At 37.7% G+C, this 72,089-nt stretch overlaps 2 protein-coding genes across 2 annotated transcripts; one reads left to right on the plus strand and one right to left on the minus strand.

Annotated features, from left to right (window-relative positions):
- Nucleotides 1-2,546: 2,546 nt before the first annotated feature.
- Nucleotides 2,547-33,434, minus strand: LOC140246081 (sortilin-like). The gene is made up of 21 exons (XM_072325527.1): nt 33,054-33,434; nt 31,001-31,060; nt 30,356-30,420; nt 24,737-24,839; nt 23,418-23,591; nt 22,640-22,772; nt 19,360-19,410; nt 18,609-18,679; nt 17,931-18,020; nt 15,324-15,384; nt 14,706-14,779; nt 13,970-14,143; nt 12,221-12,326; nt 11,493-11,661; nt 9,865-10,046; nt 6,939-7,122; nt 6,473-6,589; nt 5,819-5,918; nt 4,829-4,935; nt 4,033-4,138; nt 2,547-2,874 (listed from the first exon to the last, which is right to left on the minus strand). Exons 1-21 carry the CDS (start codon nt 33,411-33,413, stop codon nt 2,860-2,862), a joined length of 2,502 nt encoding a protein of 833 aa, XP_072181628.1. The 5' UTR covers nt 33,414-33,434; the 3' UTR covers nt 2,547-2,859.
- A 2,990-nt stretch (nt 33,435-36,424) lies between these two features.
- LOC140245851 (muscarinic acetylcholine receptor M1-like) lies at nt 36,425-43,241 on the plus strand. The gene is made up of 3 exons (XM_072325346.1): nt 36,425-36,428; nt 41,120-41,871; nt 42,948-43,241. Exons 1-3 carry the CDS (start codon nt 36,425-36,427, stop codon nt 43,239-43,241), a joined length of 1,050 nt encoding a protein of 349 aa, XP_072181447.1.
- The last annotated feature ends 28,848 nt before the right edge of the window (nt 43,242-72,089 follow it).

Here is a 72,089-nt window from a genome sequence, read left to right on the forward strand (position 1 = left end):
AGCGACTGGTTATACCCCCGCCAAACAACATTTCATAAGCTTTGGTCAAAAAACTGAGGAAGTAGTTAAATCCGCAAGATCTTTCCTTGATCTTCTGCCATTAATATGCCGTTACCATGGCAACGTACTTTCGGGTACTGTCGAAAAATGCGACTTGCACATCTACAACCAAAGGCACACATCTGTACCAAGTTTCATGGAAATTGGGCAAAAACTGAGGAAGTAGTTTGCACCACAAAATTTTCCATCATTTTGGCTCATAATATGTGAGCTGTTACCATGGCAACATACTTTTTGTCACTGTCAAGAAATGTGTCATGCTGACCTATATCCTAAGACAAACATTCAATATGAATTCCATGAGAAGTGGAAGAACACTGATGAAGCAGTTTTGCCATGAAGCATTTTGCCCTATATTTTACCAATAACATGCCGTTACCATGGCAACGCACTTTTTGCCACTGCGGAAATATGTGTCTTGCACATTAACATATTCAGATGAACATCTGTACCTAATTTCATAAAAATTGATCAAAGACTGTGGGAGGAGTTCGCGACGCAAGATTTGTACCCATTTTTGCCCATAATATCCTGTTACCATGGCAACGTACTTTTGGGTACTGTCAAAAAATACGTCTTGCACATCTACAACCCAAGGCACACATCTGTGCCAAGTTTTATGGGAATCGATTGAAAACTGAGGAAGTAGTTCGCGACGCAAGATTTGCAACGGACCGACCGCCCGACCGCCCGCCCGACCGACCGCCCGACCGCCCGACCGACCGCCCGACCGACCGCCCGCTGATTCCTATATACCCCCTTCAAACTTCGTTTGGCGGGGGTATAATGAGTTTGGAAAGCCCCAAACCAGTTGCTGGTCAGGAAAAAAAATTAAAAAATTGCCATTGAGATGTGGAAAATGAGTTGGCAAATACACACACTCGATGTAACAGGTCTAACTGTATCTGGGATGTACATTCGGTACAGAGAACTTATGTTGTCCAGCCTTTTGGATGAACAGAGGAAAGGTAGAACTTATACAAGTTTTTCCTGCATGAACACAATAATAATTCCACCCATATTTGTAGCAATCAATCCAAAAGGGCTATGAGCAAGTCTCCCATATTTAAGGTAAGTGGTCAGTCCATCAATGGTCATCCGAGTGAATCCCCTTGCATGAAACAACTATTACAAGATCCACATTGTGAGGTGGATGTTTAGATGATGTACTGTACTTAGCAGCACAGTCTCTGTCATGCTGCCCAAACAAGATGTATAAAATCTTATTTTGGATGAATTTCATGCAGAAGAAATTGTATGACCCGAATGAATTTGCTATCATGTCAAAGTCACATAGAAAATCACATCAACTACCCTATAGGAAACATGTTCACTTATTTTCTACGACTGCTTGGAACTTACGAAGGAATATACACGTAAATCATTTTGAAATAATTTGATTGCTTTTGTCTATTGGTCTTCCACATCATTAATGATAGCGATACATTATACATTATATTCACGGTTCATTTGTAGGAATCATACAAGACACAAAGAAATATTCAATTTTTTTTTCAGATAAAAGTTATCTGATGTATATCATGCTGCACACACCCAAATATTCCACTATCTGAAGGTGAAATTTAAAGTCAGACAAGTAGCATTCACTGTTTTCTGATATCTCTTCATGGTAAATGTTTGATAAGAAATCACTATCACCAGTGACTTCACATTTCCCTCCATGAATTCTAGAACTGATCACTAACAAAAAGTGACATTTGAAAGACCTAGATATCATTACAAATCGATACTGCACTATGAATGAAAAAAAAAATACAAAAGTTTAATGCACAACTTAGATGCTCTGTCCAATTTTCCCAAATATATAAAACAATTTCTTCACAAGAACAATGCCGTGTTTTGAGAAAAGGTCTTCATTCTTCGAACAAACTGTTCAGCAGATTTTTTTTCACTCCTTTGACAGCAGAGATTACATATAGCATAGACTGAATCCTGGGCAAATTCATCTTCAGTCATCATCCAAGTCAAAATAATTGCAAGTTTGTAATCACAAATGAAGATACTTGGATAGTTACAGTATGAATGCCCTTACTGAATGCCCAAAGCTGAAGAAGTACAAATTGACAAGTGATGGAAAATTATCATGCAAATTCTAGATATCACGTATATATAAAAGAAATAATTTGACAAGCTTTCTGACATTGTTTCAGTTTTGCAAACAAGTGAAAATCATTTTGAATCTGGGGAAACCTCCCCTCAGAATCTAATATCTGGTATTTCTGTTAACATTTACAAGTGTTGCTACCAATTACAGTAATTTGTTTTGACATCATCAGATCCAACTGATCCACAGACAAGAACATTTCTATAGCTAACATATTTTCATTCACAGTATGAAATAAAATCTGTTGACACAAGATTAACAATAATAAGCATCACAGCAAATTGCATGCTATTCAGCATTCATTTCAAGCTTGAAGTCTACAGTCTACAGTCTAGTTAGATAAACATACAGTGATCTTAAATCATGACAAAATAAGAACGCTGTAGAAAGGGAAAAAAAAAGTCACTGCTTTCGGTGGAACAAAAGACAAATTGTTCCATGTTGGAGACTTGTAAGACACAGTTCACAGGGATACCAGTTGTCCCAAACTTTGGCTGAAGCAAAGTTCATTTCCCTCTGAGTGATTTTGTTTGGTAAGATTCCAGCATACTATGTATGACTTACATTAATAAAGGCACTGTTTCACAAGGACATATCTCATATTCCTTTCACTTATTACTGTTGAACACTTTGACGTTTAGGAGAAACTTTGCTCCCACGTTTCTCCTCAGGGATCAGTCCAACATGTCCTGGTTTAAAAAGAGAGAGAGAGAGAGAGAGAGAGAGAGCGAGAATAAAATAACATGTCACAGAACAGGAGAAAATTGACAAATTGATGCATCACTGCATTTATCCTGTATGTTGGTTTATTAGAGCAAGTTGCTGAAATAGTGTAATATAACACCAACAAAATTTTGTGTCATTCTTTTGCTGGGTTGCCAATTAATTCAATTTAATCTTTATGGGGGTGTGGTTGTTTTTATTTTCATGCTTGATTCCATTTTCACTTTTCAGTATGTGTAGCAGGAGAAGAAAACACTGGCTCCTATACATGAAGGGTATTCAGTCTTGAAAATGAAAAAAAAGAAGCATCAACTTAATTTCCGGATTAGATTCTTTTGTCAATGAGACAATGTCACTGAGGAGAGAAGAGAAGAATTAAACATTGATGACAGAATGCTTTTTTATTTTTTAAAGTTGATAGGAAGAGAAATGTTTTGTCACAAAAAAAGAAACAGAATACAGTATACTCTGAATATTTTGCAAGGTTTCTATTTTCGCAAATTTTGCAAGTCATGTGCTATTCATAAATTTAATGACACTCAAAAATATTGATTCTGATACCGACATCAATGTGACGTGCATGCAGAAATTTCTCTATTCAGTTTTGTACTCTAAGATTGTGAATCTAACCACTCACACAATCGTTGGGAAGTCCCAACTCGCAAAAAATTAGACTTGTTGAATACATGGCGTATACAGTACTATTACAATATATTATTTAACATCATGGATATTAAAGGGATTGTATAGTTTTGGTTGAGACAAAACTTCAGGTTTCTAACATTTTTTTTGTGAGATAATGAGAAAACTCTTATGAAATATGGTACACATGTACTTCCGAGAGGAATTCAACGTTTGTATGATGAAGATTGGTTTTGAAATGGCCAAGATATTCAAACAGAGCAATCCTAATAAAAGGTGGGACTTTGTTTTACTTTGTTTTTGGACGTCTCAGCCATTCCAAAACCGAATTTCATCACATAAACTTTGAATTCCTCAAAGAATAGTATGCTCTGTAGTATTTCATTAGTGGTTTCTTGATATCTCGCGAAAAAGTTAAAAGCCTAATTGTCATCTCCACCAATACAATACCATCCCTTTAATTATCATCTTATATTTCATACCTCATCTGAATCGTCATGGTAACCCGGCATGGTGTCTACAATGTCAAGAGCCTTGCTGTCAAAGCTGTCTCCCTGACTGAGTTGTGAGTACTGGTAGGCCCTCATCCTGGATGATCACAACAATCAACAAAACAAAGTTGCTTTCATGTATATACACCTGGGATCTTGTCACTGACCTTTAACCAGTTACTGTATATGCCAAATATTTCGCGAGGTTTTTATTTTCACAAATTTTGTGAGTCAGGTGCTATTTGCGAAATTAAAGACACATGAAAATAATGACTCTGATCCCCGATATGAATGTGACGCACATGTATGCATAACTCTGTACAGTGTACTACTGTAGTATACGATCACGAATTTAACCACTTGTGAAACTGTTGGGAAGTCCCGATTTGCGAAAATTTACACTCGCTAAATATATGGCGTATACAGTAGTAGGTGTTACACAATTTACTCAAAAAATGCTGCTCAAATCAAGACCAAAACAAAAACTAAAACAAAAACAGAAAGTGAATTAAACAAATGAAAAGGAGACACAGAAATAACAATTACAACAAAAAAGGGAAAACCCTCATGACAAATGTGTATTCTACTTCTGTCTTTCCAAGCTGTCGTCTTCTCATTTTAAAGGAATGATTGGAACGTACTAACATTTCTAGAATAGCAGACTTTACCTCCATTTTTATTTTTTTTAAAGAGATGATTATCAGACTTTTATGGTGCACAAAAGCTACGAGCACACCAAACATATCATGTCTGTGGCGACATGACCACAGAGACTCTTTAGACTGACCTTTGCTGGACACATGACCACTTCTGTTTCCTGTAGACGATGAAGGCAATGACCAGCACAGCAAGTACCAGGAAGGTGATTAGGATGCCAACTGCTGCTTTGTGTTTCTGAAAACACAAAACAATCAAGTTTTCTCAGTCACGGCATCAGGACTGTACTTTAAGGAGTAACAACAACAACAACAACACTACTACCACTACTACTACTACTACTACTACTAATAATAATAATAATAACAATGATAATAGTAACAGTAGTATTTGTAGCAGAATAATAATACTTACAATAACGATGAAAATACTACTGCTACTATAAGTGCTCCTACTGCTATTGGATAACTGATTGGATACTGATAATGGATATGATGATACAATTACTTCCACTACCACTGATACTACTACCACTACTACAACAACAACTACTGCTACTACTACCACTACTACTACTACTACAACTACTGCTACTACTACCACTACTACTACTACTACTACAACTACTGCTACCACTACCACTACTACAACAACTACTGCTACTACTACCACTACTACTACTACTACAACTACTGCTACTACTACCACTACTACAACAACTACTGCTACTACTACCACTACTACTACTAATGATAATAATAATATTGATAATAATAACAATATTATTTTTTCACTTTTCATGAATCTTTATACATTTGTAAAATAAATGTGATAGTGTCGAGCACTGCCATTTACAACTCAAAACCTGGTATCAGATGGGACACCCTCCAATTAAAGTTGTCCGCTTTTTATGAGAATTGAGTAAGTTGCTAACTCCACCAACTTTGGAGCTGGTTGCACCCTCACACTATACCTTCAGCTGATCAACCCCATCCCCTACCCCTACCCCTAACCCTCCCTCCACCCACCTTGCCCCTCATTGCATCCTCACACTTTGCTTTCAGATGCTCAACCCCTAACCCTAACCCAAACCCTAACCCTACCCCTAATCCCAACTTACCTTGGAGCTGGTTCCACCTTCACACTTTGCCTTCAGCTGTTCAACATTCCTCTGGGGCTGGTAACCTCCTTTACAAACATCTCCTGGGATTTTACGGTATCTATGGACCAAAAAAAGTGATCACATGAAATATCATCTACACAATTTAATATTCTTTGTTTACAGACAATATCAAAACTAAATACAATTGCAAGTTTGGTGGGTTTTTTTTTTTCTTTTTTTTTTTTTTGGTGTCAAATTCTCAAAGCCAATATCAAGGCGAAAAAGAAATGAGTGAAAGTTTCTGATCCATTTCTATTTCTTGCTGTTATCATTGAATGAGACTACATGCTACTTTGAATTGTCATTGATTCTGAAAAAAAAATCACATAGTATGCAAGCCAACATTCAGAGGTGATTCAGTGACTCAAAGATTGTGAAGATATCAGTATGAGAAAAATATCTGAAAGTCATTCATTCTCTAGAATTCACCACAGCAATTGTGAAAAAAAAAATTCTTTCATCAAACTTCATCACAAGTAAGCTGGCTATCTCCTTTACACATCTCTACAAAGGTTGTTTCAGAGCAGTATCCATTTAATGAAGTCCAAAGTATCACTAATCATCTTTTAAAGGGATTGGTTTGAGGTAGACTGAGGGGATTTCATCCCTCACCCCCAAGAACTGAGCTCCTCTTCGTGGCCATTCTCACAGTACTCCAGCTCAGCGGTCTCCATGTCTGGACTCCGCACACAATCTTCACTACCATTGGGTCGGTAGAAGCCAAAGTCGCTGCAGACAACGTCAAAAGAGAGAGACACAATCAAGGTGGACTAATCATCCAATAAACAGATACCATTTCAGAAAACTCTCCATTCCTTGGCCAGTCCTAGGATAACTTTAATTCTTGATCACAGATGTATTACACTCACATCAAACTATAAACATGTTTGGTTCTATTATGACACACTGCAGAATAAAGTCAGAACAGACTACTTTCTTTCCTTTCCTTGTGTTCTTCATAACGTGAGATATTTCAAATGACCAATGGAACCTCAGACAAAGATAAGTGATCATGAAGTTATCATGACTTATCTGAAGTTTGAAAGATTTTTCTCCGCCTGCCCCTGATCAAGCTCACCATTCATAGTCAGCCTTCTGACATGTACAGTGCTCAGTGGACACCGCCACCTGCTCAAAGTTGAAGTTGACCCGGCAGAGGGCGTCGGGCCGCACCCTTCGGAAGGACTCCTTGAGGCCCAGCAGACACCCTGCATAGTCGTTGTCTTCGTGCGGTTTCCACTCCACGAAGTCCTGGTTGGTGCCTGATGACCAGAGAAAATATCAAGGTAGATTTAGATAACATTGAGATGTACACAGTTACAGGTCAGACATATAAAAACAAACAACCAAACAAACAAATCAAAACTGTAGAAAAACATATAAAGACAGAAAGGAATAATGTTCAGAGTTTCATACATACAAGTAGTTGTATCATAGGCTAGATAGCCCCTAAAAACTGCTGATACATATATAATGGGGCAAAGGAAAAAAAAACACTTGGACTCTCTCATTTCCTACTCACAATCTCCCATTCTATACTCACACTCTCTCACTCTCTACTTACACTAATTCTCTTCTCTCACACCTTCACTTTTGACTCACACTCTCTCATTCTGTACTCACACACATGTACTCACATTCCCTCACTCTCTAATAACTCTTTCACCCCCTACTCACATTATCACACCCTCTGCTCACACTTTCACTCTCACTCACTTCTCACTCTACTCACCTTCTCTACTCTCTGCCTCTCTCACTCTCCATTCACACTCTTTCACCCTCTACTCACACTATCACACCATCTGCTCACACTTCCAGACTCTCTCATTCACTCCTCACACTCCCCACTCACTCTCTCACAATCTACTCACACACTCTTTCTCTACTCACACTCTGACTCTCCATTCACACTTTTTCATCCTCTACTCACACTCTCACTCTCCATTCACACTCGTTCACCCTCTATTCACATTCACACTCCCTACTCACTTTCAATTCCACACAATCACAATCCCTCACTCTCTACTTAAACTCTCCCTCTCCATTCACACCCTTTCTCCCTCTACTCACACTATCACACCCTATAGACCGATTCAATTTCGATGACCTATTCACCTACCGCCGCTAGCGGCGCTATAACGGTCGCCATAACTGGGGGCCAACGGGGGCTTCCAGCGAGCTAGCTACCCAGCGAGTTGCACTTGCAGCTCAGCAGCCTAGCGTACCCATCGCGCATAGTTAGCCGGGCGCGGCCGCTGCGCCGCGGCCAGCGACCGCCGGCGCCGCGCTAATATTGTGATTGTTTATTCACTGTGGAAAAGTAATTCAGCGGCTTTTAATGCCTTTCTTTTGGACAAATTGAGGGATTCAGACATATTGATCTACTTTGAAAGCTTCAAAGGAAGGATCAGGAAAACACATTGTGCAGTTGTTGGGTGCACAAATAACAGGGGAAAAAATGGAAATGGAAGCTTCACAGCAGTGTGTGAAATTCAGACACCGCTGACGCATGATAAAATAAGGCAACATTAAAGACAATTAAGTGAAATACAACGGTATAAAAATGCACAGATTTCGAAACAAACTAGATTGTCTACTAGATTCTCTATTCAATTAGGTTATCACTGCATATTCGGAAAATACAGGTATGTTGTTCATCTTAGAAGACAAGTTTAGATCAAAGAATTTAATAATTCACTGATTTTTTTTTTTTTTTTCATCCTTGGTGTCCTACTTGCCAAAGTTTACACTCCCTGGCTAGACTGTATTATTATGACAAACATATTTTACAGCATACACTACAGCTAAATAAAATGTTTCAAGATGCGTTAAATTCTTACATTGTTTTCACTTCTTCAATGTTCAGCACTGAATTGACTACATAGGCCTATTCAATTTTGGCCTGGAACTCTGAATTTGACTTTTTGATAAAGTGATACTCATTAAATATCAAACCATGGATGGTGGCAAACATCCGTTTCATAATCATAATTAACAAAGTATGATTTGAAAATCTCTTTTGTAGATCATAATAGGCGTTAGCGGGATGTTACGCAAGGTTACTTAGACTTAAAATAGTACAGAGTAGTTTTGGTTGTTGACATCAGGCAACGTAAATTAAGTTTTATAATACGGCTTACAAACGCCTAGATTTGTATTCCTTTTGTTTTACTTACAATTAGGCTTGCCTGGTGCGACAACCGAAAATGATATAGGATGTAGGGTTCTAGAAGTCAATAGGTCTAGATCTAGTCTGGACTCTTGCCTAGATTTCTAGACAAGATCTAACGTTAGACGGATTCTGCCCTGCTGGCCCGATACTCCCGAGTAAAGGCAAAAGCCTGCCCTAAAAGGGTTAAGTTAACTGATAGCTTGCAATTTATTGCCCCATATCTAGCTCAAGATTGTTATTCATTATTTGTATTTAATTATATCAGTTAACTTGTCAACAGCCTAGGCTTATTAGCAAGACGTCTGCCTGTGCCTAGCAATAATTCTCCCCAGCGGTTTTTATTCTCTTACACAAATGTAAATATACGGGGCTTACACGCGAGTACCCAAGTCATCGCCAAAGAAATAGAGTCCACAAACATTCACGGATCCTACCGATATTTACCTTGAAATTCAAGTTTTGGCTACAGCCGTATGTCCTCTACCCATTCGCTCATAGTCGGTAAAAGTTGTTTAATTTTATTTATTTTTAATTAGCTAGCGAAAAAAAAATGTAGACTCTAGTTGTCACAAAGCCAGTTGCGTCGATCGCTGCCAGCGCCAGAGATAGTTAGCTGGCCGGCTGGCGCCGGGTGGTAAAAGAATTGGCTGCCGCTGGCAACCTTGCCACGCACGCAGGGCGCTTGCCGACCCGGCCTGTTTGGCCCCCAGTTATGGCGTCGCCTTAAGAGGGCGCACTTCCATGAACAGTCGCTTGAATCGGTCTATACTCACTTTTACACTCTCTACTCACTCATCTCACTCTCTATTCACACACTCCACTTTCTACTCACACTCTCTCCCTAGGATGGAGCTGAAGTCAATCATGAAGGATCTCCACTCCGTGTCCACTCCGTAACCCCAGATGCTGACATTGAGGGACTTGCGGCTGGGTTCCGGTAGGAGTCCAGTCACTGTCACTGGCTCATCACTGAAGGTGTATGAGTTCCAGCATTGGCCCTCGTCATAGGAGAACCTGTACATTGTTGAGAGAATTAGGTGTGGTCTTGAGAATCCTGAAAAATATCACTTATCAGGTGCTGATTATGTCCAGGGCACATCCCTAAAACTTTTTATCTTAAAAGACGAGGAAAAGTATCAGGTTTCATAGGCCATGGTCACACTGTTCTTTTTGTCATCCATTCACACTGGCAGACAAATTTCTTGATCTTTGGATCGAGAAGTGTGGGTCACTTATGCACAAGAAAGAAGAAAGAGTATGCCGCCTGACAGCTAATAATTGCGACGTAACAATACACTCCTGTCCATCACAACAACCCGTGTGCTTTGGAGGCACAGCCCACAAACAGGTGGTGGACTTCACAGACTTACGTGACAGCTAAGTTTCAGTTTCTAGTATTCACAATGGCAAAAGATTGCAATCTTAAATTCACAATCTTTTGCCAGTGTAACCACGGCTATTATTGAGTTTTGACAGACTTGGGTATGCATTAATAGCACTTTGAAAAATATGAGAGCAACCGCTTCCTCAAAAAAGAAAAGAGAACAGGTTCATCTGTGCAAACGTCTATGCATACAGGATTCCTGTCAAATCATATATAACCACAGAGTCTTTAAGTGTTCACAAGCTGACATTCTTAAAGGGAAGGTAAACCCAAAGAGCAATGTGGATTGAGTGAAAGCAGCAACATTAGTAGAACACATCAGTGAAAGTTTGAGAAAAATCGGACAATCGATGCAAAAGTTATGAATTTTTAAAGTTTTGGTGCTGGAACCGCTGGATGAGGAGACTACTAGAGGATATGACGTATGAGTGAACAACAATACAAAGAAAATATAAAGGATATTCAACAAACATTCACTTTTCTAGAATTATGAAAGAGCAGTGGACCAACCGCTTTCAGAAAGCAGGGGGAATAATTGCTACCCTTAACATATGTCAATATCAAGTTGATGGAATTTGTAATTTTCATGAAAAATGGATTTTTGTAGTATTTTCTTTATATTTTCTTGATATTGTAGTCCACTCGTACGTCATAACCTCTAGTAGTCTCCTCATCCAGCGGTTCCAACACCAAAACTTTAAAAATTCATAACTTTTGCATCGATTATCCGATTTTCTTCAAACTTTCACTGATGTGTTCTACTAATGTTGCTGCTTTCACTCAATCCACATTGTTCTTGGGGTTTATCTTCCCTTTAACACTTTGCCCAAATTGTGATCTGTCGTAAGCCCTAACATGCTACGTTGCTGTAGTACAACTTTGATGGAATACTGCAAAAAACTGGATTCTTTCAACAACAACAACAAAATGATCAAGTTTCTGATACAATTTAAAAACTGCACTGTGCAGCACAAGTGATTATATTTCCAGCATCACTTTTGAGTCTCAAAAAATACTCTGTCATTTATATGAAGTGACATAATCACTGGTGTAAGGATGGATGAATGGAGCATTACTTGATGGTGTCCGTGGCAGGGTCAGATGTGGGAATGGCAACCATTAGTCCACCGCTGTTGGTGATGGCATAATGATGCGGCCCCAGGAGGGCCAGCCGCCAGTTGTAGCCTCCATCACTAGACACATACACATCGGGTTCCCTCACCTCCAATCCATTGGCTACGGTGGCTGCAAAACAAAAAATCATCCATGAGTTAAGAAAATCACCCACATGAAGATAATTTTTGAGATTCACAGTAGTTTACATCATTTTAAAGTTTGGCAGAATAACTTGAGAAACACTGACCTATGTATGTCAAAGCAAGAAATAGCATTTTGTTTCATTCATCTTCAGAAACGAAAGAGGGTGCAAATGAGGGAAAGATTTATTTATCATATGACCACAATTGGAGTTGTGCAATGAAACTTTATTTGTGACAACCTGACAATGTGATAGCTGAAATTATTACTTTCTTCTCATTTCTTTTGCTGTAACACCTCAAACACAAAAAATGCTTTGACTATATACGATATCGTATACGACACATGTTTTGTTTGCAATTTCTCATCTTGGTGATGATATACAGCACATTTCTGTTATTTTAATGAATATCAGTTGACCAGTAAATTTGTGAAAAAAGAAATGAAAACACAATGCAAAATGTACTACGGATACAGTCCAGGAACCTAATCATCCTGTATCACCTATCTGTACCAGAGTGAATTCTCTAAAAAATATGACACTTACCATGAGCTATGATAAGACCGGTAGCTGTACTATGACTGATAGGACCTGAGGGAAAATGGATTCCTTTCAGCTGGCTGTATCTGTTGTGGATTTGAAGGCTGCATATCTGGTGGAAAAAGTGGTCAAAAGAGGTTTCTACTTTTTACCAGAATTTCATGTCTATCATTTATATAATATACCATAAATTTCAATGTGTCAAATGGCTTTCTTCATTTAATTGTGAACAGAATGGGTATAATTTGCTATACAAACAATCTGTTTTTTAACCCGTTCCATACAGGAGACTTGTGGTCTGTGTATTAACTTTGTGGGGATTTCAGAATTTAGTATGGAACGGGTTAAGATGCAACCAAACTATTTTTACTGTTGTTTTGTTGCTTCGACATTGTACTGCATGCACAATCAGCATTCCTTACATCGTATTATTCTATCACTTTATCATTCTCCAAAACTCTCCTGTGTATTCTTTATGTTCATACCTCCACTATGTAAACTTGTTTGAAACACACTATCTACAATGTGCACAATAAATGGCACTCAACTAAACAGCTTGATTATGTTACATTCATTGTGCACCGTCAATTATCAGAACCCATATTACAGACAAGACATACACATAATTTGAAATTAATGAGCTCTTATAACAGATGATATGGAGATTATTGTACAAATCTTGAACGAAGACTTAAAAATGCCCCTTGATCCAACCATGCTGTTAAAAGTCAAGTAACAAGTATGTATTCTCTGAAGGTTTCCTTGGTGGTGGAACGTTTGGTGGTAGGTGATTTCATGGGACACCATGTATTCTTTCTTGAATGTGAGAGCGGTTCTGAAAGGACCTATTCAATCTCGAGTGTGATTGAATGGGTCCTTTTCAGGACCACTCTCACATATGACAAAGAATGCATATTGTATCATAAAGCCACTATATACAATGGAGACAGGTTCTTAGAATCATATGGGATGGTCACATATTGCAATCCCATTTGAATATATCAATGAAATCAATAACGTTTCAATTTCATATCTCCAATGACAACAAATTGACCTTCCGCTAAAGCAAAGACACTATGACATTGAACCTAAATTTCCAGACAGAAAGAAGCAAGAAAGTGCAGTATTCGAAAAGAATATTGCAAAACTTGAATTTCATGCCTGCAATGCAGAAGCCATAATATTACATATGTAAAAGAAAGATTTACATTAGTATTATTTTTAGTTTGATGTCTTTTTACTGAGTTACTAACCTAATACTTGGGTATAAAGTGCTTTAAAAAAATCCTTGACCTATTTGCTGATCGTGCTCCCAGATCATGTAAAACGATATTTGTGATCTTCAGATTAACATAATAAAAAGTCAGGATTATGTGGAGATTATTCAAAGCATGGCACACACCATGCCCCTACATCTATTGATTACTTGGCACCATCACAATTTTCTCAGTACTGCAGAATCAGAAAGTTTCCACAGTAAAATTTGATTATTAATAACATATATGTTGAGAGATACTAAGAGTAGGAATGTTGGAAAAATTAATGGGAAGACATCACTCATCTATGAAATAGAAGACATCGACATGTACATTCAATTGCTTCAACATTTCTCTCTGTCGCCTCTGTTAGAACCACTGTCTCAAAGAGCCAATGACATAGTGTACAAACATGTGGCAGATGGTAATGAAAGAATTCACTAGTAAAGACTAGAGAGTACAATGACCCATCTCTGAAGGCCCCCTGCAGTCCACTCACCCCTTGGTCATTGCATGGGACATCCTTTGGTTGTCTGATGTTGGTCCAGATACCACCCCTGTCATAAGTTATCATGGTGTGGATGGTAGAGTCAGGGTGGATCTGGCTGGCAAAATACACCCCTCTCATTGATTCCACGCGATAGAAGTCTGTGATCTGGCCTCCATTTGGAAACTAAAACAACAATGTGGACAAACAAGGTATGTGCGACTATAAAGATTCATTATAGCTCAAGGTGAATTTCACAAATTAATGACTTTATTTAATTTGCATTTATACTGCTCTTGTGTTTTTCTAGCATCTCTTCATTTTGTTGCATTACTTATACACATTCAGTACATCTATTACTGCTATTCTGTTGTCTCATAAAGTATGACACAGTTAAGAAATAGTTTGTATACATGTATATATCCATAACTTTGGCTGCCATGCATGTATTAATTTTGCAATAAGCCATAAATAACTCAACTCAACTTTCATCAGTCCAAAACTGATGCAGATTTACATCAAACACAGAAACACATTAAAAAGGCAAAACAGAAACAAACAAAAAATATGATGAATGAATATCATAATGTGGCAAAAAACTTTCTATATGACATATGACTACAGAAAACTTATCTCATACAAATAAAGCATTTTTTGTTTTTTATTTCACTACAAGCAATCGACTTGGAGTCAAGAACTATTCAGTGAAAGCATGATTATGGCAAGCACTATTTCAGAGTTCACATACCAAGTGTCTTTGCAGACTTTCTGAGAAGACGATGCCATCTGAGGCTGAGGTGTAGATTGTCCCTGTACCTGTGTCTGGTCAGTAACAAATTGAATTGAATTAAATTGAATTAAATTGAATTGAATTGAATTGAATTGAATTGAATTGAATTGAACTGAACTGAACTGAATTGAATTGAATTGAAATGAATTGAATTGAATTGAATTGAATTGAACTGAATTGAATTGAATTGAATTGAATTGAATTGAATTGAACTGAATTGAACTGAACTGAGTTGAATTGAATTGAATTGAAATGACTTGAACTGCCTTGAATTGAATTGACTTGAATTGAATCACAATCATTCAACAACACAGTTCAAAGTGATACCAATCATACAATATGGAATTTAAAGCATCCAGTTAATATCCCCACAGTTACCCCAGTTAGTACTGGCAAAAGTAAGATGTTGGAGAAATACATAATTTTGAAAAACATTTTGAAAAATAAACTCTTTGTATTCAATCTGAAAACTTTGTTCATGTCATACAGGAAAACAACAGGATTATCACAAAAATAAAATGCATCAGTTAGTGAACACCAATACATGACTGCCCACCTCAGATGACATGTACTTACTTCCTGGATCATCCACATGCATGAATATCAACCCTTCACTCATATCCAGCACCGAAAAGAACTGAATGAATATAAAAAAGTGTAAAAATACATTCACTGTTATAAGACAGAAATAACATTGGAAGAAAAGAACGTAGGGGTATGAATGATATCAAATGAAAATATCAAACTGAAAGATATATCTTGTGATTGAACTTTTGAAACAAAGACAAATATATATAACATGAGAATGAGTTACTTATTCATCTCTCTCTTTTATCTATTTGTTTTTTTTTTTTTTTGGGGGGGGGGGGTGGGGGGGTTAAGGCATAGCCTGTAACCAATGGGTTTGCCTGAAAGGAATGTAAATGTTTGAATATTCCAATCTTGCCAGCTTGTGAGACATTACAGCAAGACTGCAAGATTAATAGCATTTGATATGATTTGAAGAAAGTAACCACGTCCACTATAAGGACTTCAAATGATGTATTCACTTTTCACTGAAATTAGTCAGTACCAGCATAATTTGTGCATATGAGGTATCGACTATCATCTGGCAAAATAATATCAAGGTTCACTGAATCATTGAATTTGACACCATCACTTTGTTTGTACAAACAAAAAGGGCCCATATATTCAGACAATTATGGTAAATATGCATTCATACCCACAAATCTTGTGTTTCAGGACATCTATTTCATGTACATCAATACGTATTATGGTTGTTGATAAATATTATGTCACAAGAAATATGACTTTTTGCATGTCACAGTTTGCAATATGCAAAGATTAACATTTGTAAAAGTACTTAAACATAACATTTATCTTACAATCATAAACTAAGAAGAAAAACTGAAAATGAGCAGGGCAAAATATAAAAAGATATGAGTACAGTGAATATCAACTTCAATGAACATCTTATCTATGGTCATTGTAACTTTGGAAATGTTTAAAAATCTGATAGCACCAGTTGACTTGATAAGTCAGTGTGATTAAACAGAAGCCTGAAAACAAAAAAGTAAATGACATGGACCACAGATTTCATCACCAATTTAGGTAATTTTTAAATTGCTGCTTAAGGTTTCTACTAAAAATGACTAGAAGGATGTCATGTAAGTAATGTTCCATTTTAAGTCACAGCCTTAAGCACAAAAGAAACTAGAAATGTCGCTATGGCGACTGATGCCTCCACCATAATGCATGATTCTCCCAATAGGTGTATGGTACAATGTCTTCACAATGTGTTATGACAGTTTCACAAAACTGACAAAATATTGAAATGACAGGTTTGTCAGAAATATCTTGAATGTTCACTTTCCTTGAACTAGGTTTGCTATAATTGTCTAAGAGTGCAGGTGCCTGTATTTGGGAAATTGAGAACTTTTACTTGACTTCTGACCTACCCTTTTATAAGTTTATGCATTGAGTAATTTTCAAGGTATGAAGAAAGAGTGTAATTACAGTATAAAATATATATATATTTGCATTTAAACCTGACCTTTGACCCTTAACCTTTGACCTTTGACCTTCTGGCTGGAAATTTCTCAGAGAATCTCCATTAGGGAATACATGTATATATCAAGTTTTAGTTTTAAAAATAATAATGTAGGCATTGCATATACTAGTATATGAGGGAAATAGTAAAATTTTGAGGAGTTGACCTTGTCCTTTGACCCCCTGACTAGTGACCCATGACCCCTACATTCCCTAGAAAATCCCTGCCAGTCAGTACATGTGTATGTACCAAGTTCCATGAAGATACATTGAACCATTTGCAAGAAAAGTGAAATTGTAACATATTCACCTAACCTTTCACCTTTTGACCTTTGACCTTATGACATGAAACTCTCTCTGGAGAATCTTTTATGCAGTAGTACATGTCTACAATAAGTTTCAAGATAATACCTTCGGGCACTGCATAGATATGGGGGAAATAGCAACATTTCTAGCATTTGACCTTGACCTTATGACCTTTGACCTCTTGCCAATGTCACTAAAATCTACTCAACTAATTGCCCCATCATACATCATCCTTGGACCAAGTTTGGTGAAAGCTGCTTCATCCAGTTTAGAGTTATCACGTAAACAGATAAATTTTATAATTTGACCTTGATCTTTGACCTTTGACCTCTGTCCAATTTCACTCAAAACCTAATCAAGTAATTGTCCCATCATACATCATCCTCAGACAAATTTTGGTGAAATTTGCTGAATCCAGTCTTGAGTTATCGCGTAAACAGATACAATTTAATGATTTGACCTTGACCTTTGACCTTTGGCCGATTTCACCCAAAATCTAAGCAATTAATTGCCCCATCATACTTTATACTTGGACCAAGTTTGGTAAAATTCCAGTCAATATTACTCAAGTTATCGCGTAAACGAATGTGGACGGACGTACGTACGGACGGACGAACGGACGGACAATCCGAAAACATAATGCCTCCGGCACCATTTCGTGGCGGAGGCATAAAAACACTTTCCGACGTAGTTGGGAATTAAGGTAGGGAATCACTCGCTTCAAATATACTGCAACAATTGCTCCTCTGCATTCCACCACATAATGTGTTAAGACAGTAATTGTTGGTTAACTGATAAATGATTAGATGAAGCCATATTTCAGCTTACCCTGTCACTAGTGATGGCAGGGAGTTGAGTTGGCTGCCAAGTATTACCCTGGTCATTAGACACATGGAGGAGGTGCTGCTCTGATGGATTCTAAAAAAAAAAAATAAAGAAAAAAAAAAGAAAAATGGTTAGATCATGATGAACATAGAAAAAAAAATGAATATTTTACCAAATAAATGAATACAAAAATAAAGTGCACACATACATTCTGATGAATAAACACATAAATATAAACACAAAGAAATTAAGAGATAGGCAAATAATTACATAATCTTGCAAGACACACATACATTAATCACTTTGACTAATCGATTCAATCGAGTTATTGATCATTGTATGAACTAGGAGCTGATCTAATAGATTGAGTCATGTTTTAAAAAAAAGTAAGTATTCCAATGAATGCAAGACAAGTCTATGTGAAAGCATGCGACACACAACTGTTTGTGACTGATATGATTTCACCGTAAAACTCCTCACACGGATTACTGCATGACAGTAACATATTTAGCCTTGTGACATTGGTCAAAATGTTGTACAAACTGAAATTACAGTTTACAGTGATCATTAAAGTCATTTTCATCTTTTATCTTGATCATCATCATCAACACCATTATCATTTACATCATTCCCTTTAGACGTATTTCTGTGCAGCATAAACTGGATATCTCCTTTACTTACCTCCTTTGAATCCACAGCAGCATAGATGAAATTTCCTTGAACACCAAAGTTTCGCACCCCTTTTTGAAGAGCTAAGAAAGACAAGCATACGATCATGTAGCCCTTGTAAAGTTCAATGAGACAGTTAGAATATTGCAAATCTGAAAAAAAAAACCTTTCCTATTAAAACATACTTGTCTTCCTACAAAGAGAGAAAAACATTCCAACTCTACAAGTTTCACAAGCTGAAAGCTGGGGTTCAAGGAGTCAGTGTATACCTCAATTTGCACACAATATCGAGTGTTGCGATTTATTTGGATATAATCATGAAATGGATTGTGCACAGTTTTCAAAATCACAATATTTCTGGACATAAAAACAAAACTACTGGGAATATGATTTTTGTGTTGTTGTTGTTTTAATCACAAGATGTGGGTCATTTCTTCGCACAACAATGCTCCAATATGTTGCAGGAAACAATATAAATATTTAGACCCACATACGGACCACTTGTAGATATATGGTAAGTTGGACCAGACAACTTTTTAGTATTTTTCTTCAAAGATAAGAATACTTCAAATGTAAGCAAGTTCTCATTTTACTTGTATATGGAGGTAAAGTTTACCATGAATCTTGTGATGCTACACACAATGTGAAAATCAAAGGTTGCTTCATTTTTTTTCTTTGTATCATTGCTAGTTGATGCATTGCTTCATAAAGCACATTCATGAATAGGTGTTTTGTCTTCACTGGCAGACACAGTTGTACTTACTTGTGTAGGAGCTACCAAAATTGGCGGTTCTCATCAGCTGAAGAGTCTCTCCTATGAAAAGAGAAAAATTTAAGAGTGAATCCTCATATCACACACCACCAGCAGGATTTACTTTTAAGACTTTTTGCTACAACACAAATCTAACACATAAACATAATCATATCAAAATTACCCATTTATTACACAGAGAGAAATCATGCAATACCACAGGAGGTTCACAAACATAAAAGTTGAGTCACAGGAATGACTGTCTATAGAAGCAGAAAACTGCCACATTTGTAGAGTTCGGGTTAAAAGTATCCATGCATTCTCCATCTAAAGGCACCTGTCTAACAGGTAAACAACAGAGAGCACTGATGTGTCTTCTAACCCATGAGGTTAGATGTGAAAAATGAAAATATTCCTTGGATGTCCAATAAATGTTATTTCTTTAATAATCATGAATAATCCAGACAAAATAAACAGTCACTTCTAATACCCACACTGGCCTCTTTGCTCTTAGCCCTGTTTTCATGTTGCTGGTCTGTGTCTCTTCCATCGATCCGCGACTGTTTCCCTGATCCTTGTCCACAAATGAGACTGACTTTTCTGTCTTTTTCCCTTGACAGTCTCGCTTAAAGTGTCCAGTCTTGCCACAGCTGTAGCACTGAATGCCCCTACCCGGCGATGCTAGTCGGTTAGGGGACTGACGAGGGTAGGCTGAAGTTGCCCTAGTGAGATTTTTAAGGGATAATTGAATCCCCTGGACAGCACCCTGGATTAGGTTGACTGCCTCATCGATGGAGTCTACCTTTCCTTCCAGGGTACCCACTCGTTTCTCCAGCCTTTCCACATGGTCTGAAGGTTGAGAGCGCTGACTGGTGGTTGTTGGTGAAACCTGCCAAACTTCAAAGTCCCGGCCAGGTTCTTCCATCATGGAAAGTTGCTTTACTTCTCTTCAGTTTGCCAGAATGCCGATTAACGGCAATTCTTGTGGAATGCCGGTTAGCGGCCATCCCAGCAAAACCACATTTTTCCTTTGAATAAACAAATTAAGTTAGTCTGCAAGAATCTTCAGCTTACTGAAGGAGGCAGACTTAACCGTAAGAAGAAGAATTAACCGGAGGGGAGTCTAGTGGAGGGAGACAGAGAGACATTTCCAGGGTGGGTGGTGACAGACACCACAGACTTTCTCATAACTCTTTTCAAACTTATTTCTGTAAACTTCCCTTACAGAAATTAATGATAACATATATGAACATATGTGTACTTACAACTGCAGATATATATACATATATTACATATTTACAATGGCCAGAGAGATGGCATTACTGGCCATAGAGGCAGTGCCCGTTGGCGAGGGTCTCCGCCAGCAGGGTTGGTAGGGCCATCCAACGGATGTCTGCCACCACCTGGTCCACATCGCCGACAAAGAGTGGGGTGTTATACCACATGTCGGGATGGGGCTTCAGGTGGGGAGAGTCCGTCTCCAGCAACAATCGGTTGCTGGGCATGGCCCGCATGGCCTCCTGCTGGACTTTCCTGAAGGTCCAGGCCAGGCCAGTAATCCCAAAATAAACATTTGGGAAAGTCCAGCACCAGTCCCGGACGAGGACGATGTGAGCCAGCTGGTGTGGCACCGTGCTGAAGGTGTCCTCAGCTCTACCCAGGAGTTGCATAACAAGCACGTATCTGAGGGTTCCCAGGGAGAGGATCCTCTTAAAGAGGTCCTCTTGGTGCCCACCTGGTTCCTGAGCATTGAAAGGGTGTTGCAAGTGGCGAACAAAGGCATCCCACTGTTTGGCGGTGATCTTCATCGTCTTCTTCGGGTGGATCCCCACCGCCACCTTGTATTTGAGGGCCTGGTGGAAACTGCCCTAAAATCCAACCTCGGCGAACTTCTCCGGGTCGCAGAAGTTCACCACTTCCCTGGCAAGTTGGACCGGCATCCTCGGCGTCCTCCCTGGGGTCAGTGTTTTATCCCGGGGTTTTCGAGGGAACCGATGCGGAGCCGGTCCAGCAAGAAGTGGGCATCGTATGCCCAGAGTGCCGGAGGAGTTGGTGCTCTTTGGGGTGCCGGGGCCCTCCTTTGCCCTGCCACCTCGGCAACCCCAGCATTGCATCCGTTGCACCCATTGCACCCGTTACGTTCGCTGGGCCTCGGATGGGGAGCTGGGCTGTCTTCTCAGCCGGCACCCCCAGCTGCTGCTGCAGCTTTTTGGGGAGCCGGCCAAGAAGAAAGGTCATTGTCCGCCAATGGATCAAGGCGACCAGCATGTTTATGGGGGAGATGGAGGGCACAACTCTTGCCAAGTGTTCCTGGGCAATCATTCCCTCCATTTCCATAGACACATCAGCTGGGATGGCTGATGCGCCAGCCTGCCAAGTGCCATTGACGTAGGCCACCACCCTGCCATTATCACCCCAGAATGATTATGAGTAGGTAAGACATGAAGATATCATAATAAGATGATAACACAATAATGATATTTATACACCAAAGCCATGAAATACATTTCGAGTACAGCACTTTGTTGGCAAAAGATGTATGTTGTGTGTACTTGGAAGGATCAAATTTCGGCATCTCTTGCTAAAAGGGACTGGAACACTCTCTATCATAAGACAGCGCACCCACAAGCTCCTGAAATTTCAGTCTCACAACATCATGGCTAATATAAAAGTCATATCTTCAATAAATCAAATTCCACTGAGGAACTTCTGCTCCTTCTTTTTCTGGGGGGGGGGGGGAACTCTGCCTCCTTCAATCCTGAAGATTCTTCTTTTTTTTTTCTTCTGTAGTGTGTGTGTGGGGGGGGGGGGGGGGGGGCTCTTTGGGGCTTTTTGCCATCAAGCCTGAAAGTTAATTGGTCCCCCACGATGAATGTGTTCATGCTATGACTTGAAACTGTAATAATTGTCGTTTTTAATGTGGAAATAAATGAAATGAAATGAAATGAAATGTGTGTGTGTGTGTTTAAAATTGGCATTTCCACTCTATAGGGATGCCACCCTGTGGTGGTATATTTCTCCTACACATGGGACTGATGGCTTTAAGTCTCCTCTGATAAACTTACCAATGAGGATAAAGTGCCTTGCTAAAGGGTACTACTGCCTGGCTGGGACTATCAGCATAGAAGCCCAAAATCTTATTTGTGTGGTCTTGACCACTCAGCTATGACACTGCAATCATTTTTTCATTTCTCATCAATCTTAGTCTCACAAGAATGTTAGTGTCGTTCCAATGAGGTCAGGAATACGACTGACAAGACAGTGGTTGATTTCTCCTGTGCCTACCACTCACCTGAATCTTTGTACTGCAGAATAAACAGAAGATTCTCAAACTGCATCTCCTTAGTGGCCCAGGCAGCCTGCTCAACATGGGACTTCAACATACGCCAGGTGACCCCAAAGTCTTGGGACAACCACAATTTCATCTGGTCAGTTTTAAGGTTGAGATGGACAGAGTGAAGGGCAGAGATGAGAAAGAGGGAGGTCGGAAAGAAGAAAGAAAGGAGGATGAGAAAGAGAAGATGTGGAGTTAAAAGGATAGGAGGTAGGGAGAAGAAAGACATAAAGATTATAGATGGGGGAGGTGATAAAGGGATTTGACAAGAGAGGTAAAACTGGTCATGTAAAATAGGAATTCAGATTATTGTCATTATCATTATCAGCAGAAGCGAAACTGCCTGTGCAATGGAAACTAGTCACTACATTCCTAGACTGTAATGGACGGTAACTGATCTTGACAAGAATACTTAACTGTTTGTGTATCTTTGTTATTTTCACTCTCTTTAAAGTGCATCTATTGGAACTTCCTTAAAGGAATACACGCAATGCGAATAATGTTCATTTCCATTTTAATACTGATATTATGTTGTCAGCATTAATTGTTATCCTTTTTAGTAGTAGTAGTAGTAGTAGTAGTAGTAGTAGTAGTTGCAGAAGTAGTAATTACTTTTAATAGTAGTAGAATTAGTAGTAGTATCATTATTACTGCCATCATTATCATCATCATCATCTACATTATATTCATAATCATTATATTCTAATCAAACTGCAATGAATTCCCACTGTCTAACCTCATCTCTTGGTGCTCTGACAAAAAGCACATCTGGGTTGGTTGGATGAAAGGCAATTTTGCCCTCAGGATAGAAATCCACGGAAACTTTCTGGAAGGAGCGTGCCCCATCCTTTGAGATGAACAGGTCAGACCGAAACACGTCCATGTCGTACTTGTAGGAGACGAGGATTATCTAATAAAGCCATTAAAATAAAGACATTGTGTAAGGATAATTGATCAATAAAAATCTTGCAAGCATAAAACTGTCAAGGCTCATAGTACTGTTGATATAGAGGATGAGAAATAATAACTTCACAATAGTAAGATTGATTGGCTGATATTCAATCAGACAGTGAAACAAATGAAGAACACAAAGTTTACTTCTAAGTACATTGTATCTCCAAAAATCAATTTCAGGCACAAGGCAATTCCACTACAGTGCACTCCCGTTATAACGAAATGCTCGGGACCGGCAGTTTTCTTTCGTTATAACGAAATTTCGTTATAACCAAACAAATACAATATATAACGAAAACAAGGAACCACGTATATTATGTTTGCTGAATACTCATCATACACTGCAAAGCTATGTGGAAATGTGATGGGATAACTGTATGACAATAATAAACGCAAGTTCCCCTCAGAAACTGTGTGTGACACAAGGAGCAAACACACAGTGGTGTGAAGCGTTCACCCATGCAGAGACGCTGTAAATGCTTGTTCTGCTACGTACAGTATTTTCGAAAGCAATTCGCATTTCGTTATAACGGAGCACATTTCTTTTGTTTTTCTTTGTCTGTGGTGCTCGGAAAAGACTTCGTTATAACGGAAATTTCGCTATAACCGTGTTCGTTATAAGCGAATTTTGTACCATAGACTTTAATGGTGATAATTTTGGGACCAGAAGATTTACTTCGTTATAACGAAATTTCGTTATAACCGTGTTCGTTGTAACGGGAGTGCACTGTATTCAATATTAAAAGCACTGATGAGGCTTGGTGCAACTGACTGAATTATTTTGACTGATCTCAATAAGGCTCTTGGTATTTATGCTGTCAAAGTGATTTCAAATGTTGTATTTATGTCTACAAAGCAGAATATTGCATGATGTGACACGACTCACAAATCAAAATTGAACTGTTCTTCGCAAATTACATTTGCACATTTCCTGTTCTCAGTACATACAACACGTGTACATTACAAATATATTTTCCATGCAGAATGCATCTCTCACACATACATGTATGTAAATACTGACCCAACAGCAAGATCTAAAATTCACTTCATGGAGCACTAGCTATATGAAATGGAAAGCTCTATCCTATCAGAGTATCTCACCCTGCCTGGGTCCAGAGGACTCTTGAAGATCCCATTATTAGCACGTATGATGGCGCCATCGATCCTGGAGTCTACGTTGCTGAACGTCTTGCCATAATCCAAGCTACAAGAGGGTGAACAAGTTTGAATATCAAAATTGAAAGCATCACCTTTCTACTGTATAAAATTCATGGAGTTGCCACCTCAAAATTGTTTTCTGCAAAACAAAAGCTAATACTGTAGATATATGTGTATAATATTTCATGATGTGTAAGTTTTTGGGCTCTACTGAACTGGTGGGAAATAAAAGCATGTACTTTTTGGAGATTTTAGAAGAATGTGTGAAAAATACTCTTATCACTTTATAAATCATTCAAATGATCAAAGTTAAAATAAACTGACCCTGCATGATAAATCAATCATGCAAAAGTTTCCATTTTGCAGATAGACAATTTCGATATGATAACAACATGCACAAGGAACTTATAAAATACAAACCAGCAGTTTCATAGCATTTACAATGGATGTCCATGATAGTGTAAAGTGTACCATCACATCAGAGATAAGTGCCTTTCTGGCAACTCTCACATTCATTGTGAAATTGTTTGAAGTACAATGATCCAACAGCTACACTGCACTCTGCGCGATGAACTGTTTCAAACATACACCCACTGTGGCCTCTAAGCAATCACAATTAACTGAGGCACGTGGTAAGTGCTTTGTGTTGCTTTGTGTTGTTCAATGATATGCAACCATTATTATTATCATTAAGTAGTGTACACTGGCAATGACAGCAGCTATTATTGATCCTTTCCAACGTGTCATGCAGCTCAAAATATTCAAAACAATTTACCACACCTACAATTATCTTCTGATCATCATCACAAAAATTATTAAATGATGACATGGAAAAATATGAAGATCATTAAAATTGTTACAATAATGATTTGATAATTACTAATCTAATGATAACAATGGTACTAATAGCAATCATGACAATGATTACAATCATAGTTCTTCCTATCCTCATCCATAAAGGTCCAGTTTACCTTTGGAAGCAGTGATTTAAAAAAAGTTAAAGATATCACTTTTTGATGCATATGTATGCGTACAACCCTAGGTCAGATCACAAAACACCCTGCCATATAATTTTTTTTGCAATAAAGCCTAAAATGTAAGGAGATATCACCATTTTTCTCATTAAACCACAACTGTGGACGATTTAGTTTGGAAACATTTTTATTACCGTATAAATATTGTTCACATTTTATATAATCAACAATACTTAACATCAGTTATACTTGTTCAAATTTTTACATTGGTTGTTGCTATCCCTAGCTCACATTTTAGAACTATTTTGAAGCACTAATGCTGCATTTTTGTTTCATCTGCAAATGGCAAATTATGCCTTTAATATTATGATTACTATTATTATTATTACTACTACTATTATCATTGATATAATGATGATTATTATTATCAGAACTACACATTCTACTATCATTATCATATCTCTGTAATCGTCACAATCATCAAAACCATCATTTTCAACATGACTGTACATACATTTGTAGTACCAACCTTGTTTGTTACCATAAGGTAACAAACTTGACTATTTTTAATTACTAACTACACCACAACATAGTCCAGTCTTTGCAACCCATCAATCTCAGGTTTCCCACTTGTATTGAGAGCAGCAGACTGAACACAATTGATACTCAAGATTCTAAGATTTCCTCCAAACATTGGAGAAACGCTGTTCCAGACAGCTCATGATCCCTAGATGTGAATTACAAACAAAGCCATCTAATCTTTCATTCTCAGCCAAGAAAATGACTCATGTGAGTTTGCACTACACTGCATACATTCCAGCTATTACATTGTTTACTTATGTAACTTGAAAATTAATCCATGAAGTATCCAGCACATACCATGCATCTTGTCACACCAACAGATTTCTTGCAGTATGTTATTTTTGTGCTTTTACAATAAAATGTGTGTATTTCTTCGGCTTCTGTGCAAGTAACATGTTCACAGATAATCATTAACATGTCCATGAACTTACTTGAGATGCTCACATTAGACATCAATATCAAGTGGTTTAAATCTGCAAGCCACACTGATGAATGCATTATTTACGTAACTACTGTACATTGTATCCAGGGAGAAATATCAATGCACACTGTCTCGATTAAATTATTTCAAACACTACCATTAAAACATTACAGGCTGGCCTGTGATACCTTGAAAAACATCAGATTTTCTCTCAAAATCTCACCAGTCAATTGCCCTTGCACTTCTACTCAAATGTATGATGCATCTGGCAATGCAACATTGCAACAAAATGCAACAAAATATTTAAGTCTATTGCACAAACAGCGAAATATTTAATTTGCCCTTGACCCATGACCAACAACTTTCTGTCCAATTCCAAATAAGTCAATTGCTCAGTCTTACTAAACTAATGTACCTTTTTTTTTAAACAATGCACATAATTTCAACACTTTATAGGTCTACTGTCTTTCAACCCACAAACTTCATCAATCATTGCTCCAAGTCTAAATAACAGCTTTCATACTATAACCATGCAAGCGTACGCAGCCTGACAAAATATTCCATACTCTTTACATTATCAGGAACAGTGGACATCCATACAATCAGACAAATGAAAAGACAGATGACACAAAAATGTGATGCCTCTTGTCCCCTTGGTACAGAGCCATATAAACATACCACTACTTTGAAATAAAGACTGAAAAAAATGGTATCAGGAAAAAGTGACAAGAAAATCTGTATTAATTCAATTCAATTCAATTCAATTCATTTTTATTCGTCCAATAAAAAAAAAAAAACATTACAGGAAACTCATCGCGGGATTTTCACATATAATATAAATGACAATGCATAACAAATACAGTATATATACATAGAGAAAGAACAACACGGAATAGTACTTGACAGATAGATAAATAACCGGACATCTATGCAAAAGTTAAACTGAAAAGAACAATCGTATAAAATCAATTTAATGTTACAAACAAAGCTCTGTATCTTACTTTCAAGCTATTTTGGGAGGTTGCAGAATGATTTTATAGTATGAATCTAAACATGCACTCTTTCCTGTTTTGGCTTTGATCAAATGAGACTAGAGATCACAACAGTAATAAAACCAATGAAATCGCATCATCACAAGGAAGTAAAAGTGAATTCAAAATGTAGGGAGAGTTAACATCACTGGTGAGAACATCAAGTCATGTGTACTGGTGTACATTACATAGCATGACGCTGGTGTAATGGGTATATTACAGCTTGAAGTTTCAGTTCGTGCTTTCTACACACACTTACATGTACACACAAACACATTTATAAACAAACACACACACATACACAGTATACTCTGCTATATAAATCACGACTCAAATCACTGACACTGTTCAAGCTGATTTGTCCTCATATTTCCTTCTGTGACAACAGATGCCCTATGATACTTCAACTAAATATGGCTAAAAAAAATATAGATTACTGGTAACACCCAAAAGCAGTGCACAGTGTTTGCACAACACATACATTATATTTACGTTTTATTTCCGCTAGATAATTCAGAAACTGAAAGAAGATACATACTTGTAAGATACAAAACATTAAACAAGTAGCACATACATGGTTATGTACACATACTATAATACAGTGCAGTTTACTTTAGATTTTTTTCTTCTCTTATTTCCTTCCCTTGTGGTTTATGAGAGTGAATTCAGAAATGAAAGAGGAGTTTGCCGATACAAAATCTACATGATTACCGGTAATCAGTTCTCAGTGTATGGAAGTAAACACTTATTGGTCAAACATCCACTGTGGCACTGGGACATGTGTGTACAGCAGTCATGTATTTCACCACAATACCCTATGTGAAGGAAATGGGTGATAATGCTTCAGAGTGCTAGCACACTGCACTGATATGCTGTGTACACAATGTCACTGTAATTTTTCACACATCAACCCGTTTAACACTCACTAACCAGCAGGCACTCATTTATTATACATTCTCTTGGTACCCTCTTCTTACAGCTTCACTCTAGAGGGAAAAAATATATGTCCACGTAAGGTACAATTACTATTTTGCAAAATGGCTGTCATCTGTGTAAAGCACAAACTCTTGGGACAATGTTCATATGCAGAGGAAATACCTAATTAACACACCTTTCCACTAGATAATCGGGCGCATAGGAAAAATGTGAAAATCCACATGACAAATTCTTTGCTATATAGCCTACTTTTATGCATAATTTTACTCTTTATCATTTGCTTACTTGTCAACATACAGCACTAGACAATATGTCACCCTTTGAAGGTGTAGCATACAATCAATTTAATTAGTAGATTCACAACATAGCACAACTTCGAGCAATGGGGGGGGGGGGGGGGGTCATTTATTGCAGGCAAATCCATATTGTGTGACCAAAACATCTGTTGACTGTGTTTGAACTATGTCTCGTGTGTTCTTGATTCAAGTGAAAGTTCCTCAATTAGCTAAATTTCTCTGATCTTAAATACAGGGTACACACAGGTATGGATATGTGGGACTAAGAATTCTATGTACTGAATAGTCCACTAACACTTTGTATTTTCCTTTTTGCCAATAAGAGGACCAACAAAATCCTTACGTCTTCTTGTTTCCAGCTCTCTACATAATTATCAGTACCGTACTGTTACTTTCAGACACCCCAAGTTAATATGCCTACGATGTAGGGATATACATATGACATATTACTATGAAACCATTCAAACACAACTTCACGCACCGTAGTGTTCGATGAGAAGCTCCCTTGTGCAAGCGGAACTTTGCGCAGGCTTTGCGCATTGTGGTTTTACATTGCGTTGGATTCATTAGTAGTTCCCAAAAAAGCCGTGCCTACTTACATAATGACAAATGGATATGACAGCATTCAGACACAATCGCATAAATATACGGTGTATATTTGAACAAATGCATAAACAATCATTTCAAAATATGACCTATATTCATATGATGTATCAACTTACTGCATTTCATATCAATATAGAGCCATTCAGACATATAAAAACAGCCAATACCATACAATGTATCAATACAAGAGCTCTCTAGTCTGAAAGGGGGTATGATGTCTACCTGTAGTAACAGGAATTACTCCAATTCAATATCCTGACACAGGAAGTAATAAACCTAAATCACTTCTCTAGAGACTAAGGAAGTCAATACTGCCATGCAAACTGACAAGGATGCACCTCCACATTCAAGTCGACTTCAGTAATCAAATGTTTTACTTGAATCAGACATTAAATAATGAATGTTAAAAGATTTCAAGCTGTCAAATGTTATCGTGGAACACTGATATCAATGTGAACCTAAATATATGCAGATTAATCATCAGCAACCTCTGTTTACATTATTTTCCGAAACATGGATTTTTTTTTTTTGATAGTCTTGAAAGGGTAAACTCAAGATGGTTTTGAAAGGGTAACTAAAGATGGTTTTAAAAGGGTAAACTGAAGATGGTTATAAACGGGTAAATTCAAAAGTGGCATGATACCCGTCAAGATTGAAAATAGAGTCTCATCACAGACAGATAAAACAAAAACACAGAAGCATGTAATCATACGTACCTCAGCCACAGGTGTGATGGCGCTGGTAGAAAGCCAAGCTCTAATGTTGTCAAGGCAAGGAGCTCCTGAAGAAAACAAGAGTACAGAGAGAAGATGGACAAACCTGGACAAGAATGAAACCACTCTTACTTGACTAAGCCCTACAGAATCTTTTGAATATTTGTCATCCACAGACAATTCTGTTTCGAAGTGAACAATGCGACTGGAAATGTCAAACAGATATTCCTCAGACATGTTTGGTATTAAATAATAGTTTAATGAAAATCAAGGCAAATAAAAATAATGATGTTCAAATAGCACAGATACACATGTAGTGTTTGGGTTTTTTTTTTAAGTATGGGTAGTTAACCACCTTATTTGAATTTCAAATCACCATTGAGCATATATAAGACATTATGAAAAGCGTGTCCTCAGTGTAATGATGAAGAAAGTATGCTGCAAATAGTGTTTCACCTAAATGCAATGTACATGTATATAACTGCCCTACTAATAAGTTTGCTAACTGCTCACATTCAATGTACATGCACCAAAAACTATAAAGTGCACAGCTTTATAAGATAACACATAAACAGGATTTTTTATTTTTCTGAAGAAATGGTTTAAAAACTGTGAAATACCAGATAAACTGTTGATCTCTTTGCTTACCTTACTATCCTGTCCTGTCCATATCAATGCCAGGTTGAAGTTACTATCATTGAGGTGGAACTGCAAGGGGAAAAAAAAAAAGAATTGACCGGAATATCGAAATTACATCATACAAGTACCTATAACATAATGCCACACAAGTCTTTTATCATTGAGGGTATCAGAGTCACATTATACAAGTAATGTTTTTACGTCCGATTAGACAAGACAGGCAAAGACATTGTTGCCTTTGGAAATGAATATGTCACCTACTTGAAAAAAACTTAGCATGTAATAAAAATATAGCATCAAAATAGGAGTTCTTTCCTATCTAACCTTAAAAGGGTACATAAAGATGGTCATTATATAATACATTTTGTTGAGGAGGACCCTTACATTTCTCATAATATCCAAGCATATCAGTTCAATATATTTAGAGCTTACATAAGATGTAAAGAGGGTGGAATAAGTCAGGTCATTTGGTTTCAAAAGAAATAACAAATCATTGATTTTCCACTAACTTTTGAATATCTACACTGTCAATATATGATTTGAATCTTCCTCAGAATGATACCAGCTCAGTCAAAAAAAAAAAGAAAAAAAAAGATATATACATGTATATATATATATATATATATATATACATGTATATGTATATACATATATATATATACTATACTCGTGAGAAATCAGAAGTGGGTTTAACTCTAGAAACATACACAACTAAACTTCCTTATCAGCCTTTTTGACATAATGTCAAGTTTCACTTTCACATGGCAGGTAAAGTGAGTATTGGTCCAAATGACATTGGTCTTCTACACAAGCACTCATACTTATAACCCATTTGTATGGCCTTCTTGTCAAGTTTATCCAGAAATCTTTTCCTTAATGTTCACTGTTTATTAATTTACCAGATTTGGAATGTGTCTCTCCATACCCTAACCCCCCCCCCCCACACACATACACACACGACCAAAGATTCAATGATTTCGATGTACCAACCATCATCATTAACAGTCTATTTGAAGGACTGCATAATATAAACAATAACAGAAACTGGCCCACTGGCCCACTGTTGCTCACATCCAGCTATAAGCGCTGCATACAGATGCAGGGATGATCTTGGCACAGTGTGGCTTTGTGGATGATTTTACTTTGCTACTAAAATACAAACTATTCCTCTCAGCCCTATTTTTAAACAAATATGTAACACATCTGGTCACTGGCATTCAGCATTACCCATCAGCTGCTGTGTAGTGCACATCATGTGATAATTTAACATAGAATTTTTAATATACACACACAAATAAAGTCAGCCTCTGTCATCAAAATGGATAGGTGAATATACCAGTCTTCCAAACACCGACATTACTATCAGGTAAATGGAGATGTTATTGTTTTGTTGGGAATTACTCAGTTTGACTGAGGTTGTTTGTTTGTTCTCTCATCTAACACTAACAGAGTTAAGACATCACCAACCTAAATGAAGCTTGATGTATAAATCAAGGCAGAATTTAGCATAATAAGCTCATGATTTCTGTGGAATAAGTTACATTTGCCATGGGAGTAAGTTTAAATATTGCGTGTGCCAATAAAGAACATCTGGTCCTACTCCTAGTGTTTACTGCAGATGCAGCAAGACTGAAATGCCGAGTGAAGCATTAGATTAGACTACCAAAAAACCAAGAGTACTTTACTCCAACAACAAATGGCAGGTGATGATGCGGTGCAAACCTTCAGATGTGAATGATGCCACATTTAAAAACATAACAATCCTGTCATTTGATAGATCCAGGGATAGTCCTTTATCAAAAAATTCATAAGGACCTGGGATTTAAAAAACAACAACAACAACAGTTGATCAGAAAAGTAGTGGACCCTATTCAAAAACATAACATTCTACCAGACTACAGTAATTTACTGACACTTGGTGGTGTTGCTGCAGATCCAGAAATACTAAACTAGGTTCATTTAGGCCTATTTAACCAAGATCTGCAGCAAATTCCACCAAGTTCGCGAGAGGTGGCACATGGATAAGCTTCAAACTATCAATATGCTCCTGTTAGTAGGTCACCTTATTGTTATGAATTCTGCCGATTTGATCACCAGTAACCCCGCAATTTCCATCATATATAGCGGCACGAGCATTTCTCCGTCTAGGCGTGAACTGTCCAGAGGCGGAAGCTTGCGAGTCCACGTCCCCACGGCTCCGGGGAAGAAGCTGTTCGCCAACACCTACGTCCACGTCAGCTGCTTTGTGACCGTAAGCAGTTCGAGTGTAAGGGAGACTGCTATGTGATGTTTTCTGATGATATGACAAGTCTTGGCTGAAGTAAACGACATCATTATCGACTTTCGGTGTCAAGGTGTACAGCGATCCAATTCGAAAATTTATAGTGACAAGAAAAAGGGATATAAACACGTATGAATTCATGGTAGTAGTTCTCCGATCATTATCAACAAATCTTCAGTCAGTCGTTACGTGGTACGCTACGTACGTACGTGCATCATCATCACGAGAACACAGCTTGCTTCTACTATTAGCTACGTAAGTACGTAATGATCTGATTTGAGGAGTTACGCACGCGTACGCACACACACCGCTCTTCTACGCTGTTTATGTGACTTTTAGTCTGGGTGCCAAAGGCTGAACCTTGTTTTGCCGTCCACCCAATGTTTTTTGATGGTTTTACCCTATTTGTGGGGTGCTGAATCCGAATCTGCATGATGCAACTCTTGCATCCTTGAGGGTTTTGAGATATTCAAGATGGCCGCCAAAATGGCCGCCCAAACCGGAAATTCCCATGTATTTCCTTCTAAATGGTGAGAAATTGAAAACAATTGATGGTTCTAAGCTATTTCGAGGGTGCTGAACCCGAATCTAGCTGATGCGACTCTTGCATCCTTGAGGATATTGAGACATTCAAGATGGCCGCCAAAATGGCAGCCAAATTACCCGGAAATTCCTATGTATTTCCTTCTAAATGGTGAGAAGTTCAAAACAATTTATGGTTCTAAGCTATTTCGAGGATGCCGAATCTGAATCTTGCTGACGCGACTCTTCCATCATTGAGGATTTTGAGATATTCAAGATGGCCGCCAAAATGGCCGCCAAAATGGCCGCCCAAATCGGAAATTCCTATGTACCTCCTTCTTAGTGCTGAGTAATTGAAAACAATTGATAGTTCGAAGCTATTTCGACAGTGCTGAATCCGAATCAGGATGATGCGACTCTTGCATCCTTGAGGATATTGAGATATTCAAGATGGCCGCCAAAATGGTAGCCAAATTACCCGAAAATTCCTATGTATTTCCATTTCCTTCTAAATGGTGAGAAGTTCAAAACAATTTATGGTTCTAAGCTATTTCGAGGATGCTGAATCTGAATCTTGCTGATGCGACTCTTGCATCATTGAGGATTTTGAGATATTCAAGATGGCTGCCAAAGTGGCCGCCAATATGGCCGCCAAAACCGGAAATTCCCCTGTATTTCCTTCTAAATGGTGAGAAATTGAAAAACTATCGATGGTTTTACCCTAGTTTGAGGGTGCTGAGTCAGAATCTTGATAAAACTCTTGTATCCTTAAGGGTTTTGAGATAATAAAGATGGCCACCAAAATGACCGCCAAAAATGGAAACTCACATGTAGAGTAGAGACCCCCTTTTTCCTTCTAAATGGTGTAAAATTGAAAACAAACTGATGGTTTTACCCTATTTTGAGTTTGCTGAATTTCAAGCTGCAGGATCCAGCTCTTGCATCCTTAATGGTTTTGAGATGATAAAGATGGCCGCCAAAATGGCCCCAAATGGCCGTCAAAAACGGAAATTCCCATTTAGGCCCCCTAATTCGGTCTAAATGGTGTAAAATTGAAAACAATTGGTGGTTTTACCCTATTTTGAAGGTGTTGAATCCGAACCTGGTTGATGCAACTCTTGTGTTTTGGGGGGTTTTGAGAATTCCAAGATGACCGCCAAAATAACTGTCAATATTGAAATTTTTGAGACCCTATTCAGCACCCTCGACATTTTGTTGTTGCCATTTTTGCGTTCCTTAGGGTTTTGAGATTTCCAAGATGACCGCCAAATTAATTGGCAGAAATTGAAATTCCAATGTTAATATATTTTTTTTCTAAATGGTAAAAATTTGAAAATGAATTGATGGTCTCACCCCATTTCGAGGGTGCTGAAGGTTTTGAGATATTTACAAATGTCCTGTATAAACGGAAATTCCTTGATATTTTCTTATAAATTGTGAAATATTGTGCTATAAAGTGAAGCGAGTGATTAAAAGCAATAATCCGTATTCTTGAATTCAACTAGGTTGAGCAAATTTGTCAAATCAGCCAACAATTAATGGCATCCAAAATGACTGTCACAATGGTATTGTAATATACTGAGATATTCCGCTATGTCTCAAACGGAACTTTAACACGTAATGGAAAGAAAATGATATTGACATCATACTGGAACGTACAAACACAAAGATAAGACTGAAAAATTTCTTTATGCACAATAATTGTTATAGAGTAATGCCTGTGGTAGCCAATAAGGGCTCCACAGACTGATGTGAAGTTAATCCTTTTTGGTTATAAGAGCAATATTAAATTATGGCCTGCTGGTATTTGGTGTTCAAATTTGTCTTGTATTCTTACGAGTCTCGCCGCGTACCCTCTTATGAAACTTGTAACATATTCTGATTACGTCACTAGAAATGGTTGCATCCATGACCACTATAGTATATATCAATATAAAGGTAGTTTCAAAAGCACTCTGCGTGATTATGATATTCGTAAGTACTGGACTATCAACTATTACCTTACATGTTGTTGTTTGCTTGTTTGTTTGTTTGTTTTACTGCGCGTTACCTGTGATTTTTCCATCCCCTCGTGTGTATGATATCGTCGCTTGGGCGACAAAACCCTGTGTATCTGAAATTTTAGTGAAAATGACATTTTTGAAAAAACAGATAATCAGTTGATGATGTCCTGTCCAAACCTTTGCTGTCTTCACCCAAAAAATGAAGCTACCATGGCATGTCAAAGGAAAGGTTCTCTCATTTGTTATAGTGCTTTGGCTGCCATGTTTGTTTGCTTTTTGTTTTTGTTTTTGTTTTTGTTTTTCTCTCCTGAACATGTGACATTTTGTAGATGCGAGGTTTGTCGCCCCATAGATATATGTATATATATATATACATATATATATATATATATATATATATATATATATATAATATTACATCATATTGAAGAAAAATTTGAAGCAGAACAATAAAAATGTCCAACTCTTGTCTTGGACAATGTCATCAAGATCACCGATATAAACCAATTAACCAATGTGAGTGTTCATTGATGAAACGATTAAAACTGTTCATGGATTAAAACAGGTACATTGTAATATTGGGAATCTCAGTAAACTTCTCTACATCACTATTACAATATGATCGAGATGGGTATGTCTTGTCCGCTGATTGTTAGTGTTCAAAACATATCCATGATATGTAGATGAAATAGTGTAATCTTTCAAATATTCAACCGCATCTGTAGTCTTGCAGGATTCATTCCTGGCACAGCTGTATCTTACAAACTCCAAGATATCCGGTGAAGCTGGTTTCACTGTACAGCAAGTTCAAACTGGGATGTACAATATGCATTCGTTTATCAGCAGAGTATGGTTGGGTTTAGATTTTGCCATTGAGTAAAACCTGAAATAGGGTAAAACCATCAAATGTTATCAATTTCTCACCATTCTGCCGAGCATTTTGGCGGCTATCTTGAATATTTCCAAACTCTCAATGATGCAAGGGTGGTTTCGTCCAGATTCGCATTCAGCACAGTGATCAAAATAGGGTGGAATCATCAATAAAATTGCTCTCAATTGCGAAATATTAAAATTGAAATACGTGGAAATTTCCGGTTTTGGCGGCCATTTTGAAATCGGAATAGAATAGAACCATCAATTGTTCTCAATTTTGAACCATTGAGAATGAAATACGTGAGAATTTCCGGTTTTGGCGGCCATTTTGACGGCCATCTTGAATATCTCAAAATCCTCAAGGATGCAGGAGTTGTATCATCCAGATTCGGATTCAGCACCCTCCAAACAGAGTAAAAACACCAATTGTTTTCAATTTCTCACCATTTAAAAGGAAATACGTGAGAATTTCCGGTTTTGGCGGCCATTTTGACGGCCATCTTGAATATCTCAATATCCTCGAGGATGCAGGAGTTGCATTATCCAGATTCGAATTCAGCACCATCCAAACAGGGTAAAACCATGAATTATTTTCAATTTCTCACCATTTAGAAGGAAATACATCGGGATTTCTGGTTTTAATTGGCAGTTATTTCGGCGGCCACTTTGGCGGCCATCTTGAATATCTCAAAACCCTCAAGGATGCAAGAGTTGCATCATCCAGATTCGGATTCAGCACCATCGAAATAGGGTAAAACCATCAATTGTTTTCAATTTCTCACGATTCAAAAGGAAATACATGGGAATTTCCAGTTTTGGTGCCCATTTTGGCGGCCATCTTGAATATCTCAAAATCCTCAAGGATGCAAGAGTTGCATCATCCAGATTCGGATTCAGCACCCTCGAAATAGGGTAAAACCATCAAGTGTTTTCAATTTTTCACCATTGAGAATGAAATACGTGAGAATTTCCGGTTTGGGCGGCCATTTTGGCGGCCATCTTGAATATCTCAAAACCCTCAAGGATGCAAGAGTTGCATCATCCAGATTCGGATTCAGCACCCTCGAAATAGGGTAATACCATCAAAAAACATTGGGTGGACGGTAAAACAAGGTTAGGCCCAAAAAGTGGCTTTGGCACCCAGACTATTTCGACCAAAATGATCTCTTCGATGCTCATGGGCTGCGACGACCACAGGTGACCGTTGTACAGAGGAGGCCGTGAGGTGATGTAGCATCGTCAGCATCTTGAGCTGTATTTCTTTTGACTTACTTTTAATAGCAAAATGATCGGAATACTTTCCCTATTTACTAGAACACAAGTTATTTTCACGTGACATCGTCCTAAAGATCTTTACTCAGTTATTCATATTCCACATATAAAATACAGAATATATAAAAAAAAATATCGTGACATTGTTTATATAATCACAAATGTGGAAGGGATTATACTAAGAAGCACTGCTTGTAAAATGTAGACCCCTACGGAATACAGACATTGAAGAAAAGGCAAAGTGTTATAACGAAAACACTATTTATTATGTACAAAGGCTCAACCAAAGAGGTTCACCGAACCCTGGAATGTTACATATCATCATCATTCATACAGCTCGTTTATTCATTTATAAGATAAAAACATACAAATATGCCATGCATACATACATAAATACAAAGCATACAATAATCAATGAAAATGTATAACATAATGGACATAACAAATTAACAGAATAACGCACACAGCCTTTGGTAATGTGAAATGAAAAAGAGAACTTGGAGGAAAGCCTTAGAAGCCTCGTGAGGAGGTATGGTTCTCTTGAACCTTCTAATGAGGTATTTTACTGGCATTTAACAAATCAGATTAATGAGGAAACATACAAAGAAAACACACACACACACACGAAATGCAAAGATATCTAAAACAAATAAGGGAGATCAACTTTTCATCAGTTTGAATTCAATAATTCAGTCATATCGACCTTTTGAGGGATTTTTGAACAATCTTAAGGTTTGACATGACTTAATGTTATTTGGTAATTAGTTCCAGACAACAGGAAAGCTAAATCTGACAGATCTTTGAGTAAAAGTGGAATTAACTTGAACAAATGAAAATTATGACTACTCCCGTTCTCATGATGGTGAATACTGCTGTATTGATATAAAATATTTTGCATTGTGTGCAATGGTAACAAGTTTTTGAAATGAAAGAAGCCGAGTATTGCAGTATGGTAGAAATATAAATCTTGAAATTGTGATATATTCAGTTGTTTAAACAGTGGCCCAGAATAAGAACGATAATGACTCCCTGTGCAAATACGTACAACCTTCTTTTTTCACTTCAAAATGGAATTTAGCTTATCTTTAACCTATTTAAACCTGAACATAATAGCGCAGGTTTATGTACGAAACGTTTACCAAGTGCATATGCCATTAGAATAACAATGAAACAGAAAATAACCATCTGAGTATACGAAATGAAAATACTTCTATAAAACATTGGTTAAGATATAGAGACATTATGATTACCATGAAATCGATTATTAATACTTATCAAGAAACATTTTTTTTTTTAGCTTACACTTCAAGCTATTATAGCTTTGAGCATGTTTCAATGAATGATCAAAGGACTTCCAAAGTTTAGGACCCGTCAACATAAAATTGATAAAGTTATTATGTTATGCAAGAGTTGCAATGATTCAAACATTGGTTTGTTTGTTTGCCGTTATAGTTGCCAAAAGTTGGCTTATAATGTCCTTGCCCACGAACAATTTGGAAAGCAGTTGGAGATGGTCTCATTGATTTGTATAATGTACGCCTACTGTGACTGATGTCACTTTTTTGGGGGGTTGGGGTGGGGGAGGGGGTCAATAACAGAGTTCTCACTGCTTTGCGATTTTTTTTTTTTTAGATGACTTGCATAAGTATTCTCAAGTCATGCATTCGTTTGTTTGTTTAACTGTCACTGAGCTGTTGTTGTTGTTGCATGCCTTCTCCTGATGGTGACACTTATACAATCTATTCTTCTTTGTTTGGCCAGTCAGTTTCCTGTTGGCCTAATAATATACCAAGTCACTAAAATAAGCAATGCAGCTGACGCCAATACCATCAAAAATAACAGTGCGCAGTCTCAGAATATCTGCGATCTAATTGGCTGATCACCATGAATATTTTTACCAACTAAATGGCAGCTTTTCATCTCGTTCGTCCACGTCATCGTCCTGCAAAATTTGTACCAGAATTATAATACTATAGTGCATGTATAGTAATGAAGTTAGCATGTTAGTGGCTGTCTGTCTGTTGTATATGCATCATTTTGTTTAATTTGTAGAATGTAACCCAGTTTCATATACATTTTATTCCATTGGAATAGTCGCGACCTTCCAAAGATTTAATCAAATCTAAGTTTCTTCCCCGAAATGTGGTTGAGAGATTGAAGTCAACGCCCTAATTCAATTTACGTTTCATTTATTTTGATGTCAACTTTACGCATCGCTTGATTCTTGTTACATTTCCCACTCTGATTCTTTTGACCGACATTAAATGACATTTATTTGTTACATCTGAAGTTCTGAGTTATCTTCACCACCAAATATTTGATAAAACATGATCGTGCTGGACTCGCTAATTGCACAATTTTGTTTTGCTATCCTGCACGTGTAATTTCTTCTTCTTCTTTTTTTTTTACAGCAGAGTTTGTGATTGTGTAAGAGGGGATGTGTGTGTGTGTGTGATAAAAAAAAAACAACTTCTACTACCAACAACCTACTTATTGATAGACACACAAAATATACATTATAGATTGTCATGAGGAAAAACATACAAGAGTTAGTTTAAGAAAAGAGCGCTTGATTATCAAAAGTGCTTACGAAATTGAATATTTACTGTTTCTTACTATAATGCTGCACATGCATATCAATGCATTGTTTTTATTCCGCTACACTTCATGCCATGTTACAGTTTATGTGAACATGTCGCTTACTATGTTTCATAATAGCTCCATCCTTGAAAATAGATTTGATTTTCGGTGTTAGGTAACTGTAAATTTTGATAGAGGTACATATCACTCGTCAAAACTGAAGAGAGATTGTGGCGGACGAATCGAAAAGAAAAAGACATGTGGACATTGGCCGCCGAAAGCTATAAAATGAACCGAAACAGCGGTGTAGTGTCAGTCAATATTATAACTCTTCACCGGCCTATTTGAGCATCCAGATTTTACGCTTAATCATAAGCCAAAACTTGTCCGAAACTAACTGCGTCACGTGTTGACCGAATTACATTATGTCGATGTCTGTGAGTACCAACGACGTGACCGATGTATATTCAATTCTCTCGCTATATCAAGAAAGTGTTTTCTCGAACCATACAGTGGGAGTTAGGGAAAATGATTTAACTGATGTCCGGTCAAGTTTAATCACCTTCACCAACCTCATTTTGACCTCTATCATTACAGTACTGATCATTGCAGCCAACGGTATGACTCTTGCTGCTTTCTGTGTCGAAAAACGACTACGGACTTACAACAATTACTTCGTCGTCAACCTGGCCATTCTCGACCTCATTATCGGTCTCCTTCTCCCTGTTGGCGTGGCTCATAGTTTTCTCGGTAGATATCCTTTCTCCAAACCTGTTTGTAGAGTCCTGGGTGGAATCAAGAACGGGATCACCAATGTCTCCAACGTGACGGTGGTCGTCATCTGCGTCGACCGGCATCGTGCAACCTTCGACCCCATCAACCACTTCATGTCTCGCAGCAAGCGAAAGGCCACTCTGTCGATCTCCCTCACGTGGCTGATATTTATGACCTTCTGGCTGTTGTACTACACGGCTTGGGAGTTCATCAACGACTTCGACAACGGCGACCACTGCATACATTGGGATGCTTACAACTCAAGGGCATTCATTTTCAGCATGATCTTGATTTTCTATCTGCCTTTCGTTCTCGTTGCCGTCTTGTATCTCCAAATTTTGAGGAAAATCGTAAATACGCTGGGTGGCAAGAGTGTGGGGAGAAAATTCGATGAGAAAAAAGCCGAAATCTCTGCAAATGACAGGACATCGGACGAATTCTTGGAAGAGGAAGTGACGTCAGCGGCCATGCCCCCTGTGGTCGTCGCCATCGAATCAACGAAAGGGAAGGAGGTAGAACATAACTCACCTGAGACTGCTACACGAAAAGATCGAGCCGCTGGGAATAAACCTGTCGTAAGTATATACTAAAAAAAAAAAGCAAAACCTCAGTGAATGAAAGCGAAACGAAATCGCGGCGGAACGAAATTTAAAACCTTTGAAATATTATGAGTGATGTCTAACGAACAAAAAAGTACATGTTTCCTTAACCGACAGAAAAAGAAACACGCTGTGGAGTTATCATAGTGATAGGTATGTAACATAAATTACATTGTAATGTTTTTTCATGTTTTGCTTATGTATGGAACGTATGACACATATAAATTTACACGAGTAACCATAATTTATACATCCCATGATTTTATTCGAGTTGAACAATGTTGAAACATTTTAGTTATTATGACCCCGGGTTATAACCTTTCATGAGAGAAATGTTAACCTTTCAAAACGTTTGTGGAAGGGGAATAAACTGTTCTGATGATTAACTATAACACAACCATTGTAAAATATGCAGTACCTGAGCTGATGTCGCAAGATCATCTTTCTCATACAATTTGCGTACGTTCTTTGTTACTGATATTGCTGTGACACGCAAGCATGTAAAACTGGGAATAGCACACCATTCCCACTGCTATCCTGTAAAGGTAAAACTCTTCACTGAGCTTTTGCATCGATCTGATTAATTATCTGTAATGGATGCCGGATGCGCCAAACTTGGTTAGCAGGTATAGGGAGGAAAGATCTTTGACATGCGCATTTACAGAAACTTGACAGTTCATCTTGCTCCGGTACATCCGAGTTTGAGATTGAATGAAGATGGTAGAAAAGTTGTATATTTGCAATGAAATTTATATCATGGTTTTAATTGTATTCTCGAGTGACAAAATGATGCTGATAAAAGAGATAAGAATGCTGATAATAATTAGTCACCACCATCATCGTCATCATCATGAGTATAATCACAATTATGACAGTGATGTTTAGTTATTTGCAAGGCGTGAAAAAAAAATGTTATGAATTTATATCATGGCAGCTGTCTAACATTATTCAATCCTTCCGCAAAGGAGGTGAGATAAGTACACTCAACCGTAATGGGTTTTAATCTTGATTCTTGGGTTACAATCTTTGTCCTGCTCGTGGTGGTGTCCTAGACTAAGCGCGAATCAATGACGGAATCGCGGAAGGCTACTCGGACTCTTCTCTTCATCATTCTCTCGTTCGTGGTCACTTGGTTGCCCATCAGCCTCATCGACCTCCTCTACACCATCGAGCCCCGCCTCATCGTGCCGGGTCTCTCCTATTCGGCATATATCTTTTTCGGCTGGATGCGATACGCCAACAGCCTTCTCAACCCCCTGGCCTACGCCGCTACCCAGCCACTCCTAAGGGCCACTATTTTGGACATCCTGCGTTGTGGTCGTTGCTGGAAGGTTGTCCCACCTTAAGAATTGGTGACTCATGTAGGGTTCTACATCAATTATTGCTTCTTCTTCTTCTTCTTCTTCTTTTTATTTGGCAACTATTTTACATTAATGTATTTATGTATGGTTTGTAGCAATAAACAAAGTCATTAATATAATACCCGAACTTTTACATGTTGGTTGTAAAAATAAAGTTTGTTGAAATATCTGTGCGTCACTGGTTCCAGTATAGTTTGGCACCCCAGTTCGAGCGATATTAGTTTCTGTAATAATTTGTCATTGGCTATAAAAGAAAAAAGAACCAACAACCGGATGCTAAATAACTTATTATCCAATATCTAATGTTTATAAACGAACCCTGATTTATTCCCTCTGATATTCTTGCTTTCTTTTTTTTTTGTGTGACTCTGTTACGTTCCTATCATATCTGTTCCTCTCAATTCATTCATAATAATAGTCGTTTTAGGAACTGTACATTGAAGGCTAGTAAGTGTTAGTATTCAACGATATTTTCCGATTTCCTCGTCTGAAAGTACTTGAAAAGAGTTTGTTTTTGCATTTTATCAGCAAACTTGCTTTGTTTCGTTGATGCTGAAATACGACTGAATGAAAGCTTAACTTGATTCTGACGTTTTCTCTGTTTGATACGCTTTCTCCCAGCTATTAGGAAGGCAACTCTTTGACTTATTCATTTCCACAATGGTGAGAATTTCGTGTTGGTCAATGTAGTTATATTTTAGTTGAATATTGCGATGACCATAATATGCAGATGCAGAAATTACGAAAATACATAAAGAATAAATTTAGACAAAAAGAATGATGTATTCTTCAGCAAGATACCAACAGGATAATAACATCCTGCTGGGTCAAATCAGGATTATGGTTTCATTTGAATCAATAAAGACTGTTGACTGTACATGGGTGTAATTTGAACTAAGTGAATTTTTGCGACTCGAGCAAAGTAGTTTGTAGGCTTCTAATTATGATTTGCCTATATTCCGCTTGTTTGTCGATAGATGTATTTGGTAGTTTATAAACAATGTACACAGATGAAATGTAGATGAAGACTAAGTGTTAGAACCAGTGTATTATAAATTGTCTGTTAAAATTCCTTACAAGCTTCAATGTATCAAGGTTATTATGGCTTTTCGCCAACTCCGTGAGAGTATAAGCTTGCAATCATACTGTCACTGTGCATCTTCTCAAGTCTTTGTATCAAAAATTTGATAAACGCAACAAGTTTGTTGTGAGATGTAATCAACTTGCATTTCTTCGTGGTGTGTAAAATGTTTAGTAAATAAAAAACAAACACTTTCGTCAACATCCTGCTATACACATTGTGACCGTCATTTTCGCGACTCGGTATACGGAGATGAGGTACGCAGTTATCAACGTTACCGCCTGTATGGTAAGAAGCAAGAGAGGGCGTAATCCCTACCAAAGTCCGCATTGCTCAGTCTCAACAGGGAGGTGAGAGTCATACCTCCCTGGTCTAAAGAACGCTTTAAAAAGTACTGCTGTGAAGGTGGCGGATTGCAAGAAAACTTTCAAAGTTGGTATTACCAATGAGGTGTGAACCTCCTTGGTATTACCAGAGCAGATGACTTTTTTACGAAAGGATGGCTTTCCTGGATGGAACGAAAGTCTCTGAGCATGTCATTGTAAAGGAAATTGTCTGCAGAGACAAAAGAGAAATTAATGTTCGGAGGATATCCTTATAGGAATATTTCAAGCAATTAAAAGTCTTTTTCTCTTCCAGTTCCTTGTACTGATTTGACTTCTCGACAACTTAAAGTCAAACTGTCCATGAATTAAAAATGCGACATGGGAATTATTATGAAGTGTATAGAGAGCACAAACGAGATAGAACCTCATGGCACTGACACATTTTCCTAAGTATAAACTGATTTACAATCATGGTCTGTTCAAGAACATAATTATTTTAGTTTCTTCGTCATGCTTCTCCTATTAAGAGAGAATTACATTCTGATTACAGGGTTGTGTTTACTTGCCGGGTAATCAGAGAAGGTCGCAACTCTGTCTGTTTGAGACATAGAGTCCTATACACTTGAAGTTGAGAAAAGAGCTGGTGAGTAGCTGACTGCTTGATTGAAAATATCGCGAACATGACAACATCAATACATCTCTTATTAAAAACAAACAGAGATTTTAGTAATAATGTTATGAAATCTAGCAGAGCGGTGTAGACGGCAAAACCTTGTAAACTAAAATGACCAACTATGACCTTACAACATCTTTCGCCGGCGAATTCTTAAATGGAAAAGATGAGTACAAAATTTTCCAAAACACTTTCAGCGAAGGAGTCGGAGTCCAACTTGAAGAGCAAGTCTTTGTCTGCCTGACAGCTGTCAAATTCAGACAGCTACGTTCAGTGGGTCTGGACTGGAGACTATTGGGAAAATTATGGGAAGGGGTCATTGCCTCCTGCTGACGAGAGAGAGAGAGAGAGGGGGGGGGGAGACAGAGAGATAAAGAGAAAGAGAGTGATAGACAGACAGACAGAATGGAATAGTCCCCTTTTGTTTTATCTTATGATGGTATAGATAAACGTGGATGGAGTGAACAACCATGGATCAAGATATAATGAATGGGTAGGTAAAGATGAAATGAAACAAAACAGTGCAGTTTTTCTTTAATGATGAAGTATGTTTCCTAGAATTATGGGATGACCTATAATCAAGACAAAAATTGCAATTTAATCATTAACCGTTGGTCACAAATCTGGGCAATCATTGAAGACGCCACTTGATCGTTTCAGATGGTGAATAACATGACGTTAGTAATCAAGTCGTGCGCAGTTGTATCTGTAATGAAGAAATTCATGCAGCGTGGGTATTGGATCATGTCTACGTCATGATAAATCACATTCTTGTCGTTGCCGTTCTGGGCTAAGAAATAATAGGGGTGGGAGGGGAGAGAAAGGAGATGTAAAGGGTATAGGCAATGTTAGAGAAATCCCTACGGTGCGATTGCATCGACTCTTCACCCCATGGCACCCGGGGCTCTACCGGCTCATCATCAGTCTGCGGGAGGGCTACTTCATACCAGACGGGTTGACATCTGCTTCGGGGAGGGTCATCACCGCAACCCGCTCGCGACTGCGTCACCTAGCAACGACTGTCAATGGAAATCAACAGCGCTTTCCATCGCGCAGGAGTAGAGTAGTTCGCTTCGTCGAACGGAACTACCTTGCCTTGTGCATGATCCGTGTTCTTTAAGTTATTCTTTCTTTTTATAGCGAAGAAGTTGGATATCAGAGGTATTACCCGTACGTAGGAAATCACCAAAGCTATCGCTTACGTACCATCCAAGTTGGCTACTTAGTCGTGCTGGAAGGCCGAAAGGTGCCCATTCAACTATCCGAAAAGCTGTGCAACTATTTACGGAGCAGAAAAAGAAGGGAGACAGAAAAGCAGTCGACCATACGATCAATGAATAGAGAAGTATGGTGCTTCAGGCAGCTCATTGTATGTTCGGATTTGTGCCCTTCTATAGTAACCGCCAAAACTGACAATCACTGCTAAAACCGGTGTTGGTACACAAAACTCGGGCGAGTTGACAAACGGTACGTGATCACATTCGACGTGCTCTCAGATATCATACTTCGCGAACTCATACCCGATCGGCAATTCACAGCACAACACTCAAGCAAAAGATATCCGTTGGCTTATTTAGTGAAACGACGTCGTTTGGATATATTAATTCAGGTCTAATTTCACTTAAATAATAGCAGAAGAATGGTTGGCTCTTAAATGTCGAAATACATGCGACTTGATCACTAGACGGTCCTATCTAATGTTTCTTCGATGAAGTCATCAAGCACCCCCTACAGTGTTTATGTTAATGTGGGTTGGAAACGCAACATTTACACTGGCAGTCTACGCGACGGACCTCTCTTATGGATGGTATGAAGGTAAGCTTCGACTTTCGACTTGAACTCTATTAGACTGTAATCCATTTTGTAAGTGGTTTTTATTACTCGTGTGTTGGTCTACATGCGGCCCAGTCAACGCCCAGTTTTTGCAACCTGTATGTATACGTTCACTAAAGTACTATGCCAACGGTTTGTTGAAGTGTGTACGGTGTTATATTCACAAGCATTCATTCAAAACGCTGACAATATTCAATCGTGACAAACTCTTTCACTCAAGTATCTGTTTTGTTTAATTTTGGGGGACAGAAATCAAAATTTCCTTTGCTTCCTCGACTTCTCCTTTTCTTCTTCTTGCATTCTTATTTCTCTTTTCATCTGCTATTCGTCGGCCTCATGCCAAAAGGGCCCTAACAGTGTACAAAGTCTATGGTGTTAAGGCCCTTCTGGCATGAGGCCGACGAATTTTTCTTTGTCCCCTGACATGCTCCTTTTCACTTTTCCATTTTTTTTTTACTCTCCTCATACCTTTGGTTATTACCGAACAATAAATCAAATTAGATTACAATATTTTGACGCAGATATTCCTTAATTCACTTTAGCATAATCATCGTGTACTCGCATCTTCGACGCACAAACAAAACAGATATACAAAGTAATATCATGGCTGTGTAAGTCTTGTCAGTTTTGTTTGCGGATCTTCACAGCCATTCCTTCCCCGTCCTCCTCTTTCCCTGTATAGGCCTACTTGTAGCAGTAAGTCCCGAGTGGTAAATACGTAATCACTCTTTTAAATATCTAACACCAAACCACAACGCACATTTTGATCTTGTTCACACTTGAGAATGGCTGACTGCCGTGGAATAATCACAGGCCTTCGGGTCTTGACAGTCCTACATTTCTATAAGATATCAGAACAAGCGGACACCCCAAACGTGAAAGAGGGACAAGGGGTTTGAAAATGGCAACAAAAGCAAGAGTCCTCAAAAAACCTCACCTCTGCGTTCACGTTGATGTGCAGGCGATATTTATTATAATATAAGACAAGTCGTTTTATTGACAACATTATGTTGCAATATTGATCACTCCCGAAGAATCTTCAGGAGTGAAGGAGACAAATTAAGAAGAGAAGACGAAGAAGAAGAAGAAGGAAAAGAAGGAGGAGAGGAGGAGAAGAAGAAGAATAGTCTCCTATGTAATGACAATTATGCTATGTTCACGCTGTTGTTGATTTTCATGAAAGACTTTATCGTCACAGATCGCGAATCATATACATTTTTTTTTCCATTTCGATTTTTAATTTCCTTCAACGATCAGAATACGATAAGTGCACGTTGTAAACAATATCTAATTGTATATTTCACCATAAATGACACTCACAGCAACAGTCTGGAAATATTCATAGGCAGTATATAGTCCCTCCAATATTAGAGTATGTACACCCCCATCCGATAGAAGCACAAAGACCCCCGCAGGGTGAGTGGTTGCAACCAACATGAACTTGAATGTCACAGGGGTATATTCATCTCTTTTTGTTTATCGCAACGATTGTATTACAGCAACTTCGTGTGTTCAGCTTATATGGCTGATCAAAGGTGATCATAAATGCGTGAGACGTGTTGCCTTATGCAAATACATGTATACAAAAATATGTTTGCACACAGCGATCAGTAGGGGGGAAACACAGTCATGCTATCATGAATTTTGACGTACACCGCATATTGTACAGTGTAAACACAAACCTGCGACGCATGGTTACGAATTTCAGCGTCGCGAGTGGAGGTCGGGTAACATGAAATTTGTCAGCTGCGGACCTGGATTATGGACATGTTGATTGTATCTATACGTGAATTCAGTGAATGCATGCAGAAATAGTAGGTTCAGCAATCCGTGTAAAAGTTATAAAATTACAAAGTTTTGGTTACAGGTCCATGTGCCGTCATCACGCGGTAAGAATTTGTGGTGTTGCAGTAGTTGAAATCAATATCTAGCTTAATGATATAAAGAAAACTCTTTGCGTATATACACATAAAGAAAACTCCTCAAAGTTTATTTTTGAAGTAAAAAGTACACACCCTCAACTTATAACTGACATACTGTAGTTATGTTGATGATAGCATATATCATTCCCTCTGTCTTCTGAAGCAGGGAAGGCAAGTGCTCTTACAAACGTGTAGCAAACTATATAGAACACCGTGCAACATTATAGTGACTAGTCGACCACCCTGGTCGAACAAAAGTTGATAATCATAATATAAAAGGTTTGGACAGAAACAATCATGGGATGTCAAGATAGTGCAACGACACTAACAAGATACAACAAGAATTTTGAAAGAAGAAAATTTTGGTGTAAAGTGAACAGAATTTTCCTCGACTTACATTCATTCAGAGTAACACTATTCCCTCGGGGACCTACACATTTCACATGTCCTGTGGTATTTAACCGTTAACAGAATTCTTTCAACTTTTCTTCTTTCATTGTCTCTTTTTATTCGTATGATTGAAAAGAGAAATGATGTTTGGAAATAGATTTGATGAAAACTATCGTTTTCAGATGGTACTATAGGCCTACATTTGTATATAGTTGACATCACAATCACAGTGTTCAATGTATCATGAAAGCTTTGGTGGAGTATAGCGGTTTGAGATATCTTACCTGCTTATAATCGTAGGTCGATTATGACAATGTTTCTCTTGTATCATTCATATTTCCCCCTCATGTGTTCACTTTCTCTTTCTTTTTGAAATTAAATTCAGTGGTCTTTCCTGTCTTGATGGTATACGCAATATGATCGCAGATACGAAAAAATAGGTGTGAAGTTATTTTTCTTATACATTACAAATTGCTTGCTCTAATAAATATAGATAAACAAATAAATATGATAATGAGCATGTAAAAAAAAAACACAACAACAACAACACCCAAACATATGGGTATACGATTTCTGGCCAGAAGCCATTTGATCCATTTTAACTTGTTTTTCTGTCATTTTGAAATGTATGACGACAAGGAGCCTGTAATGGATCCTCACTGTAGATAAGATCGCTATTAATTCGCGAAGTCTTTCCGCCAAAAATCAATACTCCAGTTATTCACATCTATTTTTAACTCATTTTTCCAGAGAAAATTTTGCTGAGCGATCGGAAAGCCAGCAATGCAGGATCGCAGACAAAGACATGATGCAAAAGAGAAATACTTAAAGAAAAATATCTGTCGAAGAATACCAATGGCGGCTTATCAGACAGGTTTTTTTTTTTTTTTTTTCCATAATCTTTTATTGATTCCATATTCAATACAATTTCATGATAAATCGAATCATATATATTACAAAATTCACGATTTAACAAAACACAATTATAATGAAATCAAAACCAAGCTGTACTTTCAGCAGGAACAGTGCATTAGCAAAGGAAATACAATTCACCGAGAAAAAAACAAAAACAACATACACTGCTTACTTGCTTTCATTAAAATCAAATGGATCTGTCCTTTTAACATGACAGCGCATTCAAAAAAAAATATATATATATATATATTTATATTAAATGGAGCTGTACTTTCAGCGTAACGGTGCTTCATACAAAGAAATATTTAACACATCAATATGCACCCAAATAAAATCGATATACAACCAAATGGAATCGATATTCCCATTAATCACCCCCCTCCCCCTCCCCCCTCCCTCTCCCCTCTACCCTTCCCCTCCCTTCCCCCCTTCCCCGTGGACATCTGGCTCCGGGTCCTTCCATACTTATTTTCAAATTTTCCCATTTACTAAAATGAATGGTTAAAGTTCCCTTCATTGATGCTAATTTCTTTTCCTCAAATCTATCCTCTAAAATATTATTTTTTATTTCACGATATGTAGGCGGCTTTCCATATTCTCTACTTTTAAAAATCAAGTATTTAACCAAAATTAAAATGTGATTTAACAACTGATGTTTTCCCCTATTATCCTCCTTCCACCCAAACAAAATTTCTTCCCAAGTACAATTTTTAAATTCAACATTCTCTATCATTTCTTCACATGATTCCCAGAGTAATTTCACATGCTCACAAATATAAAATAAGTGTTTGTATGTTTCTTCTTCTTTTTCACAAAAAGAGCATAAATTACTTGCAGTAAAACCAAACCTGTAAAGATGGTGATTTGTATAAACAATACCATGCATCAGTTTAAACTGAAACTCTCTTAATCGGCTATTTAATGTACATTGTCTTGGCCTTAAAAATATATTTTGTATCTCCTTGACAGAAAACCCATAATTTTGATTAATTCTATCAAAAATCAATACTGCACTTTCTTTTTCCTTAAGAAATTGCAAATACATTTGTTTTGATCTTAAATTGCTAATGGCGATTGTTTTCCCTCCTATAATAAAATCAGTTTCCAAAATATCTTTTTCTTTTTCTTTCATATTTCTCCTCCAACCCATCGGTATATTTTCATAAATACATCTTAACAAAAAAATATCTTTAACTCCTAAACCTAAATCTCTAAAATATCTATCACATTTCAATTCACCATTATTTCCTAAAATATGTTTTAATCTATAAACTCCATTTTTATACATACTTTCATCATATATACAACTTCTATTCAATCGTATATATTTATTATTAAATATTATAACATTACCACTATACAAACTACTACTAACATTACTTCTCATTTGTTTCGTTTGTACCCACACTTCTAATAAATCCCTATAAAATAATGGAGCTCTCACTTTCAACAGCGCTGGTAAATAATCACACAAAAATATAAATTCTCCTCCTATATCTCTCGTAACAAAATTAAAATATTGCTTCCATTTCATATTTTCATCTTTATTAAGAAGTTTCTTAACCCACATAATTCGCTGTGCTTTAACTAAATCAACAAAATTCATCATTTTTAACCCACCTTGTCTATAATCTAAAAACAATATATCTTTTTTAATTTTATCTCTTTTTCCTTTCCATATAAAATCAAAAACCAATTTGTCTAAAGAATCAAAAACCCACCTAGGAACTGGAGTGAGAGAAGCTCGATATATAACTTTTGAATAAATATGTACTTTGAGTAATTGAATCTTTCCCATCAAAGTTAAATCTCTTTGTTTCCAGAAATTCAAAAGAACTTTTATCTTACTCAAAATCTCTTTATAATTCATATTTTCCTTCGTTCCTTCGTCTAAAGAAAAGAAAACCCCAAGTATCTTCACAAAATCAACTGTTTCTCCAAAATTAGTATCTAATTTCAAATACTGATATAATCCCAATCTTAATACTTTAGTCTTATCCATATTTACCTTTAATCCCGACATTTTTTCAAATTCTTCAAACACCATCTTTAACCTATAAATTGATTTCTCATTACGTATAAAAATAGTCATATCATCTGCATATAAAACTAATTTAATTTCCTCCTCTCCAAACTTTATTCCTTGTACAGAATTATCCCTTCGTAATCTATGCGCCATTATTTCCATGCATAAAATAAATAAATAAGGAGACAGTGGGTCACCCTGTCGAACACCTCTCTCCACTTTAAAATAACCGGTAGAAACCCCCTCATTCAAAACACAACTCAAAGCATTTGTATACAAAACTTGTACCCACTTTTGAAATGACGGGCCAAATCCAAAAGACCGCAAAACCTCCTGAAGAAATTGATGAGAAATAGAATCAAAAGCCTTTTCAAAATCTATAGCCAATAAAAACCCTGGTAAATTATAATGAGATGTATGAAATATCATATCATCTATGATTCGAATGGCTTCCCCAATATTTCTTCCCTCAATATAACCTACTTGATCTCCCAAAATAACTTCATTCAAAACTTCCTTTATCCGTTTAGCTAAAATCTTTGTTAAAATCTTATAATCTACATTAAGAAGAGATATCGGTCTATAATTCTTCAATAAAAAAGGATCTTTCCCATCCTTAGCAATTAACTTAATTACTGCTTGCTTCTGTGAAGATGACATTTCCCCTAATTTGTATGCCTCATTTAAGGCTTCTCTTACTACTCCTCCAATCTCCGGCCAAAATATATTATAAAATTCAGTTGTCAGACCATCGTTCCCCGGTGATTTATTTAATTTTAATTCTTTTAATATCTCTATACACTCTTCATTGCTTATTAGACCTTCACAATATTCTCGAGATTCCTCCTTTAATTTTGGTAAATCTTGAAAAAAAAGTGCATTCCAATCTTCTATATTCTTTGTATCTAATGTACTATACAATGTACTATAAAAATTCCGGATTTCTTGCACTATAATTTTTTCATCACTACAAATAACACCCTCCGATATCTTCAATTTCTTAATAATACTTCTCTTTTTATTCCTTTGCATTAACTGATTAAAATATCGTGAATCCCTTTCTCCACTTTCATACCACGAGGCTCGTGATCGAATCTTTATACCTTCATTTACATAATCATATGATTCTCTTAATTCCTTTTTTGTATTTTCCAGTCTTTCCAAAATCTCTTCACTCATATCATTCACAAGCTTCTGTTCTAAATCCCGTACTTCTTTTTCCAATCGCTTTCTTAACATTCTCTTTTCTTTTGCCAAACTTTTAGAAAATTTTTGTGTAAAACTACGAATCTTCATCTTCATAAAATCCCATAACAACCTTTTATCTTGTATTTCCCTACTTAATTCATTTTTTAATTTAATAATTTCCTTTTTCATCTCTAATACATATACCTGATTTTCACAAAGACTATTATTAAATTTCCAATATGATCCTCTTCTTGTTTCCCATCTATTTCCTGTTTTATTATATAAATGCAAAAATATTGCATGATGATCCGGAGCAACAGATGGAATTATTTCACATGTTATACTTACTTCATCCAAACTTTCAGATATTATCCAATAATCCAATCTACTTTGCATAAAAGGATTTTTTTGAGTATAAGTAAATTGCCTTTTCAAAGGATGCCTAATTCTCCAAATATCCAAATAATTATTTTCTGACATAAATTCCTCAACTACTTGATTAATTCTTTTTGGAGTCCTATCCACAGAATAACCAAAATAATCTAATTCAATATCCCTAATCATATTAAAATCACCGCCTACTATCACCGGATACCCTTTCTTATTAATTTTAGCAAGAGTTTTACAAACCTCTTTCCAAAATATCAATTGATCACTTTCATGATTTCTTGTGGGAAAATAAACATTACCTAATACCAATCTGGTACCTTGTATCTTACAATCTATAAATATATATCTACCTTCATTGTCTCGAAAAACCTGAAACACATCAATATCAACCTTTGGGGAGATTAACACAAGCACCCCTCTACTGTGATTAGAACCATGACTAAAATAACAGGGACCTTCCCACATCGAACTCCATCTGTCCTCTATGTCTCTGGTACTAAATGTTTCCTGTAAAAAAACAATATCTGCACCTTTATCTTTGCACCACAAAAAAATTCTATCTCTTTTCCCCCTGTCTCTAATTCCCTTTACATTAAGTGAATACATTTTGCAATCTATAGAATCTTTTCCAGATTCATCTGTATTACTCATTATCAAAAATATCTGAAATATGTCTCAAAAACAAACCTAACCTCAGAAAAGTACGAAGTTGCCCGGAACCAGATGCCCACCTCTTAAAACCCCCAGTAACAATAATCCAGAACATCTTTTCTTGACCCCACAGCCCTCTCCCCCACCTACCAAGCAATCAGTATTCAAAACTCAAGCATTGTACATATAACACATGAAATCTTAAACAAAATGACTCTTTGCAACCAACATTGCCTTCAAGACGAGTTTAACATGTTCAAATAAAACATCGATCTTCATTTGCATGTAAAAGCTCCCTAAGGCCTTCACCAATTCCTTCGCGCTAAAATTGATAATGTATATTGCACCATAATGACTGACAAACTAATAACCCTCACTCACAAACGAAGAGAGAACGAGAAACAACACACACACTTGTCTGTTCTCATTGTGACATCATCTTATGCAAAATATAAGCTGGTACATTCCTTCCCCGTAGAACGCCGCAAAGCGACTGAAACGGAGAAGAGATAAGAAAAAATGGCATTCCTAACCCCAACACTCCTCGGAAAACACCCCCGACCAGCCCTGTGAATACTCAGACGAGTGTCCGCGGGCCTTCTGTGCCGCGCTCCCCAATCTCCCATGCACGCCATACCTGAAACTCGGAAAAAATGCCGCCTTTAGTCAATACAGATAAAACACATTCCTAAATCAAAATACATCAAAATCAGACACTTGTTTCTATTTTTATCTTAAAACAAGTCCTACATTTACAGAGCAAATACAAAAAAAGAAAAAGAAATCTTATCATAACTTTTGTATTTAAATGCATGAGAGACCGTGGGGGCGCGACCCACCAACCCGCCCATCTAAACACCAAACATGGCCGGCCTATAGAAGTATCCCCCGAAAACCGTGAAGCCTCCGAACCCCACAATCCTTCCACCCTCTTTTAACAACCTCAGCATCAGGTAGATGTTGGTACAGCTGTACTACCAGTGTACAGGATGTTTCCCAACCAGCTTTCATAAGCAACGATTTATATATCAACTTCCTGTTCCTTATATTTTTTTTTTCCATCTTTATCATTCCACAAACACCCCGTATCTGCTTTCGGCTGTAATGCTTTGGAAAAATGAATAAAAAAGCTTCATAGTCACCGAATACCAAAATGCAAAATACTTCGCAAAAAAAAAAAAAAAAGGACTAAGTCTTTTCCTTCTGGCACACAAACATCCAAAACATCCAAATACCGTATTATTCAATAATCAAAGTACAGTTTGGCCCCCACTTTAAATCCCTGTGCACATCTTTATTGTCTTTTAAGACGAAGAGCGAGAGGGGAAAAAAAAAAACGACGACAAAAAAAAAAAAAAAAAAAAAAAAAAAAAATGTCGTCCTGTGGACCGAAGCACTCAAAACTTCAGCCTTAAGCACTGTGCCACTCCCTATATCCTATACATATTGTCTGTAACAAAGCTTGTGGCGCTCAAGCAGAATTTGACATAATGTATTCAAAGAAACATACACAGGCTGCGTGGAAAAGCTCCTCACAGAACTTCACCAATTCCATCACCCTAAATTTGACATTCTTGCGTCTTGTAACTTGTAAACATCAGTTCAAACATATTCAGAGAAACATCTCATTGTCTATTGGGCTGGTTGCATGAAAAAGCTCCTCATTATCTATTAGGTTGGTTGCATGAAGAAGCTTCTCATAGTACTTCACCAATTTCGTCACACTAAACTTGACATTCTTGTATCTTGTAAACCTATTCAACGAAAACATCTCATTATCTAATTTGCTGGTTGCATAAAGAAGCTCCTTACAGACCTTCACCCATTCCCTCACCACAAACTTGACATTCTTGTGTCTCATTAATTCAATTTGAGAAACAGTTGGGGTGTGTGTGTCCCACCAACCCGCCCATCTGAACACCAAAACATGGCCGGTCTATAAGTGTCCCCCGAAAACCGTGAAACCTCTGAACCCCACAATCCTTTCACCCTCTACTCGGCCCCCCCCCCCCTCTCTCTCCACTCCACAGGGAACTTCCTCTCTCTCTCTCTCATATTAATGGATTTGCAAAACTCTGGAGAGGACCTCCTTTTCAAGGACAAATCACTGTGTACTTACTATAAAGAATATATGTAAAATATGCGTAAAAAATCACCGAATAACCATATTTCGGCCATTACAAAGGATGTAAGCATCCTGTTTAGCATGTACATATCAACCTGGTCACAGCAACATACTTTATCAGAATCTTTCCTATCCTTATTCTATAATTAATGATGGTTCCTTTTTTTTCCTTCTTTTTACCTGTGTCTCTCCATACGCATCTCATGACATACAATCGACGTGTGATACTTCCCTTCAAAGTGTGATACTTCCCCTTCAGCACATGTGCCTCTTCCTATCCACGATACATACTACATACACATTAAATACAAATACCACGCAATAGCCATTCCCCATGGGGGGGGGGGGGGTAACTTCAACCTTAGAGGGAAAATAAATTTTTCCTTCTGACTCTTCCATAACAAACTTTCAAAAGAGGTCATGGTATAAACAGTATAGACAAAAAAAAGGTGCCATTTAGAATCGATTATCCGAACACTAATACATCAGAACACTAATACATCCGAACACTAATACATGGAATAGTGTACACAAATCATCAACTATTTCAGTTTAAGTTCGTAAATGATAATTTATGTTCTTTTTGTCAGAATGAGGAAGAGACGTATAAACATATATTTTATACATGTGATTTTGCTAGGAAAGTTTGGGGAAAATGTAGTACTTTCTTTGAATATGTTGATTTGCAACAGTTGAGTTGGGAAGAGATCTTTTTTGGTATAGAGCTACCAGATAAAGGAAAAGCTCAGTTAGTTAACCATGTTATAATTTTGGTGAAGAAATTGATTTTTTTAGGAAGGAAAAATAAGACACCCCAACGGAATATTTCATTAAAAGGTCTATAGAGCAGGATAGGTTAGAAGAAGAAAAATTAGCAGTTATACGTAATACGTTGTCAATACATTTACAAAAGTGGGAAAACTGGAAAAAGAATTGAGAATTTGCTTTACGTTTATTTAACAGAGTATGGTCTGCCGCACATCCACCAGGAAATGCCTTTTCCACGCACTCGTATTAAGTGTTATAATGTAAGTCAGGACACACAGGTTTCAGTTGCTTTAGAGGTTTTGTTGTGATGGGGGTTCTGGAAGGGGGAGGGGGGATGGGGTGGGGTAGTAAGAGGGAGAATGGACGGGGGTATTGAGTAGGGGGTGGCGAGGGGGTTGTTTTTGTTTGTTTTTTTAACAAAAAACTTCAATCAATGGATATTGATATTTTAGGTTGGATTGTATGGAAGCTGAAAAGAAATATTTATGGGGTAAGTGATTCAGTTAATAGAATTTATTATGTAATGAAAGAAAAAAAATTGTTAAGAGATTGAGGAATTAGTAATGTAAAACTAGAAAAGAAGAGATGTTTATATGGATTGTATATATTGATTGTGAAAAAAATGTACCAGAGTGTATCAAAACATGTTCAACCGATGTAAAGTTTTGGTATCAGTGTTGCATCCAATGTTGAAAAGGACTATAAAATTGGTCCGGAGATTTTTGTATCAATTTATTGTATATTATGTTTCCATTGATGAAGAATAAAATATTCTTTAAAACAAAAAACTAAAGCTCTGCGGCAAGCCGGTACATGTAGTACAATTCTATGGAATACCCATCACATAGATACCGTTCTTTCAGCCGCGATGGAACTTTGTCGAGTGAGCTCCATTTTCGTCCGATTATTCATACATAACGAGTTGTGTTCAGTCTTGTCGATCTTTACGCATAGTCACACTCACTTTTTTTTTTTGTTTTCAGTGATCTTTTTATTAATTCCATTTCCTTTGAAAATATAACAGTTCAAAAAAAAAATACATACATTCTACATAACATCTGTCATAAATGTTCCTATACATGTATGAGACTTAATCCATAATCTATAAGACAAGTATGAAATGAAATAAATGAAATGAAATAAATGAAATGAAATGAAAAGAATAATAACACACACACACACACACACACGCACACGCACACGCACACACACACACACACACACATACACGCACACACACATCAATTCATCCACAGTAAATAGAAAAAGAAAGCAGTATAGAAACATTCACGATTCAACTGGATGATTCCTGAGAGATAGGTTTTATTTGAAAAAAAAAAACTTAAAGGGAATGGATATTCATCAGTTCAGATTAAGCCGTTAATTTCATGTTATAATACTTATTGACGACGTCGTCATTATACAGCTTTATGACAGGTACAGAAGGAAGAGACAAAATGTGTATATGTGTGCTATTTCATGCGTTTTTCAATAATTGTTTTACAGCGTTGATAGGAGCAGTCATAATTATGAATGAACTTTATCAATGAAAGTCTAAAATGATTGAAGTTTAAATGAAATGACAGCATGCCCAAGAACCTGGAAAATCAAATTTGGAGGTTAGATATCAAACATACATTTACCTGAATCCCCTGTAATTCTCGTTTCTGTCGGGCCTATTCATCCAGTAGTAATTGATTGCCCTTGGTTAGCTATATTGATTGCATAGGATGATGTTACGCGGCCCAGATTAAAGAGAGCAAAGTGCAACATGACTGTCGTGAAAGTCGCCACTCTTCTTCCAAACATTCCTGTGGTTGCCATAGAGGGTGCTATGTAACCATGAATCCGTGTTTAAATCGATTCCTATTAGATTTCAGCAATAGAAACTGAAAAAAAAAAAATCGATTGACCAGCAATTATAGTATACCAGAACCGCTACCATCAAAGATTGAGCGTAGTGAGATGAGAGCAACAGTGGAGTTTATGTGATAAATATTTGTTGTGTTCTACTAATTTCCGCTATATAATGTCTGTAGAAGACGTGCTAGTTATTACGACATTGTTATACTAAGATTTTCGAAAAGGGCGTTTCTTACAGAAAATCATTGAAATTACCAACGAACTTGCTCTTTACATTGCGTGGTTGTACTTGGGAAGTAGTGAGGCACAGCTCTATGTTGAGGGTTCGAAGACATCTTAGTGCCCGTTCTAGCGTGTGCTACATTGTTAGCTGACAGTGGTGATAACCTATCGCTAGTCACAATGGTAGCTAGCTAACCACTCTGCACTAATTTGTCTTCATAAAATTCATATGCACCTGCCCCATCGGAGAGCTCCATCACCCATAACAATGCCCCAGCTGACGTAGACCGGTATTACATCGATCTGTAACTGTAATCGAACTGACGACAGGCTGCGAAATGCACCTCTGCATGCTTCATTATCATGTGAGTGACGTAGGTCGGTGAACACTCAAGATGATACCCTCTTTCAGTGTGCGCCACCCCGAGACTCTGCATCAAGTTAACCCATCTGAAACTGTGTCAGTGAGATAAATCTTGTGCAACAGGCCCGGAGAATTTAATCAAAATAAGTGGCGGCAATCGGGTGTGTGTGTGTTTGGGTGTGCATTGTGAATGTATTAAGTGTCGCAATTGCCGCCAACATTTAGGTCCTTTAATGGAAATTCACTATGATCACCTCCCAATGCTTAATAATGTGTGCATAGTCCGGACAGAAATCTTGTGTAATTCTGATACCATAATATCATGATCGCGAGGCATTCGAATTAGAATAAAGGAACAAAATGGTTAACCGTATCACCAAATTGAGAGACGAGTTTATCTGAAAACTTCACAAACGTTCTCCTGTTAGCAAACTCATGTGAATTTGAGAGAACTTGCAACGGATAAATGACATAATTCTCCGAGCCTTTGTGATGGAAGAGAAACAGGAGAATTTAATGTAATTGAGGATTATTGTTCGTTGAGTCTTGTCACTTTGCGGCATATAAGGCATCGCATCGTGCTTCCTGTTGAAATGGTAGCAGCACATTGAAAAACGAATATTACTCGACCTTTCGCGTACAGTAAAAGCTCATTCATGTCTCGTAGCAGTCGATAACATGTAACAGTTTGAAGGGCACGACTTATACGAATATTTTAATCTGATAACAGTTTTGCCGGAATCACCAATATCAAAGTGATTTCTTCTAATTGATAGTCTCCTTCGCCCTCAGAAGAAAAACGTAGGAAGATGACGATTTTTGGCAAGAAATATGAGGAAACTTGTGGTTAAGTATAGAAAATAATGTGTCCGATATATTATAGTCATATTGCAAGTTCGGGATAACACAGTATCACATACTGCAGACGTTTTCTTAGGGACAGTGCATGTGCACATTAGGAACTGATTTCTGTTGACAGGTTAAAGAATTTGATGGTACTTTTTCCTAACATGTTTGGATAGCATTTTCAGTCTGTTCCTACATGCCACTTAACAGTTTCCCGTTCCATCCCCCCTCCTCCTCATCCCATTCCTCCTCCCCTTCTCCTCCTCGCCTCCTCCCAATACTTCCAACTCCTCCTCCTTCTTCTTCTTCTTCTTCACCCTTTTGTGTGTGTGTGTGTGTGTGTGTGTGTGTGTGTGTGTGTGTGTGTGTGTGTGAAACATTCATTTCTTTCCGACCATAGCCAAAAGATAAACTTTATCTGGCGCGAGAGTGAGAATATCAGTCATAATGAATTATTCTTTAAATACTCAACTAAATTCTATGGACACTGCATGCTGCTTCTGCAACCCCACCACTTCCCTTTCCACTCCCAATCGAGTTGGCCCGCCACGTTCAGTCTACTGGGTCTCTCCATAGTACCCTATCCCCCTCGCCCATGCATTTACACCAACTCTGCTTTCGCCCTTTAATGTTTGTCTCGTCAGTAGTAAACAGAGTAATCGTACATAGGTATTGTGAAAACGAGGAGTTAAAACAACACGAACCCGTCAAAGGAAACCCCAAGATCATATTGACACCATCGATCCTAATGTTACAAGAAAATCGATAGAGGAACATGATCACGTTACACCCCAATAGACGGCATATGATACATCGGATTGGACCGGCTCCGTGCAATGCAACGTTAGTAGATACGGCCTCATCAATAATGCATAGTGCATTCGCACGCTGCGAAACACAGTTTTGAAAAGGTTTCTCATTGTATGTACGATTAAGAGAGCATGTTTCTCCCAATCCCACACTCATGTATCTTCAGCATCGGCTTATAGCTTGCCAGTGAGAAGGAAAAGAAACATCTAGGATTTTCGATTAAGCTTGTTTCCAGTAAACAATGAATACGTAGTCAAGCAATAGTGGATGAAACCAACTCATCGATTACGATGTGGTTCTTGACGTCTTGATTCGTCGAAAGTTTGTTTCAGCTTCCCATGGGCATGTGTAAACCAAGTAAACTCGTCACCGAGCGTACGCACTGTGAAATGACACGAGTGCCGAGTTACGCACGTATATAGAGAACGAAAGGAGGCGGGAGGAGGGTAGCCTGGGAGGCATGGGGGATGTGTTGCCCTGGTGACAATCTTTCAACCGATTAACTATCGATAGAGATGAGATCGTGTCATCCTCAATGAGCCTGTCTGAACACACAGTTAGCCGCCACGTGCTTGACCTTCTTCTCAAGGGAAAGGTAAAACGAGCATCGTGCTCTCAAACTTTCATTTTTATTTCTTTCGTTGATATCAACGACAATTGTATCTGTAAGAGAGTCGTTGGTTTCTCTATGTGGTGGATTTTATACAAGCTACTGTATAGTTCCAGCGCATTTATTTCCGTTGAGTTTTTCCTCTACTAACGTTCTTGTAGAAATTTTACACCTCTTTTGATTTTTGTATGGGCTTTGATCGAATTAAAATATTACGGTAACGTCCGACTGGTTGATAGTTTCTTCTTCTTTTTCTGATGATGCGAATGACGACGATGAAGGAATATCATGCCAAAACTGATATCAAATGCAGTTTGAAAGATACCGCGGAGATTACACGAATATATAGTACGACGTCAGAGATGCTTTGCTATTCTAACAAATAAAAATCAAAGATAATTCAAAGCTGTGTTTTCAATAGACAGATTTACATGAAAATCGTTGCCACATATATCGTCATTTCTCTTGTCGCAGTCTTTGCTTTCACGTCCTCCGAACAGGATATTCCGGGAGGCCCGAATGTTTAACCCCGACCTCCCCCCCCCCCATGACATTAATATAAGAAAATCCCTGAGGTAAATGTGATGCTGTGATCGTGCACATGATGTATGATATACACAATTATTATAAATATATCTATCGAGACAGTTACCACACATGAAACATCATATGGATATGCTCATGGGCAAATTTCTGTTACAGACCACCCCCAACAAAAGTTTCTATGTGATAAGTTTGCGATGTCTCAAAACTGAGCTCTTTCTTTATCAGAATGCATGATAGAATGAAAGAATGGTCTGGTGTAAATCTCTTCGAAAGGTTAAACTTTATCAGTGACTGACATGGCTGCAATTTACAACACATATCAATAAGCAATCAAAATGCCACTGCTTCAGAGTGGTTGCCGTTACCTGCCACATTATGCATAGTGACGTGGTGATGACGTCAGGGCATCACAAGTCGCCTATTAATCCTCATTCTGATCTTCACTAATTTTCCTTTGAACATGGAATCAAAAAAAAAAACTTTCACATCAAATTGTAGTACATTATTATGTATATTATATAGTTATTGTCAGGTCAGGTCAGGTCACACCGTAGCAGTTCTGCCGTTGGGGCACTGAGATGTCCTTCTCCAGGCTTCCTTATCCTCCGCCATTCTCACACAGATTTCCACCGGTTTCTCCGCCCATCTTCTCACATCATCCACCCAATTCCTCTTTGGTCTTCCTTGAGCTCGTCGCCCATCCACCCGACCATGCTTTATCGTATGGGCTAGTTATTGTAGATTGCAATAAACTTTACAGTAATAATGATTTTTTTTTAATTACAAAAAGGTGGAACTTTAAGTCGCTAAATCATAATCATAGTGGCAAAATATACTCAATAAACCAACACAATATCATGTGTATACATATATTTTCTCTTTCGATCAAACAGAAGAGACGTGTGACTTAATAACGCCATCATCACATACTAGTAAGTGATCGCGACCATGTATCACAATGACTTCGTGGTTAAAAACGTGACTATGAAGACTATTGAAATTCCATTTTTTTTTTTATTCCATTGATGTCCAATTTTTACGAAACTTATTCAGTTCTGCACTTCTGAGTTTATATACCCTAGTTAGCAAACAACTACAGAACGTGTTGGAGTATTGCATTATCTTCATCTTGTGTACATGGATGCATATTATGTCAGCCTGTGTGTAAGTTTGTATGCAATACAGTACGATGTATAGTGAACATAATATACGTAATTCTGTCTCAAGACGTGAAGTATGTTACCAACAGTCTCTCTTTCCCTTCAGTGATATGTCATCAAATAGACGCAGTCTCACAAAATCAGTATCGCTTATATTTACTTCTATACATTTCAAGCATGGCTACATTCACTGAATTTGTCTTTATGACAAAATTATCATCATAATTATTGTGATAAACGTTGATCATTGTTGAATTTAGTGACACGACATTTGCTCTGCGACAATTATTGCTTAGGGTTAGGGTAGTCATGGGTTTTAAGTTTAGTTTGATGTGAGGATTAGGATTAAGGTTAGAGTTTATGGGTAGGTAGGTAGTTTGTGGGTATGTTTTTATTTTTTTGCTTAGCGCGCATGATAGATCACGGGAGCGATTGTCGCAGGAGCAATGTCACGGAACTGTTGAATTCATGACCTCGATGTCACATATTGGTCAACTTACTTTTATAGGTTTACTTCGACGCGATTTGTAGGTATACAATCGATCACGTAATGGTGCATTCTATTCATAATTCCTTGCAGTCAGGAAAACGCTTAGTGTATGTCTGTCTTTTAAATTAGACCATCAAAGTGGTGTAAACTCGTTATTCTTTCATTTTTTGTGCTATCTTCATCCAGATATCATTCTTATTGGGCGCTACTCCTTTGCAGCTTGAGAGATATAGCGCCTTCTTGGTTTGCAATCTTGAGCAATCATTTTGTGTCCATCCGTTCGGCAAATATGGAGAAGAATCAATAATGGAGTGAGGGGGAGCTAAGAATATCCTTGTCGAGTCAGAAGAAGAATCGAGGGTATCCTTATACGTCCTTAGGACAGATTGTTTTGTTTGCCCCCTAGATGAGCAAATGTTGACCGACCCTATCAGACTGGACACCTGTACCCCATGTTGCCGGGAGAGGGCTCAATTTTTCTATCTCTGTTAGACGCGGTTACGTGGAAGCTGGCTTTGCAAGGTTATGGAGATTCGATATTTGCACAGAAGAATACACCAGCAGAGTTTGCTGGACCAACACGCATCGATTTCTTGTTCCTAACACAACTTTTTAATTGTCTCTGAAATAAGACAACCAGCAACATTCATGAGAAGGAATTGACGTAAAGCCAAAGTTGAACAAAGGATACAAGCTTTGCTTGTTGGTGACTGATCGATTTGTTGATAGTACATTTCTGAATAGTCGAACACTAAAATGCCCTTGGTTCTGCGCTATATCAACAACATCGATGAGAAATTCAAATAGGTGTTCATTATCAAGCAATCACCAGATAGCAACGTGATAGAAATTTGCCAATTCTTATCAATGCGAGAATAGAGCGACAAAGCGTTCCCATTTCCCGAGGTCAATTACTTTAAAATCCGGTGTTTCAATTACTCCCGTTTTTCTCGTCGACAAGTATGAATATCTAAAAGACTGAGCATAAAATGTGATGGAAATATCGAGTTTTTCCACGGCGTGCATGCCGATTGTTCATTTGTGACACGTCATAATCAATATACACTTTGGTTAATACGAAACATTAGTTGTTGTTTTTTTTAAATTACACAAAATGAAAGAACTTCTCCATGTCAATCATGTGGCTTTATCAACAAAGAGAGTGTAAGAGCAAATCTGTTAAATTATTTGACATTAATTTTGCTCAGTTATTCCTTAAAAAATAGAGTGGATTGGAAAGGTGAGAAGAGAGAAAACGAGAGAGAATTCAAACTGTGGGAATCTTCTAAAAAGGAAGGGAGATTCATGGAAACTAAAGAACAATTTTTTAGCGTCGAGGAATCCTTAGCCTTACATAAGCTGCGGCGTTGTCCAAAATGTCTTAGCAGAGTTGGATCAAGTATAGGGGGAGGAGGGAGTTACAGAATCAATAGTCGAACAACACTAAGCATAAACATGAATGGAGGTCACCCGAGTGATGAATTAAATGTCCGATCTCGTCCCCGGGAATTCATACAGCCCCGGGGTAGGATGTTGACCAGAGGTAATCTGTTTGGAGCTCACTGGTGGGCACGTCACTCATCCATGTCATGTTCTTCTGACATACGATGGCTGGAAATGTTTGAATTCGTCCCGGCGTTACGGTAAACATTGCCTCAAAAGGTAATACCAGAAGTCTTCATTTGTCTAACACCGCAGGCATCTCGAAAGGAATTGTAGCGTTGAATGTTTACTCACAAGGTAACTACGTCACATCTTCATGGTCATTAATGCAACATCCAGATAGTCGGGAGGGATGTGGGAGGTCCTGTAATGACAGTAAAAAGATTTTAACTTTTAAAAGAGCGGCGTTATTTTCCTTTACAACCATTGAAAGGCGGTTTGTTATTATCATTTCAAATTTGCCTCCACGAAATCAAAGTATCACGTAAAAGCTGACAGCAAGACGTGTGATGACATAGTAAGACACTACAATTTCATAACCGATTATAAATGGCGCACTTGAAATTAATTTTGATGATATGCTATGAATATGAATTGAAATTGGGAACCAATGTGATTTAGGCCGTGTATTTGTTCCGTTTTCGTTCACTTTGTCTTCAAAGATCACTTGAAAACCATGCTCTGCGTCTTTTATTTTACTCATTCATTAGCCACTCATGGGTTGTGTGACCCTATTAAGCCAATGGCTGTTTTTTTATAGGGGTCCACACCACATTAAAATACATAAAATCACGATGTTCATATTCAAACACGACAGTTACATTCAAAATACAACAAATTAATCTACATAAGACCAAACATTCAATGCAGAAGTGAAATGCATATATAAACCTTAATAGTGAACAACATCTGTTATTGGGGGAGGGTAGGGATGAGAAATGTTCAAACGGATCATTATTCTCATTTTATTTATATATTGTGGTATTCATCAAATTCTATTAGAGGAGTGTAATTCGATTCAATAGAACAGGGTAGCCATTAAGGTGGCGTTTAAAACATCACAATTGGTGGAGGGGTGGATAAGGAATAATCCAACTCATTCCAAAGTTTGGCCCCACGATAGGTAAGGGACCTTTTACCATAATTTGTCCTTGGTTGAGTGAGCGTTAATTTACGGGAGGATTTATCAAGCGTCTAAAATGAAGTCCCACAGACCATGACAGCAAGGCGCACAACCTGATTTTGAACTTTACACATGGAGTCCGTTTAATGAGTCAGACTAATTATAATCTACAATAGACATGCATAGTCGTATCAGTTCTTATGTCCGTTATATCTGGTTAGTGTGTAAGATGTTGTAGACTGTATATACAGGGAGGTGGGATCTCCCTGGTATATATCAAAGATGGCAAGCGCCGTGTTGCGATACTTATGTAATCGCAAGACGACTACGAATGGGAAGTTTTGGTTTTTGTAGTTTTGGCATGAATTAACATGCATAAAGTAAAAGACAAATGCTGAATGAATAGTGCGGTATTAAGTATTGCCATAGAGGGTGCTATGTAACGTATTTAAGCATGGCTTCAAAAATCCGTGCAATTGTCATAATGATGAGTGATCATATACGCACAGACAATATCATGAGTTGCACATTAATGGGGAATGGTGATGAAGAGGACGAGAAGGGATAACAAAATGAAGAAGAAGAAGGAGAAGATGAAGGCGGAGGAAAAAAAAAAGAGAGAGAGATATAAGGAAATTGAAAAGAATTGGAAACTGATGATTATCTACTTCCGGATACTGCTTAGGCTATGAGATCGGTTGAAGTTGAAAGCTGAACCTATATGATTCGTTAAGAGGAAACAATGCAACGCCTGAGTTACTTATAGTGTTTTTTTTTTTTTTCGTGAACAGTGTCAATCAATGGAAAATCAGTCAAAAATCAACTCTTGTCACAGTGCACGATTAGTCATGGAAGATCGAACTAGGTCAATCTACTTGCATCGCTGCTAAGAAACGTTTTCAACACATCTAATTTATCGTGTTTTTTTTTTTTTATACAGAGCGTATAGGAGGCCAACAAACATGTTAAATGTGTGTGTGTGGGACGACAAGTTAATGATAAAAGTTAATGCGACTGATATTACTTCGTACCATTTTAAGTAAATCAGTTACAGGAGAAATACATGTAGGCCTATACGTCTTGTTATTTAGATTACTGTCTTGTTGGAGAAGGGGCCGTAATTGTTGTCTTGGTCGAGTGCCGCAGTTAATCGATGAATTCGGTCGAAACAGAATTTCTCTTCCTTGTAACGCACTAATCCTTAGAAACCTGAAGAAAGTTGTTTTGTCTGGCAGAGAAAATTGGAGAATACTCACGCAACGCATGAAGTAACTTTCAGAGAATGAATAAATGTTGCCGTCATTGTTCACATTACGAGAAAGTGAGTTGTTGTGCACATTAATCATAGCAGATAAAGTTTGACAGCATTGTTACTTCAGCCGGAGTCATTTTTTGTATAGCAATGTCTGCATTGAGCAACATACTAGCTGTCACGCTTTCCTATGTAGGATTTTAAGGTCATGAACGATGAATAAATAATAATAATAAGGTCTTATTTACCCAGGGTAGCCTCTTCAGTGTTGCCACTGCTCTACCAGAGGGCCCTGCTATTATTATTACCCTATCGTTGCCAGTTACCCATTTATACACCTGGGTCGAGAGGGACACAGTGGGTAAAATCATCTAGTCCAAGGACGTAAGCACTGGGCGGGATTCGAACTTGGGTCCTCCGATCGGGAGTCGGGAGTCTTATCCACTATGCCACAGCGCCCCTACTGTGACTATGACTATTCGGACTAGCAATTGACAAAGCCTTGACTCCGTAAATCAGCCCGCTTTATAGGAATTTTCATTTATTTTGGATGTGGTAACCACCATTTCAACTGTTTGGTTGAATTTATTTCCACTCGCATGTTCATCTTGTTTTCCCCCAAACGGAATACACAAGAAATGAAAAAAAAAAAGGAAAGAAAAAAGGAACTAAAAATACACACGAAATGCTCTCTCTGGCTTTCGGCATGCTGATATCATTCTTATCCAAAGTTCGTAAATTTTGAGAGTAAATTCTACTCAATATTTTGTGTACGATGAAAATATTATCTGGTGGAAAATGAAATAACGTGCGTCTTAACCCTCAATGCTTGTGCGGCGTAGGTCTCAAACAACAACAACAAACAAACAAACAAACAAACAAACAAACAAACAGACAAACAGACAGACAAACCTCTAAAGAAACACTGACATATTGCATTTTGAGTTGTTTTTTTTTTATTAAACAAATGAACAAACCAAAAACGGAAGAGGTTGAAGGGGAAGAGGATTGCCTCCAACTGGTGGGTTCTCCGTGGTACATCTATAGTGGAACAATAAGCTATAATACAAAAAGGAGGACGAGTGTCAGTAGTGGTTCACAGAAATTTTCAGAACATACCACGTGTCATTTTCAGGTTTAGCTTGAGAAATATTTGTTTATTTGTTGTTTGTTCGATGTTCGTCTTGTGTGTTTGAAGTATATCTATAAAATGCTGTTGTTGACGCTTTTTTCCCCTGAGCATTACACCAATGTTAAGCCTTTTCGATCCCTCGATCAATTAGTAATTGTTCTCACCTGGCAACACGTTATCGACATTGAACTTAAACGTTAAACTATGGATTTCCTTAAGCCCTATTCAAACGAGTAGAGAAAGGAAACGCCATAATAATGCATTCGAGGGGTTTTCATATATGACGCATGCAGTACTTAAGCATATAGGTTCAAAACCGAGTATTCTAGAGTTATGACAGAAATTAATTGGGATTGAGTAATATTAATATAACGATTTTACATACTGTGTCTCAGAAGCTACATTTCTGTTGTCATTGTACAGTTTTGTTTTGACTTGATTACCAGTTTTACTATTAATGTTAATGTTCTCAAAGTATAAGAGTGCACATTACATTTTACTCGAATCCTTTATTGTTTATTGATTTATTGCTCAGGTTGCAAAATTATATAAAAGTCACTTATAATTAATCTATCTTATTATATCTATTTTGAATATTGATCTACAATAATTATTGAATCTTAAAAAAGCAACTCGTTTTGGAAGACTATGTTCATGTTTTTCTTTCAAATTTGCATTTTGTATTCACACTTTTTTTGTTGTTGCTGTTGTGCGAATTTAATGAATTAAGATTCAATTTGACCAGTTTAAGACTAGTTCTCATCAAGTATAAGATGTGCAGTAAAATACAGGGGTATCAATTTGATGGTGAGAATAATCAGAATTATTATATATTAATGCAGCAAATTTCTCCAAAGACATGATGGGTCAACCATCAAGCATTCATTTGGGGATTAGGAAAGGGTATGATGGATTAGGGCATTTGCTGAATAATCTTTTTATAACCAAAATTTCACGTCATTCAACAGTTGCATCTTGTCCGATGTTGTCTGAGGCAAAGGACCACCACATCAGCACGTTTGCTCGACCTTATGATTATGAATATGACTGGGGGCGCTGTGGCATAGTGGATAAGACTCCCCACTCCCAAACGGAGGACCCGAGTTCGATTCCCGCCCAGTGCTTACGTCCTTGAGCAATGTGTTTTTACCCACATTGTCCCTCTCGACCCAGGTGTATACCTGGCAACGCTGAGGTAATAATAATGGCAGGGCCCTCTGGTAGAACAGTGGCAACACTGAAGAGGCTACCCTGGATAAAGAAGAAGACCTCATTATGAATAACGCATTTTACACCACAGATATATATATCACGTGATCAATACAATTCGATATATTCATCATGGCGCTACAACTGTTATAGCTCTATATGCATTCATCTTGTACACCCAGAAAAAATTATGATTATCTCCATAAATGTTTCTCAGGGGATATTGGAGACTGGCCAATCCCAAAATAGTTTATGGCTGCGTGACAACGTTTTTATCATCTCCTGTTTCCATTGTAATTGTCCAAGGGCGGGAATGTGATTAATGTTAGTTGGTGGATCTATTTTGAGTCCACATCAATATAAAGCGACGTTCGATCGAAATGTATGTTTTGTTGACGTTGCTGTTCAATGGTTCTTTACTCTTTGTTGACTGTAGTGAAAGAAACACATTTTCTCGTTCGACAGGTGGGGATAGGATTGTAAGGATCTGTTAATAATTGATCCCGTCGGCTGAGCCCCAAACTGGGTGCAATCGAAATCAACTTAGGGGGGATTCGAACCGAATTGATTGCAATCATCATTTGGACGTAGTTTCTTCTTCATTCACGGGGGAAACGGACAATGGAACCATTGTACACGGGCTACACGCATGGCGACATTTTCAGCTCATACCATTGATCCTACACAATACACCTTACACCTTCTAATCATAAACCGCAAGACAATGGTTATGTAGATTATTTCGGAAAGTTAAAATGTAAACATTGCCAACAGCTATATATGTAGCCGCGATCATGGGACTACGTACGCAAATGAGGAGCAAAATTCATGACAGGTTTTCGTTTGTTTGTTTAGTGTTGTTTGTTTGTTTGTTTGATTGTTTGTAGAGTGTCTCGCCGTACAGGTTATCTATGTCACCTTTCAAAACATTCTTCAAAATCCTCGAATAGGGACGGATCCTAAAGACATGGATTTTTTTTTTTCGTGTTATCACCGTTTGGCTTGATACAGTATTCTTTCATAATTACAACTTTTTCTCTGAGCAATCATCAAATAACTGCGTCCTTCGAGCGACGAGGTGGTCGTATTGTAGGATTATCTATACTCAAAGGGGCGAACAATTGTTTTCAACGCCACCGCGACCAAACGACTGGAACAAGACATTCCACAAACAAGGGAGTCCAACTAACAGAATGTTGGCTTTCGTGCCAGTGCCCCCGCGAAGTATCGATCGAGAGATAGCGATCAAAGAGAAGGGGCTACACGCTAAGTCAGCGTAAAAGGAGATCGGGATTATCTGGATGCAATCGATAAATGACTACACGGTAATCGTGACCACAGTCCAATGACGTACATTTTGTACATCAGAGGAACAAGCAATGAGGTGTTACGCTTCTAAGAGACTCATAACCTCACCTACAGCCTGAAGCTCCTATCAGTGTCTGATAGTTGGTCACGCCATCTTTCGTTCGAAA

This window comes from Diadema setosum, chromosome 2 (genome assembly GCF_964275005.1).
Source record: "Diadema setosum chromosome 2, eeDiaSeto1, whole genome shotgun sequence".
NCBI classification, from domain to species: Eukaryota; Metazoa; Echinodermata; class Echinoidea; order Diadematoida; family Diadematidae; genus Diadema; species Diadema setosum.

Bases quoted from the DNA above. Each gene is read 5' to 3' on its own strand.
- LOC140246081 (XM_072325527.1), bottom strand. From the start codon at position 33,413: ATGAATTCATACGTGTTTATATCCCTTTTTCTTGTCACTATAAATTTT. The intron at 30,421-31,000 runs GTAAGCAAAGAG...TGTTTTCTTCAG, and splicing joins GGACAGGACAGGATAGTAAG to GAGCTCCTTGCCTTGACAAC. The intron at 6,590-6,938 runs GTGAGCTTGATC...CGTTGTCTGCAG, and splicing joins CAGAAGGCTGACTATGAATG to CGACTTTGGCTTCTACCGAC.
- LOC140245851 (XM_072325346.1), top strand. The intron at 41,872-42,947 runs GTAAGTATATAC...GTGGTGTCCTAG, and splicing joins CCGCTGGGAATAAACCTGTC to ACTAAGCGCGAATCAATGAC.